This window comes from Pinus tabuliformis, chromosome X, assembly GCF_031772625.1.
Source record: "Pinus tabuliformis cultivar Carrire ecotype Pingquan chromosome X, CPIR1, whole genome shotgun sequence".
NCBI classification, from domain to species: domain Eukaryota; kingdom Viridiplantae; phylum Streptophyta; class Pinopsida; order Pinales; family Pinaceae; genus Pinus; species Pinus tabuliformis.
In genome coordinates this window covers 420,959,814-421,031,902 of record NC_142308.1, presented here as the reverse complement: position 1 = coordinate 421,031,902, position 72,089 = coordinate 420,959,814, and the positions used below count along the sequence as shown (strand labels likewise).

Sequence of the window (72,089 nt, the reverse complement as noted above, 5' to 3'; positions counted from 1 at the left end):
ACTTCATATTCTTTCTCCTCTTCTAGCCACAAAGGTAAGTCATGCTCAATGGATGGCTAAGCAGGAAGATACAATACAAATTGTTTAGAAAAATTTCCATTCTTAATGGTCATGTTCCCATCCCTGCAACTAATTTAAGCATCAACAGTGGCTAACCATGGCCTTCCCAAGGTGAGAGGATAGCCATTGAACTTGTTTTTGGGCTCGAGAACCAAGAAGTCAGTAGGATACTCAAAAGAGTCAATGGAAAACATGACATCCTCAACATATCCCTTAAGATCTACTATGGATCTATCTGCAAGTTGCATCACTATAGTAGTATTTCTCAAATCTCCTTGGAGGTTTAGCTTTAGCATGGTTTCTTTAGTCATCACATTGATGGCAACCCCCGAATCAATCAGGGTATGATGGACAATGATGTCATCAATGTGCACATCCACTACTGGACTTCCAAGGTCTAAGTATTTTGGAAAAATTACTCTCCCCAACATCAAATCAAATAATTGACCAATAACATTGATGGTGGAGGTGTCTCTTTTTCTTCTCCCAGGATGTTTGAAACATGTCTCCTTGATAAGCTTATTATATATGGGAACATCCTTAATAGCCTAGAGAAGGGGTATTTTAACACACAGATTCTTCAATTCTCCCAGAAGTTCAATCTCTTTTGGGGTGTGATGGCGAGGGTGGATCAATCTATCAAGAAAAGGAGGTAGATTTACTTGAGGGTTATACTCTTCCTTTTCCTCTTTAAGCTCTTTAGGTGGAGATGATGGATGGTTATATGGAAGCATTGTTCAGGACCTAAGGTTGATCTCTTGGATCTCCACAACATAGGTAGGGTAATATGTCTCTCCATTGTAGACTTGTTGTGTCTGCTTGTTATTTGGGTTTGGATTGGGTTGATCAGGCATATGAGGTTTCTTGGGTAGAGTAGGATGAGTGATTTGTGGTTGAGGTTGGGGTGGAGCCAGTAAAGTAGGAGGTTGGTTGAGTTGAGGCCTCCACTCTTGTGATGGGTTATTCCATTGAGGAGGTTATAGAGCATATCACTGAAATGGTTGATTGAAAGATTGAGGAGGATATGGGGGAGCATAGGGCCAAGAAGGAGGTGTGGACCATGATGGATGAGTGGAAGAGTACCAGGGTGGAAAGGGTGCATTCTGGTTTGGATGGTAATAAGAGTAAGATACAATTTGCATGCCCTGTTGGTGTGGATGAGATCCTTGAGGCCTCCTTTGATTTATGCAGAGTTTCTCAACCCCGCCTTCTGCCCCTTGGTATACAAATTTTAAACCAGGAACAGAAGGGAATTTATATGTGGTATGGTTTTCCTCACAGACTAAGTAGACTTCTATGACATTTAATGGGTAGTCATTCCTAGGGTGCCTTCTAGTGCATTTACGACAGAAAATAGTTAGGGCTCTCTCTGCTTTCTCTTGTTTCCTCTTGATCTGCATGGTGTCCATTTGCAAAGAAAAGGTATGAATCATTTCACTTTTAAAGTCCTCCAACATGTTCCCAATCTCATTCTTAATGGAAGTTGTGGAAGGAGAGGAACTAACCAAGCCTTAACTAGCTCTACCCTTCTTTCTAGCAACCCTACAGTGATTCTTGAACAAAGTTTTAATGTCATCATAGGATAACTGGTAGATATATCCCCCAGATAGCAGGTTCAAGGTTTCCAACATGTCCTCCTTGATCCCTCGGAGAAGAACTAGTTTGAGTGATTCAGGATCAAGGGTGCACCTGGCCCTCCTATAACTAAGTTGAAATCTCTCCTCATAGTCTTCTAGGGATTCATCAAGTCCAAGATTCATTCTAAAGATTTATTCCTTGGTTTCTTTGGACCTACAATAGTCCTTGTACTTGTCATTAAAGGCTTGTTGCATTTGAGGCCAGGTAGTGATGCTACCCCCAGGAAGACCCATAAACTAGCACAAGGTTGCATCCTTAAGGGTAGAGGGGAATAACTTCAACTTTTGGTCATAAGAGGCATAGTCATAGGTCCTACAGAAAATAGAAAATTCAAACATGAAGGTATTAGGATCCTCATAGGTTAATCCATGGAAGTGTGGAAGGGCAGTAGGGCTTATATTCTTCATTCTAGTCTCTCTAATAGGGAAAACCTCGTTGTTCATGTTTTTAGCCATAGGTTGGGTAGGTGAAGTGGGTTCTTCTTCTTCCCCAATAGGTTCTTCAAATATTTCAAGTTGCTCACCTAGAGGGTCTTCTAAGTCCCCTGTAGTCAAAGGGGGAAGATGACAGTCACTGAAGAAGAGTGAAGGTTGACTGCTTGAGGGTGTGGGGGTTTTTTATAATAATTTTCCTTGAGTATCTCTACTCCTACAAGATATGAAAAAAAAAATCTATTTTTATTTTATGTTACTTCTTCAAAATTGTATGAACAACATAAAACAATTCTTAAAAATAAATAACATCGACCTAGACACCTCCCTAGAAACAGTGCCAAAAATTGGTGAGCCCTCATATTGCACTAAGAGCATTACAACTCCCAAGGGATCCTCAACTCTATTTATCAACATGGAGTTCGTACAAAATTCAAGGTTACATTGTTATATGCACATTAGATGGGATTCTACTCATGCCACCCTCAACTAGGACATATGATCAATAGTGCTCTAAGGTCATTCCTCCTATTGAATTAGAATGAAATCTAGCTAATGAAGGTGCAATTTAGAAGCTACCTCTAACAATGAAAAGAAAAATTCTATTAACTTTATCTTGAAAATGCCATAGAAACAATTCATGAAAAGGAAAGATCTAAACTACTTACAGAAAGGAAACTACATTATCTTGAAATCATCCATCTAACTAGCTCACACTTGCATGTAAAGCGATGTTCTATTTGCACCTAATGTGTGATAAGGAAACTAACACTATTTTTTTTTTGCAGTGAAGGAAAATGAGGGTTTGGAGTGGCCTAGGAGATTCCCTTGATCATGATGTCACAGCTAGGGATCAACATCCTTCTAAACTAAGTTCAAATTGCAGCAAGGATCAAAACTGGTGAAGAAACAGGCCATTATGAATGTGCTACAGGAGGTTGCTACAGGTTCCCTGTATTGCTACAGGAAGGCCTATAATGCTACAGGAAGGCCTATAATGCTACAAGAGGGCTTCCGAGAAGTTTTAAGAGGTGCTAATGATGGTTTAAGGATATGGAAAGATGAAGTAGGTTGAGGTAGATGAGTGAAGGGTGGCCAAATCCTCTGGCCAAACTCAAAGCCTTTTGAAGGCTTATTTTGCACTAGGAGGTATGCTCTCAGTGACCCTAGGAAAATGATCTCATGAATAGAATTTTTAGGATAGAATTTGGGGTTCACAAGAGAAGGTGAGGAATTCCAAGATGGATTTGGTGAAGTTGCCCTTGCCTGTAGATCCAAACAGCCATGTAATCATCACATGCATATACCCATTTATCATTGACAAAATGAAACAACTAGTAGTGGAAAATATGAGTTGAATTTAAATGCCATCTAATCTATGCCAAACTTTGATCTAATTAATAAATGAACTCCTAAGTTATAGCAAGCACATGAAAATAAAGATAGCTAACACAAATCTTCTTCAAATAAATCATAAACATAATACTTTTGGATTGTGGTTGTAAATCCTTCTACTCATTCTCCCATGAGAGAGATGAGATAGAGGTTGCAATCACAAATTTTGATGGATTATTCTCTACTGAAATGAAAGAAACTAGAAGTGCTTTGAAACTAAAAGAGATAAAAATACACAAGAGGAACCTAAGCCACTGGGGTTGAGCCCAAACCCAAGAGCCTCAACCCTCTGGAACTAACTCAATGATGAATTAATAAGTAGCTTCCCATTATCATTGAATCAATGTCTAATACATCAAATAATAGTCAAAATAACAGTGCCAAGTTCTTGAGCTCAATAGCTACCTAGCTGAAAACAAAACTTGAATCCTAATGAGATCTTCTACATGCTTATTTATACAAGAGGGTAGCTACTAGCAGATCCCTAGAAAATAGGAATATTTGTCTCCTACAACTTGAGAATGGTGGATCTTGTTCCTCATTACTTGCACTTGCTTGGCTGCCAATGACCTCGTTACTTTCACTTGCTTGACTGCCAATGACCTCGAGATTATGAGAGAGAGAGAGAGTGTTGTGATCTTTGGTTTATTGAGGGAGTTAAAGAGGTGGACAACCCCCTATATTCTCTCCTTGTTGTCTAATATGAGCCCCTGCATAGAAAGCATCTAAAAAATCGTTCCATTTCCTACAATTAAACCATATTAGACCATATGACATAACAACCATCTTTTATCCTTATCACTGAGCATAATATAACAAAAAATGTAAATAAATGTGAAAAAGAGATAATTCTTGTAGAAATCCCCACTGTAGATCACCAGATAATGCAATATACTAAAGCAAAATACTTGATCTACTTCTACAAACAAACTTGCGGAAGCTTAATCGATTTTGAGAAAGATCAAATAGAGCACATATAACAGAGAACGAGAAATCAATCACACATGAAAACAGAAGAATACTCTGAGGAAAGCCTCAGCTAAAAACCCCGATCTCTGTATTATCATACAAGCGGAAATATGTCCAGATTACATAAAGCTTTTTCTCACAAGCTATCTAGCTCTCAGTACAATCCTACAATACAGCTCACAGACTGAATAGACACAAGCTATGCCTTCCCTCAGCTCCCCAAGCCTCCTATTTCCTTGTGGAGTTTCTCTTGGGGTCCAACGCTGCCACCTATGTGAATTGGCCTCATCACACACTCATCAAACTCAAAAGTAACTGTGCAATCTCCAAGGAATTAATTCCTTATGCAGGCACAAGATATCCTCCATGGAGTATTCCTGCAACTGATAATACACTGTCCCATCATCTGATCTCAACTAGGTCTCTGACTGAACTGATATGCATGAGTTATTTATGAGAGAATATTCAGTTATCTGAAGTGCAGCAGTTACATGCATGCATGCATTAACTAACTGAACTCACAATTAGTTCCACAAATTGTTGGAACTAATATAACTAGACTTAACTTAGTTAACTGAGCTAACTACTTACAACTCATCCTGATCTCCTTTAATCAAGGGATAACTTCCTCAATCAGTGGAGAAACTGTTGCATGTCTTCACATAGACTTCATGTTTGATTTTCTACAACTAATTAACTCAAGATGAATTAATTAATTATTTTAGAAACAACTACTAAGATCAAATTCGAATTTTAATTCTCAATTTTAGTTTAGGGACTAACTAAAATTGGAATTTATCTCGAAATGCTATTTATATCAACGCTATTTTTAGCACTTTTATTTTTAGCATTTCTTGTTGCTATTTTCAACACTCCCTCTCAACAAGAAAGGGATTATCAGTCACCCCAATCCTGTCTTTGTGGAACTCGAACTTGCATTTTGACAATGCCTTAGTCAAAATATCTGCATCCTATTCCTCGGTCGAAACATACAACAACAACATGATCCTCTTCCCCACACAGTCTCGAAGATGATGGTACGGATATCAATGTGCTTGGACCTATCATCAAATACTGGATTCTCAGAGAGTTTGATACAACTCTGATTATCACAGTAGATCACAGTTGGATCCATCCTCTGACTAAACAATCCCACTAGAATCTTCCGCATCCAAATGGCCTCGCATGTTGCCTGACTGGCAGCCATGTGTTCAGCTTCTGCTGAGCTAAGTGCAACTGACTTTTGTTTCCTACTATACCAGGAAACTGCAACTGAACCAAGGTTGAAGATTCCTCCAAAAGTTCTCTTCTGGTCTGATGGACTCCCTACCCAATCTGCATCTGTGAAGCCCTGAAGCTTCACTCCCTCTATCCATCTGTACCACAATCCATACTGAGATGTGCCTCTGAGGTATCTCAGCACATGCTTCGTTGCCTTCCAAAACAGCTTGGTAGGCTGAACCATAGCTTGACTCAGCTGGTTCACCGCAAATCATAAGTTTGGTTGTGTGTTCACTCGATACATCAGTGAACCCACAAGCTACCGATAAACAATAGCAGCTACTACCTCACCTGAAGTAGCATCCTCCTTTCTCCAGTTACCAACTAGAGGAGTCTGCATGGGCTTGCACTTCTCCATGTGGAACCGCTTCAGTATCTCCTTAGCATACTTGCCTTGAGACACAAACACTTCCCCATCCTTCTGCCACATTTCCATGCCTAGAAAGTAGTGCATAAGACCCATGTCTTTCATCTTGAACTCTCTTGCAAGGTCCTCCTTGCAAGACTTAATCAACTAATCATCACCTGTCAAAATCAGATCATCAACATAAAGAACAATGCTCAATGGCTTAACTTCTACCATGATGTGATAAAGGTTCGCATATGCTTCTCTCTTGGTGAAGCCCAACTTGGTGAAATAGTTGTCGATCCTGGTGTACCAAGCACAAGGTGCTTGCTTCAGCCTATACAAATCCCTCTTGAGTTAGCACACATGTGACTCATGATCAAAGGTCCCAAAACCTTTCGGCTGCTCAATGTACACCTCTTCCTCAATATTCCCAATGAGGAACGTTGTCTTCACATCCATCTGATGGATCTTCCAACCCATCTGAGCTGATAGTTCCAACATCGATCTGATAGATGAGTACCTTGCTACAGGAGAAAAAGTATCATCGTAGTCAATCCCCTCGGCCTGTGAGAAACCACAGGCAACAAACCTTGCCTTATGTTTCTCAACACTACCATCTGTTGCATGCTTTACCTTGTAAAGCCATCTAGAACTCACCACTTATTTGTCCTGAGGTCATGGGACAACATCCCAAACATAGTTCCGAATGATGGAGTCGTACTCCTCCACCATTGCATCAACCCAGACTGGTTTCTACATTGCCTCCTCGAATGAAGAAGGTTCGCACTCTACACACTCCCCAACTAGGGCCATGTAACCAGTGTACCGCTCGAGTGTCCTCCTTTTTCTGCGTTGAGAAGATGGTTGTCCCACATTCTCTCTTGCATCCAGCATCAACCTGTCAGCTTCCCTTGAGAATTTCGTCCCATCTCTGGAAGACTCAGCATGAGTGGATGTCTCCACTCCCGGATCCTCTGCATGCGGCTACTCCGCATCAATCTGAGGCTCCTCCTGCTTAGGAACTGAAAGTTCCTCCTCTGCATGCAACTTGAGCTCCCTCTCAAGTGATACTCGCATGGCTTTCTGCTCGTCGAACTTCAGATCTATGCGTACCACTGTCCTTTGACTGGTAGGTAGGAACACCCGATAGTTGTGGGGTGTATCAATGTACCCCACAAGTATCCCCAACTCAGCTGTTGGATCTAGCTTCTTCTGTGTATCTTTGGTCACATGGAAATAAACTAATGATCGAAAGATCCTAAAGTGACTCACATCTGGTCGCTTCACCGAAAAGGCCTCCATAGGTGTCTTCATTCCCACTATATGGTGTGGGCTTCTGTTCTGCAAGTATACTGTTGTATTGCATGCCTCAGCCCACAAATGAAGTGGTAGGCTTTGGTCATGCAACATCACTCGAGCTGCTCCCACAATCGATCTGTTCTTCCTTTCAACAACCCCATTCTGCTGTGGGTTATGGGGTGCCATCAACTCCCATTTAATTCCTTCTGCAGCACAGAAGTCCTTAAACTATTGGGAGATATACTCTCCACCATTGTCGCTGCGCAAGGCCTTTATTTTCTTTCCATATTCTTTCTCTGCCAAGGCTTTAAACTCATAAAACCTCAAGAAGGTCTGATCCTTCTTTTGCATAAAATAGATCCAACATCTACGAGAAAATCATCAATAAAAATAACATAGTACCTTTGTTTAGAGGTGGACCCTGTAGAGAATGGTCCACAAACATCTGTGTGAACTCGCTCCAGGAATGCTCCAACTCTACTCTCTCGATCCTGAAAGGAAGATTTCGCATACTTACCCAAGGTACAACCTTTGCATTTATCTATCTGCTTTAGTTTTCCCTTGGGAAGTCCAATAGAAATTTGATGCATGATCTTCAAGGCCCCATGGTGCAAGCGGCCCAATCTTCTTTGCCATAGCTCACCAACATCTTGGCTCTGCACCAACTCAGCTTGGGAACTCAATGCAGCACAGTCATTTACCTCCAACTTGTAGAGATTCTTAACTCGAATCCCAATCCTCTTGGTCTGTCCAGTGCCTATATGCCTCAGGAATACCTTTCCTTTACTAAAGACTACATCATAGCCTTTGTCTTCTAGCATAGCAATGGAGACAAGATTCTTCTTCAGACCTGGTACATACTTAACATCAGTCAGGGTGAGAGGAGCTCCATACTCCCTCTGAAACACAGTACTTTCCATGATTGCCCATCTCGATCCACATCTGGGGATCCTTCTCCTCCAAGGTACTGAAAAGATTCTTGTCACCAGTCATGTGGAATGAAGCTCCACTGTCCAGGTACCAAACACATCCCACCATGGATGAAACCATGCATGTGATGAGGGAGAAATCCAATTCGAACTATGAGGCCAGTGCCTCACCATCTAATCCCTTCGAGGATCCCTTCTTGGATTTCTTTTGTGGACAATTCGTAGCATAATGGCCCACCTCATGACAATGAAAGCATCACACTTTTGATTTGTCAAACTTCTTCCCACCATGGGAAGAACTGGATTTGGAATGGGATGCCTTCCCTTTCCCTTTCCTCGCCTTACTCGCTAAGGCTAGATTTTCTTCATCATCTTGCTTTGATGAAGATCCATCTCTGGTGCTTCTTCTTATCTCCTCCTGCATCAGATCTTACCAAAGTTGTTCCCATTCTGGCAGTTTCTCTCTTCCATTTATCGAGTCTTGGTAGCTATGCCAGCTCTTAGGAAGACCGAGGAGAGAAAAACTCACCATTTCATCATCACATGTCGTGATCCCTACACTTCCAAGCTCATCCCTGCATGTGGTGAGCTTGTTCAGATATGTAGAGATCGTGTTGCCCATTTCACACTTGATTTTCCGAAGCTTGTCTTTCAACGTCAACTTCCTCTGATCGTCGTTGTTCTGATGTAGATCTGTCAATGTTTTCCACATTGAAAACGGTGTCTCCTTCCCATGGAGGCTCGAGAGAATGCGGTCTCGAACTCCCTCCAGGAGGATTCTCCTCTCTCTAGCCACACATTTCTTCCATTTCGCCAATTCTGAAGCATTAGCTATTGCTGGCTTGGAGACTTCTTGATCAATGAAGTCCTTCAAACTGTTGTCCTCTAATATTGGTTCCATGTGATCCTTCCAGGCTATATAATTCAAGCTGCCATCAAAGGCCTACTCTAGTCTTAAACCATTAAACGCCATTGGTGAAATTTGAGATGTGATAAGAATTTGAATTTTATAATCATGAACTTCAAACCTCTCCCTTCTTTGTATATTGTTCTTTTCTTTGATCACCTTTTCTCTAATACCATGTAGAAATTCCCACTGTAGATCACCAGATAATGCAATATACTAAAGCAAAATACTTGATCTACTTCTACAAACAAACTTGCGGAAGCTTAATCGATTTTGAGCAAGATCAAATAGAACACATATAACAGAGAATGAGAAATCAATCGCACATGAACACAGAAGAATACTCTGGGGAAAGCCTCAGCTAAAAACCCTATCTCTGTATTATCATACAAGTGGAAATATGTCCGGATTACACAAAGATTTAGCTCACAAGCTATCCAGCTCTCAGTACAATCCTACAATACAGCTCACAAACTGAATAGACACAAGATATGCCTTCCCTCAACCCTCCAAGCCTCCTATTTCCTTGCGCAGTTTCTCTTGGGGTCCAATGCCGCCACCTATGGGAATTGGCCTCATCACACACTCATCAAACTCAAAAGTAATTGTGCAATCTCCAAGGAATGAATTCCTTCTGCCTGCAAGAGATATCCTCCATGGAATATTCTTGCAACTGATAGTATACGGTCCCATCATCTAATCTCAATTGGGTCTTTGACTGAACTGACATGCATGAGTTATTTATGAGAGAATATTCAGTTATATGAAGTGCAACAGTTACATGCATGCATGCATTAACTAATTGAACTCACAATCAGTTCCACAAACTGTTGGAACTAATCTAACTGGACTTAACTCAGTTAACTGAGTTAACTAATTACAACTCAAAGTACAACTCATCCTGACCTCCTTTAATCAAGGGATAACTTCTTCAATAAATGGAGAAACTGTTGCATGTCTTCACATAGACTTCATGTTTGATTTTCTACAACTAATTAACTCAAGATGAATTAATTAATTATTTTACAAACAGCTGCTAAGATCAAATTCGAATTTTAATTCTCAATTTTAGTTTAGGGACTAAGTAAAATTAGAATGTATCCCAAAATTCTATTTATAGCAGTGCTATTTTTAGCACTTCTATTTTTAGCATTTCTTGTTGCTATTTTCAACAGTTCTAAAGATGGAGGATGGCGTCATGACCCTTATAATGTACCTATTGATGAGCCTCATCATCTTTACCAAGGATGAGATATTTTTGTCAGCCAACAGTGCCACCTTCCATATAACATCAATCTCTTTGCATACAAGGTATTATGTAATGTTTATCCTCCTGAAGTTTGTGATGTTTTATTAGGCCACCCATGCTTGTGGAAGTGTTATGTTGTGTATGAGTCCATTCCTCACATTTTTATTATTACTTTTGGTAAAAAACTATACAAGATATCGAAGGTGACCCCACCTACCACCATTTATTTGATCTCTGATAGTAATGCAATAAGATCATCTCCCAGAATGGGAAATTTGTTTTCTTTATGATTCACTCTCAAAGTAAAGCGAAGATCATGACCACACCCATGGCCCCTAGAAATTGTTCACCTATGCAGCAGAAGCAAGTTGACAAGGACATGGAGGAGTACAAGGACATCTTATCCTCACCCACAGGGGTACCCTTGCATTGTCAAGTCAAACATTTGATCAATATGAATCTTGGGGCTCCTCTACCCAATGGGCCAATATATTGTTACTTCCTTCTGAAAAATGAGGAAATCAAACAGTAAATCCAAGAGTTACTATAAAATGGCACATCTAACCAAGTTCCTCACCTTATGGGAGCCCAATTGTACTCGTACAAAAGAAGGATGGGACTTGTAGACTCTGCATTGATTATTAGGCACTTAATAAGATCACTATCGGGAACAGATACCTGATCCCATTGATTCATGACCTTCTGGACCATCTCAAATGGTCCAAGTATTTAAACAAGATTGATATGAAGTATGGCTATCACCAAGTTCCTATAGAACCCACAAATGTATGGAAGATCACCTTCAAATCCAAGGAGGTCTTCTTTGAGTGGTTGTTTATGTCCTTCGGGTTGACAAATGCCCCTGTAACTTTTATGAGACTGATGGATGAAATCCATGAGGGCTTCACTTAATGAACCTATGACATATCACGTGCGTTCATGACATACTAAACAATACCCCTAATTTGATTGCATATTGCAAAATACCTCTAAAAATAACATTATTTAACCCCCTACCAATATGAAACCAATACACCTCCCCAATTTAAAAAACCCCTACTTTCATTAGATATTGTAAGTATCCATTTTTTCATTAACATTTTTTATACCCCTTTATATTTTGTTATTAGCTTTGAGCTCCATTTTTTATACCTTCCAATATAAAAACCCTTTACCCTCTATATATCCTCCAATATATTAGGTCAAATTTTCCTCAATATATATCCCCCAATATGAACCCACGTGGTATGGTATTGCTCCACTAGTGAAGCCCCCATGATGAAATCTTATAGCCTTTCACCAAATCATTGATGGTTGTATATAAGGATGACATCCTCATCTTCAATAAGAGTTGGGCATAGCACTTGCACCATATTCAATAGGTTCTTCAAACCCCATGGCAATACAAACTATGTACTAATTTGGAGAAATGCTTCTTTGGCATGAACCTTGTCCAATATCTAGGCTACATAATTGATGAGAAAGGAATGCATGTGGATCCAACTAAGATCAAAGTCATTTGGGATTGTTCATCCCCAACAAGTCTCTCAGAGCTTCACAACTTTTTGGGCTTTCCCAATTTCTATCGAAGGTTCATACTGGGATTCTCTCATATCACTTGGCCTTTGAGTCAAGTTACTAAGGGCAGAGTGAAAGCAAAGGTTTTTTGGTCCGAGGAACAACATAAGGCATTTGTTGAGCTGAAACATCACATTTTCTCTACGCCAATACTCACATTGCTAGACCTACAACAACCATTTGAAATTGACACAGTTACCTTTGACTATGTTATTGGTGTAGTTCTCACCCAGTGAGTGCATTTGGTGGCTTATCATATGAGACACTTTTTGATATTATTTGAAAATACACCACCTACGATAATGAGATGTACTCCATCATGCAGGTTTGTCAACAACGGAAACATTACATTATGGGGAAGGAGACAGTCGTCCACATAGATCATCGATCTCTTCAGTGAGCTTATTTAAAACACATTTTCCTACTTGCAAGTGTGTTGAGTTTTCGGGTGTAAACTCTTGCAAATTTTCTATGTAATTTTTCTTTTTTTTATTATTAATTTTAGATAACAATGGTATGTTCTATGCTTAAGAGAAATTTTACTTTTCTTATTAGCCCAATATCAAAATCTAGTTTAGTAATCACATCAATATGATAGTAAAATGCAGATAGAACATAAACAATAATAGTAGAAGACAAGCCAAGACAAGAGGACACAAGATATGGCACCAGCCAGAGACAAAATTTCAATGTGGGGAAACCCTTGATCAATTATTCTTATAATTCTTCAAAAGTTCATTAATATACAATTTTCACTTGCCCAATCAAAGTGAAATCTGACCAATCAAACAGCAGTGATAAAAATCCCTAACCGTAAATTCAACGCTAGTCAGCAAGGAAGATTTTGACCTCCAAAATTGCTCGGTCAAACTTGGTCAACTCAGCCTCCAATAGCTAGTCAAATCTAGTCAACATTGCAACGAACCCTTCTACAGTCAACGCTGGTAAAAAAACCTTGATTTTTGTACCCAAAATGTAGTCTACCCAAACAGAGATCCCCCACACAAAACCACAATCAAAACAGGTCAACGCTAGTCAAAACAACCTCCTACAATTTTGGTCAACATTTGTCAATAGTTGTTACAAAAAAGTACAGTCCTTCGCACGTGTGGAGAGTTGTCTCTGAAATTCGTACCCAATCAACAAAGGAGAGAAAGAAGAACGAGTGTGAGTGAGATGCCAAAATGAGGAGGAGGCTCCTTGTATTTATATGCGAGGTTGTGGGCTTGAGGGTGCAAATTAGATGGCTGGTCGACCTTGACAATTTGTCCATAATCAAAATAAATTCATAATTCCATTTGTACATGTCAAAATGGGATGATCTTTAGATCAATCCTACACTTCTCGGAGAGAAGAATCCAATAAAAATATCAGTTGTCTCATATGAGTTGGTGAAATTTGGCCCTAGTTGCCAAATTTAACACTTATTAATAAAATTTGTGTGTGAAAATACTTCTGCTATTATTGTGGTATCGGAGCTACAACAATGCAGAGGAAATGAAAAAGGAGTGAAGGAGTTTTCAGATTTCCAGGCTTTTGGAAAACCCTACCAAACAGTTAATTGGTATGCAATTTGTTTTACCAAGCAGTGAATTGATATGCAATTTGTTTATTCTTATACAAGGAAAAGAAATTTGATTTTATATTTTTTTTTAAATCTTGAAATTTATCAATATATTTTTAAATTCTAAAAATTATGAAAATCTGGAGATTGTGGTCAATTGTTGCAAATATAGCTTTTGGGTCACCAATGAAACAATTTCCATTTGAAGAGTTAGCATTGTAAGACTGCCCACATTCAGATGAGCAGAACATCTTCATCTCCAAAGGTGGCAGCTGAGATGAAACTATGAGTCTAGCCGTCCACAGATGGATGCTTTGACAGAGCTCTGCGACATACCCCCAACTAGTGGTCTTCCCTTCGATTCACAAAGCACTACTATAAAAATTCATTACCGTTTGGTAAATAAAAAAATTTCCAAACAGAAGGGAAGTGGAGAACTATAAATTGAAGTTGAAAGGTAACACGATCGAGTCACAATTCGTAATTTTAATTGGTTTGTTGCAGGTTCAATGCACACCTTGAAAGAATGTTGTTGAATCGAAGAGGGTCCGGGACGTTGTTGTACACATTCAGATCTATCAAGCCGCCTACCTCGTTGGCATATGGTGAAATTTCACGTAGATTTCTTTTTCACTGACCTATGGTGGAAAAAATGTCCAACATGGCAGCCATTTGCGTGTAGGTCAAGTGAATGCGTTGAAATTTTTTTGATGTTATTAGTATTTTATAAATTAAAATGTGCTTTGACCTTTCAAAAAGGAGATTGGTTGAGAAAGGAGATCATCACTTCTAAAGTGTTAATTCAATTCTTTAAAAGGACTTCATGAATTTTTTTAAACTGGAGTTTAAAAATATTGAAAGATAAAAGCTCATAATTGGAATTTGTATTTTTTTCGGGGGAGAAATAGGGAGTTTTGGTTTTTTTTTTTAAATTTGTAATTTTAATGGAGCGAAATGTATAATTTTTAATATTTTGTTGAAGTGGAATTTTGGGAATTTTTTTGTAATTTGGAGTGATAAGGTGTAATCGTAATTCAGAGTAATTTTTCACTTTGAGGGGTTAGAATCAAAATTTGTAAGAGTATTGTCAACAGTGAAATTTTGAAAGTTTTATTGTAAAGTTTTAGAAAATTTGACTAGAGCCAAGTGCAAAGCAAAGATTTTCTTTCTCCTCCAACAACTATATGAGGGTCAAGGCCAAGACTTGATGGATCATTTTTTGTGTGGCGTTTTGCTTATGGTGTGTTGCTCATCTTCTTCTTTTTTGTGCATGATCCAACTTGGTGCTTACATTTACTTTTACAATGTCAAAGCTGGTAAACTTAATTTCTGATTCCGATAAACTTGAAGGTGCAAAGACATACAAGACATGGAAAAGGCTCATAGAAAGCACTTTGATTTATAATGAACTTTGGTGATATGTATGTGATGGTGATGTTAAACCAAATAAACCTATAAATGCAACTCTACTAGCTAAATGTGAGATAAAAAATGCCAAAGCATTAGCATTAATCAAATCTTCAGTTACTGATGAAATGTATGTTCACATTGAAAATGCTTCTGATGCATGGTCTTCTTTGAGAACTTTTGAAGATTTATCTGATACATAACCTGAATCTAAGAAAATTTATCTTCAATTGAAGTTGCTCCAGCAGAAATTAACTGAAGAAGGAGATGCAATTGAATATATTTCCATACTTAAGAACATTAAGCAGGAAATAGTAAATGTTGGTTTTCAAGCAGTGGATGATAGTTTCATGACTACAATTTTGATTGTTGGTTTGTCTTCTTCATATAATCATTTTTTGGAAACTCTATAAGTAACTAGAAAGTTAGAGAAGTTAAAGTTTGATGAATTAAGTGAAATGCTAACTCAACATGACAAAACTTTTGGGAAGAAGAAACAGATTGGGGAAGATGTCTTCTTCACAGAACCTAGCACTAGTAAATCTTCAACTGATATTTCTAGAGGTAGAGGAAGAGGGAACTTCAGTCAAAATTCAGCAACACATAGTGGACAAGGTCATGATAGAAGTCAAGGTAGAGGGAAAAATTTCAGTAGAGGAAACAGTTCTGGTAGAGGCAACTTTCAAGGCAGAGGAAACAATCGAGGCAAAGGTAGAGGACAAACTCAAAGTAGAAGACAAAGCAGGGGCAAAGGACAGAATCCAGCCAGAGGTAGAGATTTAAGTCAGTTTTTTTGTAGAAGATGTAACAAAGTTGGTCATTATGCTTAAGATTGTTGAACTTCTATTGAAAAAATTCCAAAGTTTCATCAAAACACAACACAGTTTGCTAATGATGAAGAAGATGATGGCTCAGAATATGTCTTCACTACATTTCAAAGTTCAGAATCAACAACATTACAGGTCTACACATATCCTAAAAGTGATTATGAAGATGCTTAGATCTTAGATACAAGAGCAACACAACACATGACTTTTCGACGTGACTTCTTTTGGAATTTTAAAAAATGCCATCTCAATTCAATCTTTCTTGCAGATGGTACAAAACATACTCATTGTGGAAAAGGTGTAGTAAAATTTTATCTTCGTGGCATTGGAGAAAAATTGATTTCAAATGTTTGGTATGTACCAAATTTCAAAAAGAATTTGTTGTCTTTAGTCACAATTCAACAAGAAGGACATCAAATTGTTATGGAGGATGGTTTGGTCAAAATAAACTCAATCAAACATAGTATGAAAACATTCATGACAGGATATGAATATGGAAAACTATTAAGGATGAAAGGAACAGTTATTCCACGGAATTCTGACTTTGCAGGAGCAACAAGTACAGATATTTCACCACTAAGGTTGTGGCATGTTAGATATGGGAATTTAAACTCTCAAAGTATCTTTCAACTTCAAAAACAGGGAATGGTTAAAGGAATTCCAAATTATAAGAAAGAAAATGCAAAATGTGAAGCTTGCATTTACGGAAAACAAAGTCAAGAGAGTTTTCCAACAAGTTCATGGCATGCAAACAGGAATTTGCAATTGGTTCATAGTGACATTTGTGGACCTCTACAAACTTCTCTAGGAGGTTGCAGATACTTTTTACTCTTCATTGATGATTTTAGTAGAATGACTTGGGTTTATTTTTTGAAGCAAAAGTCAGAAGCATTCGAAAAGTTTAAAAATTTTCACCAACTTGTTGAGAATGAAGTCAAAGAAAATATTGGCACTCTTAGGACAAACAATGGAGGGGAATTCACTTCCAATGAATTCCAAACTTATTGCAAGGACAATGGTATAAAAAGACATCTTACAAATGTATACACTCCATAGAAAAATGGAGTAGTAGAGAGAATGAATCGTACTTTGTTAGGAATGGCAAGATCCATGCTAACTTTCAAAAATTTAAGTCCTATATATTGGGCAGAAGAAATACATACAACAGTCTACTTAAGGAATAAGTCTCCTACTGCTTCTTTGGATGGAATTACACCTTATGAAGCATGGTTTGGATTCAAACCTCGAGTTAAACATCTTAGATTGTTTGGATCAATGTGTTATGCCTTAGTTCCAAAAGAAAAATGAACTAAGCTTGATTCATGAAGTTTGAAGTGTACAATGATTGGGTATTCCAATGAGAAGAAAGGATATCGACTCTTGTCCAATGGAAAATTTATTGTCAGCAGGGATGTGATTTTTGATGAAATAGAAAGAAAGAGTGCCACAAAGATAGAAAATCTTCTTCAAAAATTGGAAACTAAGGGAGATAAAAGGAAAGGAACAATGAAAAGTCAACCAAGTTCACAACATTGGTATGAAATTGATTTTCCTTCATCTAAAAATGATTCATCCAGCCCATCTACTTCAACAACATTGTTTGGGTCTTCTGGTAGTTTATCTGAATCTCCTAGCAGCAGTAGTTCATCTGACAATGACTCTCCACCCCCTGAATCTTTAGTTGATCGACGAACATCTGTTTACATCAATCCACTTTACAATGATGGTGATTATTCAGATCCTCAAACAAGTGAACATCAACTACCAAAATGGGTTGTTCAACTTTTGAAAGATGTTAGGCCTAATGAGCAAAACAAAACAGGCACATGGGGGTCACACAGAAATGAAGAAATTTTTTCCTTGGTAACAAATGATTTTACTGAGCCCTCCACATACAAAGAGGCAGTAAAACATAAAGAATGGCAAAAGGATATGATTGAAGAATACTAGGCAGTAATAGAAAACAACACTTGGAAACTTGTTGATTATCCTCAAAATGTCAAACCCATCGAATGCAAATGGGTTTATAGAATTAAATACAAGAAAAATGGATACATTGACAATTAGAAAGCAAGAGTTTTTGCTAAGGTTTTTGCACATCAAGAAGGCATTGATTATGAGGAAACATTTTCCCCTAGAGTTAAATGGAACACCATTCGATTAACACTTGAATTAGCATCTCAAAAATGATGGAAAGTTCATCAGATGGATGTCAAAAGTTCTTTCCTCAATGGAGATTTACAGGAAGATGTATATATATGACACAACCGCTAGGTTTTGAGATTGAAGGGCAGGAACATAAAGTCTGCAAACTGATCAAGGCTCTATATGGATTGAAACAAGCTCCACGAGCTTGGTATGCCAAAATGGACAAGTACCTTTACAAAATTGGCTTTAAGCAAAATGAATCTGATGATAGTTTGTATGTACATCAACAGGGTAAAAATATGGTGATTCTTGTTATGGATGTGGATGATTTGATCATTACTGGAAACAATGATGATCATATTTTGCAAGTGAAGAAGGAGTTACGTGTTGGTTTTAAGATGACTGATTTGGGATTACTTCGCTACTATCTTGGAGTTGAAGTATTCCAACAGCCACATCATATTTTCATTTCACAAAGTAAGTATGCAGCCAAAATTCTTCAAATATTTGGGATGCAAAATTACAAGCCCGTTCTCATGCCCATAGAACAAAACTTGAAACTTTCAAAATTTTAAGGGGGGAAATGGTTAACAACACTACTTATAGAAAGTTGATTTGCGCCCTGATCTATCTAGCAACCACTTGTCCAGATTTATCTTATGCATTCAGTATTATTTCCCTCTTTATGCAAGAACCACGAGACAACCACTGGAATGCAGCCAAAAGAGACCTTAGATATATCCAAGGAATGACATATTTTTGTCTTCTTTACAAAAAGACTAAGAACTTTGTACCTGGTGGATATTCAGATATCGATTTTGCTGGAAGTATTGATGATTGGGCATCAACCTCAGGTTATTTGATGAACATGGGGCCAGTTACAGTTTCTTGGAGTTTCAAGAAGCAAGCTACAGTGGTCACTTCTTCAGCAAAAGCAGAATACATGTCTATAACAACCCTGGTGAAAATTCCATGTAATAAAAGTTAAAAACAATAACCACGGATGAATTGGACACTTACTCCAAGCTGAATGTTGGGCAAGAAATGCTAGGGGTGTTCATTTGGTTCTTTATGGCTAAGGAAATTGGCAAAGGCAATGGCTAAGGCTTTGGAAAGGCAAAATGGAATTTTTGGCACAATTATTTATGAAAATAATGGAAATTAGGAGAAAAAGGAGGTGAAAGGTCACAGGTTGCATGTGAGGAGGAAAATGAAGTAAAATAATGGAAAATGAAGAAAATGAGGCCTTATTCATAAAAAGGCTTCTAAGGATCAATTGGTAACCTTTTGTTAGTTTAGCTTTGGAGCTCTTTCATTATTCTCTCTCTCTCTCATACTCTTGGACGCTTAGAGTTTTCTTGGAGTACTTTACCATTAGAGAAAGAAAGGAAAGAAGACAAGAGGAAGCAAAAGTCAAGCAAGGAAAGGCAAGACCAAGCAGCTACATGACATGAGGGAACAATGGTTCACAGCAATTCTCAGATAAGTATGAGATCACTACACTTAATTTTGTTGTTTACACCTATAGCTTACATGTCAATGATATGTTTGACGAAATGTTTTTCATGGCTATTAGGGGTTTGGTTAAGGTCTTGTTGCGCTTATTTCTTTTGCATCATTTTTTCCATGTACTTTTATTGATTTCAAGCTTTTATTCCATTCTAGGTAGTGGCCTGGGATATGGGCCTGAAAAAGTGGCTTAAATCCTGGGGTCACTGGCATAGAACTAGAAAGTTTGGTCCATATTCACTGGCATGCAGGCCTATGAGAGCAAATTTAGGTCTCTGGTCGCTTCCTTGCCCATAGCATGAGAGCGACTATGGCCTTAGAGGCCCAAAACATTAGTGGGACCCAGGGACATGTTTTCTGAGTGGATGACTTGTCTCTTGAGGGTTCTGTTGATGATGTTGGATGACTGTGTGTGATGTCCCATCGATTCCACTTCCTTAAGGTCACATAGGAGGTTGAATCTGATCATAGTAGCCTCTTGTCTCATGTTTACCCCAGTTGGCATAGTTACTTGGGTGGATGTGGGAGGAGGTTGTTACAAAGTGGTATGAGAGCATGGTTCAACTCCCGGACTGGATGGGTCGAATGTGTTAGTCATGCATGCATGTCAGTTTCATGTGTGTATCTTACACTTATATATTTGTTGCAATTACTTGATGTTTGATTAGGGTTGTAGTATGGTTATCATGGAGAATTTGATGTTGATTTTGTGAAGAGAATTTGACATGAGTATGTGACTGATTGTATATGGTTATTTGTCACTTACATGTTGATTTTATGTCACCTTCTTACATCCTTGTATGTTAGGTTACATTTTGAATATTTTGATTACATGTATCAGTCTTGTAGGTTGATTGCAAGAAATGATCAATTATGTTAGGCTACATGCTTTTATGCGTAGGTGTAGTTGATTTGGCATTGCTTATGCATATTGTCGGTTGCATGCAACAATGTGTATAATGGAGTAATGGTTGTTGTCATGCATGAGGTCATAGCATGCATTATTGATATGGCCTTGCATGGATGACTGGACCCTAATTAAAGTGATGTTTATATGTTGATACATTCATTTGCATATGTCTATATGCTTCTATGTTTGTTATACATGTATCATGTTGATTTGGTGATCTTGCAGACAAGGTATCATCCCCAAGCTATACTAAGGTATGCTGGTTTATTGTGATTTGGTTTATCTGGCATATTATGCATTGCAGGAAGAGAAAGATCAAATGGCTAGCAAGGTGGTAGATTACATAGAATCTCCCTATGCATCATATGAGTAGCATGGTGTGGGGCATACTTCTGATTTGGCTGATACATTGAGAAGCTTTAAGGAAGAGATAAGGAGTTGTAAGGAAGATAATGATCGGATCATACAGGCACAAGAGAAGAAATCAGAGGTCAATGCTATACTTCTTCAGAGTTTTACAAAACTGCAATGACAAGGGCCGCTTTGGATCAACCATGCACATGAGGATGGGATTAATGGAGCATATGGCAGTAGATCTCCTAGTAGACGCAGGTCAGATAGATCTAAGATACTGAGAGATGGCAGGTTATTGGACACTCCGGAAAGGAGGGGCGATAAGTACAAGTATTATTCTAGTTCTGGTTCTGATAAACATCATGATCATCGTTGTTATCATCCTTACAGGAGGAATGATAAGGGGATACTTACCGAATGAATTTAAGAAAGAAAAATCCCCTACTTTTGATGGAGATGTGAAGAAGTCGGAGGATGTAGAGGCTTGGGTACTTGGGATGAAAAAATTCTTTGAGTTGCATGAGTACACAGATAACATGAAGGCTAGAATAGTTATCTTCATCTTGAGAGTTAAAGTAGACATTTGGTGGGAAGATGTTAAGCGGGTTAGAGACATTAGGACAGATGACTTGAGTTGGTAGGAATTCAAGAGGCTTTTCAGGAAGAAGTACTTGTCAGAAAGATATTACGACAATAAGGCTAAAGAATTTTATGAGTTAAAGATGGGATCAATGACAGACAAAGAGTACACGACCAAGTTTCTGGATCTATTGAGGTGTGTACCATATCTTACTGATGAGAAAGCTAAAGTTCAACGGTTTGTCAATGGTTTTCCATTAGCATTTAGAGATTGGATTGAGTAAGATGAGCCTCGGTAACTTGAGGAAGTTATTGGGAAACTCAAGAATTTATATGAGAAATCAAAGCGTAAGAATGAATCTCAACATGGATGGAAGGGAAAAGACAAAGGTAGAGGTAAATGGAAGCTTAATAGGACAAGACCTCAACATGCAGATGGGAAAGAAAATGTGGTTTCGCAAAAGAGATTTAATGCAACTAGACAGGGACATGGGTCACAACAACGACAACAACATAGAGGTGAGGGAATTGGTCAGTTTGAATGTTGGACATGTGGTGAGGAACACCTTAGGAGAGATTGTCCATGGCATCAGGGTGGAAGGCCTAAGATATACAGTCCACAGGAGGCGCAGACTATTGGGGATGTTTGCTAGAGTATTCCACGTATCTATGCAGCAGTGGACAATGGGAATGTAGAACACCATGCATCTATCATTGAGATGGACAGTATGATCTATGATAAAGTTATTTCTATTTTGATTGACCCTGGATCTAATTATAGTTATGTTATTCCTAACTTGGTAGATACGTGTCGTCTAAATAGGGAATTGCATGTAGAGTCTTGGTTAGTGCAGTTGGCTACAAGTACAAAGAAGTGAGTTCATCATTGGGTAAGAGCTTACGCATTTGATTTAAATGGTATGCCTACAATAGCACATTTGAATTTGTTACCGTTGGGATCATGCAATATGTTGTTGGGCATGGATTGGTTGTATCTACATAGAACCAAGGTTGACTGCTATGACAAAGCTATTGAGTGTGTTGATGACAATGGAAAACAAAGAGTCTTACAAGGTAAGAAGAAAGCCACATCAATTAGGATGGTGGTAGCTATGCAAGCAAAGTGGAGCCACAGGAAAGGGTGTGAGCTATTTGTAGTACACATTTATAGTGATAAGGGTAAGGAGGTTAAGGATGCAGATGCGTTGAACGGATATCCAATGTTGCAACAATTTCAGGATGTATTCCCTGAGGACATTACAGATTTTCCACCTCACAGGGAGGTAGACTTTTCAATTGAGTTAGTGCCAAGGGTAGCTCTAGCATCGAAAGCACCTTACAGGATGAGCACACTTGAGTTGGTTGAGTTAAAATTGCAGCTGAAGAAAATGTTGGACAAGTGATACATTAGGCCAAGTGTATCACCTTAGGGTGCATTAGTCTTGTTTGTGAGGAAGAAAGATGGCACCCTCAGATTATGCATTGATTACAGGAAGTTGAACAAAGTGACTATCAAGAACAGATATCCTTTGCCGAGGATTGATGACTTGTTCGATCAGCTGAAGGGAGCAGCAATGTTCTCAAAGATTGACTTGAGATCCAGATACCATTAGGTACACATCAAATAGGAGAACATTTACAAGACTGCATTCAGGACCAGGTATGGGCATTATGAGTTTGTTGTTGTTCCGTTTGGCTTAACTAATGCTCCAGCAACATTCATGTGTTTGATGAATAGTTTGTTTCTTCCATATTTGGATAAGTTTGTTATTGTGTTCATTGATGATACTGGTATATTCTAAAACTGAGGAAGAGCATGACAAACACTTAGCAGTAGTATTGAGTTCGTTGAGATAGCATCAGTTGTATGCTAAGCTCAGCAAGTGCAGTTTCTTTCAGACTGAGGTACACTACTTGGGGAATGTGATCTCCAAGGAGGGCATTGCAGTAGATCCAGAGAAGATAAGGGTCATCATGGAGTAGTTAGCTCTTAAGAATGTAGATGAGGTGAGATATTTCATGGGTCTAGTAGGCTATTATAGCAGGTTCATCAGGAACTTATCACATATTTTTTATCCCATTACATCATTGCAAAGGAAAGGTAATAAGTTTGAAAGGACTAGTACGATAGATTGCAGATCCATATAAAGAGTTTGTGGTATGCACAGATGCTTACAAGAGAGGGCTTGGTGGAGTCCTTAGGCAAGATGGATAGGTGGTATGTTACGAGTCCCAGAAACTAAACGAGCACGAGCAGAACTACCTGACACATGATCTTGAGTTAGTAGTGATTATACATGCACTGAAGATGTGGAGGCACTATCTTCTTGGTAGGTGGTTTGTGCTTATGAGTGATCACATTAGGTTGAGGTATTTTTTTGAGTAGCCTAATTTGAACACCAGGTAGGCTAGATGGTTGGTCACAATCAGCGAGCTTGATTTCGAGATCAGGTACATCAAAGGTAAAGAGAATAGGGTGGCATATGCTCTCAACAAACGGGTACAAGTACATCACTTGGCAGCTATGAGCTCCTATGGGACGGACTTACAGGAGAGGATCTTTTGGGCAGGATAGCAGGATGTCAGGTATATGGAGATTGTGCACAAGTTGCAGCAGGGTGCTAGTGTAGGTACATGTACAGGTCATGGTACAGGTATAGGTACAAGTGCAAGTGCACAGGCTATGGATTATCGTCTTACAACAAATGGATTGGTTAAGTTCCAAGATAAGATATATGTACTAGATAACAGTGAGATCAAGAAGGTGATCTTGAAGGATTTTCATGTGAAATCATATTCAGGTCACCCAGGTTATTAGAAGACACTGACAGCGGTGAAGAGATATTACTATTGGCTGAATTTGAAGAGGGTTGTAGCAGAGTTCGTAGCTAGATGCTTTTATTGTCGGCGAGTGAAGGTAGAGTGTAAACATCTAGGTGGAATGCTACAACTGATCTCGATTCCAAAGTGGAAATGGGAGGTTATTTCCATTGATTTAATCATAGGGTTGCCGAAGACAGTGAAGCAGCATGATTCCATCATGGTCATTGTGGACAAGTTAACAAAAGTGGCACACTTAATTCTGGTGAAGTTTACGTACTCATCTAGAGATGTGTCACAGGTGTTCATCAGAGATGTGGTTAGACTACATGGTGTTTCGAAGAAGATTGTGTTAGACAAGGATTTGAAGTTCACTTCCAAGTTTTGGAAGGAGTTATTTGCAGGTTTGGGCATAGAGTTGGCCTTCAGCACATCTTATCATCCACATACAGATGGACAGACAAAGAGTGTCAACAAGATATTGGAGGACATGTTGAGGATGTATGTGATGCATCAGCAACAGAAGTGGGAAGAGTATCTCCCTTTGGTAGAGTTCGCATACAATAAAGGTTATCAAGAATCGTTGAGGATGAGTCCTTTTAAGACATAGTATGGGCGAAGTTGTAACACTCTCGTCAGTTGGAGTGATCTGATTAGCAGAGTATTGATTGGACCAGATATGTTGGCAGACATGGAATAGGAGATGCGGGCAATCAAGAAGAATCTCAACGCAGCACAGGATAGGCAGAAGAGTTATGCAGATAGGAATGGGTTGTTCAAGGAGTTCCAGGTTGAGGAACAGGTGTACTTGTGCATCAAACCGAAGAATATCTCCTTGTAGATTGGATCATGTGCCAAGCTAGCACCACAGTTTTGTGGACCCTTCAGTATCATTGAGAGGATTGGGCCAGTATCCTATTGACTTGCATTGCCTTCGACAGTGAAATTCCATGATGTTTTCCGTGTATCTTTGCTTAAGAAGTATGTTAAGGATGTTGATCATGTAATTGACTGGTCTGTATTGCAGGTGGAACCAGATGGAGAATTCTAGCCAGAGCCTCAGTGTATATTATAGAAAAAGGTGCTTGTGTTCCAGAACCGAGCAATCGAGCAAGTTAAAGTTCAATGGAAGCACTTTTGGCCCAATGAAGCTACATGGGAGATGGCAGATCAGCTGCAGGCCATGTATCCTTCCTTGTTTGTTGGTTGAGGCAAAGCAACTTGACATGGTGGTTTGGTATTTTCTTATGGTGGTTTGGTATATGCTTTATGGTGATTCGACATATTCTTTATGATGTTTTGACATGTTCTTAGATATGATGACTATTATATGTTTGATATATGATTTGGTATATGATTTGGCATACGTTTTGGTATCTATATTTATGGTGATGTTGCTATATGTACACATGTGTATGGATGTAAATACTGTAATGAGTTGTGATATAAATATCCACTATGCGGTATGGGTGTCATGTCATTATGGTTATCTTATCATGTCATTATGCTATCATGTGGTTATGTTATCATGATGTCATGTTGATTGGCACTCAGCAAGATGATCATTGTAAATATTGTAATGAGTTGTGTTATAAAGCTCCATTATGCGGTATGTTGTCATGTTGTCATGATTTTTTCCTCTAAAGATCTTTCATTGTAAATATTGCATCAAGCTATGTTATAAATCTCCATAAGCAGTATGTCTTCTTTCAGCAGGTTCCCAAGGTATATAAGTGATTGAACTCTAAGGACGGTGTCCCCCAAGGGGGAGGGATTTGTAATAGCCTTGGTGAAAATTCCATGTAATAAAAGTTAAAAACAATAACCATGGATGAATGGGACACTTATTCAAGCTGAATGTTGGGCAAGACATCCTAGGGGGTGTTCATTTAGTTGTTTATGGCTAAGGAAATTAGAAAATGCAATGGCTAAGGATTTGGAAATGTAAAATGACATTTTTGGCACAATTATTTATGAAAATAATAGAAATTAGGAGAAAAAGGAGGTGAAAGGTCACAGGTTTCACATGAGGAGGAAAATGAAGGAAAATAATGGAAAATGAAGAAAATAGAGCCTCATTCATAAAAAGGCTTATGAGGATCAGTTGGTAACCTTTTGTCAATTTAGCTTTGGAGCTTTTTCATTATTCTCTCTCTCTCTCATACTCTTGGACACTAGAGTTTTCATGGAGCACTTTGTCATTGGAGCAAGAAAGGTAAAGAAGGCAAGACGAAGCAAATATCAAGTAGGGAAAGGCAGGACCAAGCAGCTACAACAGGCTTCATTGCAGGTATCAACTTGCATGTGTATTTTCCTTGCTATATTTGGCATGCATGTGATTGCATGTGTTTCTTTTATACCATGGCATGGGTTTTTTCAGGTGTGACAGTATTTTCAGCCTACCTTTTCCATTCCCTAATAGCTTTGATGAGATTGTTCTCTCCTTCAGTTTATGTGGGATGGTCAGATTAGATTCAAAGTTGAGTGGTGTGGATCTCCGAATTGACAAACGCATGGTGTAGTGGTCCCTAAACCGGATTGAGGATGCATGAAACCACTGGCCTAGTAAACCCTGAACCAGACTGTGGGCTACAGTAAAGCCAGATTGTGTGCCTCGGTGGGCCTAGGAATCCTTGCCAGTGAATCGCAGGATATACGGTAAAGCCAAGAGGTGGATTTTCTCTCCATTGGGCCTAGTGATTCTAGGATGTAATGCATGATAAAGCCTGGAGAGTATGTCTTAGTGTAGGACCTAGTGATCCATGGATCAGATTGCAGATGCACAGTAAAGCCTGAGAGACTAGGAGACACTCAAATTCCTCATGGTGTAAGCGAAGAACTCTGGTGGCATCCACATTGATTGGTGTTTTTATGTGTTCTATGAGTCCCACATTCATGCTTGGAATATGGCACGGGGGTGATTGGCTGAAGAGAGACTTGGCAAGGCCAATCTATGGTTGGGTGGAATGTGGTAGTCCCATCACAGCTTGGTTCATTGCATTGATTAATGAGAAATTCATTCCATTGATTTTCGTGTGTAAATTCACTGGTGTAACTATGGATTATGATGGTTGATATGTTTATTGTATTTTTGTTCCTATTATGTTGGTTATATGCACATTTTATGACAACAGCTATGTATGGCTCTCAGCATGTTTTTACTTGTATATGAATAGATAATGTATCTATGACCTAATAAATGAATATGCAGCAAATGAAATGAGGGAACAACAGTTCATAGCGATTCTCAGATAAGTATGAGATCTATACACTTAATTCTATTGCTTGCACCTGAAGGTTACATGTCGATGATATGTTTGAAGAAATGTCTGTCATGGCTAGTAGGGGTCTGGTTAAGGTCTTGTTGAGATTATTTCTTTTGTGTCATTGTTTCCCTATACTTTTATTGATTTCAAACTTTCATTCCATTCTGGGCACTAGCCTCGACTCTAGGCCTAAAAGAAGTGGCTTAAATCTGGAGGTCGCTGGCACAGAACTCGTAAGTTTGGACAACAGTGGTTGGCATGCAGGCCTATGAGAGCGACTTTAGGTCTTTGGTCTCTCCCTTTCCCATACCATGAGAGCAACTTTAGGTCTTTGGTCTCTCCCTTGCCTATAGCATGAGAGCGACGATGGCCTCAGAGGTCTAGAACAATAGTGGGACCCAGGGATAGGTTGTTTGAGTGGTTGACTTGTCTCCTGAGGGTTTTGTTGATAATGTTGGATGATTGTGTGTGAGGTTGATTTCACTTCCTTAAGGTCACATAGGAGGTAAAATCTGATCACAGTAGCCTCTAATCTCATGTTTACCCCGGTTGGCATAGTTACTTGGGTGGATGTGGGAGGAGGGTGTTACAATATCAACATGGGATGCAACATGTGAAATTTTTTGGTTGCGCAGAGTTTTGTAGGACTTGGGCATTCCTTAAGCAGAAGATACATCTTTATTCATCGATAGCTAGGCAGTCGTAAAGCTTGCCAAAAATCCAGTTTTTCATTCCAAAACAAAGCATGTGGACACAAAGTATCATCACATCAGAACACTCATTATAAATGATGTCATCAAGCTGATATATTGTCCTTCAGAAGATCAGATCTTAGATATTTTCACAAAACCACTAGGTAGAATCAAATTTACTAAGTTCAGAGATGAACTTGGTATTTGTTGTAATGTATCTTTGGATCATAGGGGGGACTGTTAGATGACCCAAAATACATAAATCTTAGTTTATTAGTTAGAATATAATATTTAATTAAATATTGGAGACCTTCTAAAAATAGTGAATTGTTGTAAAAGATATGGCATCTAGAAAGGTGTCGTTTCTTAGGCTCCAATTTAGGAAAATAGTTAGTAGATTTGTTAGGATAGCATTTAATGTAAATGAACACTTGTTAATTAAATAAGTGATCCATAACTAAAATAGGTTAGGACATTTAGCTTATTTAAATCACATTTTCCAACTTGCAAGTGTGTTGAGTTTTTGAGTGTAAACTCTTGCAAATTTTCTATGTAATTTTTCTTTTCCTTATTAATAAAATGTGTGTGTCTGAAGACACTTCTGCTCTTAGCAAGTGGCTCACCAAGGACCAAGTTTAGCAAAAATATTTCCCATCTCATAGAGGCACTCAACATAATGGGGACCATTGCTTCCTAAGGGGGGAGGATTGATCCAAGTGGATATTGGTGGCCACCCACCTATTCCACTTGGACCCCCAACACTATTTCCTTTCAATTCCCAAATTCAAGCATAGTTTACTATTTTTGGCAATTTTTCGGCTCCTAAACTTTTGGATCCTTTTGGAGGCCTTAAATGGTGTTATTTCAGAAAACGGACAAACCTATAGCATGAAATAGGGTTTGTTGTTGAAATTTGTTATCCTCGGAAAATATTTCTAACAAGGTATCATGCGTGTCAAATGGAGATTGTATGTCAAAGTTATGACCTCGAGAAGTTGATGTACAACCAACCCGAACATAACCCACAAACTTTTGGTGCTTCATCTCCTAGGGTTAGGTTTTTGGATGTTTAGGGTTTCCCATTATTTCTTGATGATAAAAGAGTTTGTCATCTTCATTCTAACACAATTCAAAAGGCATGTAGTCATCACATCTATTCTCAAAGATAAGATACCATCGCTCGAACTAGTTTATTTCTCTTATGCATGTAAACAATTTTCAGTAGTTGTTATTTATAAATTGAAGTTTTGTTTGGATGTATCTTTGTGTTATGGTTTGAATCTGTATTTCATTTCGTTGCTTCATCAATCCAGATCAGTGTTTTGTATAAATGTTTTAATTTCTTTTTTTTACACTCATAAAGTTCTAGACTTTATGTTCTTTCTTTCACGTTATGTGAATTTCCTCTTTTACCATGTTTCATTGTTTATTACATTAACCTTAATTCTATATATAATGTGTTCACTAATGTATTGACCTTTAGTTTATTTAATATTTGTTTTAGTTAGGTGCCTTTTTAAATTTTTGTTTTGTTTATGTACATATTTTAATTTTGTTTAATTTTACTTAACTTCTTTCATTGACTACAAGTTCTTTTAACATTTGGTTGTTACAAAAAATACTTATTCATTAATAAGTTTGATCACACTCTTTACATAATGAATTAAGGTTTTATTTCATAAAACTTATACATAAACAACAATTGAAGTGTGTGATTAGATAGTTAATTATACCAAGTTGTATACATGGTTTGATGGTAAAGTCACTAGTTGTGTAATTTGGAGGCCATGGTTTCAAACTCCATTAAGTTTTTTTGTTTAACTAAAATTACACTAATAAAAAGGGGGTAGTTAATGCTCTTTCACAATATTAAATGGTTGTACCATGAAGTCTTATTCATTATCAATTAATAATGTGTATCATACAAGTGACTAAGATTTTTATATCATAATATAAATCTATCAAACAACAACGGAAACATTATTAATGTGAAACACTAAGTTTGCAATATGCCTTCATTTATTCATTTCTTCATTTATGCATCTAATGTTTGACATTAATAGGAGGGATCTTGTTTATTCAATTATTCATGCATGAAAGCATTATAGTCAATTTCTTTTCGTAGATGTAGCTTAGGCCCTATAGTAATCTAAGGGTCTAACCTGAGAAAACTGATTGGTTTATTACTTTGTACATATTTTCATGCTTAGGGTTAGAGTAGCTAGGTTTTATTTCTTTTCTTTGACCATCAGGGTTGTTAGTTGCAAGATTCTTCCTAACTTGAGCAGCTTTAAACTGTGGGATAATGTTCCCCTTACTTCTCAATAGCCACCAAGAAATTTGAGATGTAGATGTGGGCGTAGTGATAGAGTGATACTTACATTTCAAAACATCAACACTTTCAATGAATAATGAATGCATCCTCTCAAATTATGGTTTTCAAAACAAGAAAGTTAACTTCCGAGTGGCATAAATTTTGCATATAGACTCCAATTGAAGCGATTCTTGAGTCATTGGAAAGATATATGCCTGTAGAATAATGCAGAAACATTTTGAACTTACACAACAATTTTTTGTCCCCAAAAAGTTCCATTTAATGCCTCAAATTGCTTCCAAAAGATTTCAAACCCCAATTTTCCAAACTGAGTCCCGCTAGTAAAAATGGCCTTCTTTTCCACATTGAAAGTTTCAATATGGATGAAAAAAAATATAATTATTCAATGCAGATAAAAACACTTATTTCCTACCTGGATGCGGGTGGCATTCAATGACATTAATGGGACGCCGCACAGAGCAGGCAGCTGGCCTGGCACCTGGCTGGCGGACGGCCCTCATGGCATGCGCCTTGGGCTGGCAAACTCATTCAACGGCATGCGAAGTAAATACGTTGCAGAATGGAATGATGGTTTCACAGTGTAGCATTTATGAGCGCCTGGTTCAAGCGCATTCAGGTCAGTTCTTATGTATGGATCCGTTTTTTATCCACGCCATTGTCACTGGCTTTATTCACCTCTGCGCAGAACTCTTCCCGCACTCCTGCCTGGTCCATCGAATTTGGATGCTCGCCTGGTCTTTGAATGTCATTGGGCTCATTTGCGCTCAATTTCTCACCCGCCTGCTCCGCTTCAACCCCTTTCTCAGTCAATCTGTTCTCCCAAGCATGCCTCGCCGCAGAGGTATCCCGCGCAGAGGTAGCAACACGGGAAATAGAGGCCGAACCTCTCGTCCTGCTCCACAGAACGTCATTCCTATTGCCTCAGCCTCCCCTTCTTCTCCGCCCTTGGGTCAAGCTGGGTCTCTTCCGCATAACTCTTTTCAGACTTCCAGATTTACTTTCCACAGCAGGCTCAACAGGCCAGTATTGACGGCAAGCATTACAATTATTCTCGCGGAGGAGGAGAATAATCATGTCAGCTCGGCTCAAACCACTTCCTCTCATTCTCAGGAAGACAGTGTTCTGCAAGGGGATATGGCAGGGGTGGTGTTTAACGCAGACAATATGCAGGAGGACACCCCTATCTCTGAAGCGCCTCAGCATCCCGTCGACCCGACTCAGAGCGAGATTCTGGCCTGTGGGCCGTCTCAGCGTGCAGGCTGCATTCTCAATTTGGTGACCACTCCTGAAGGTGGCACAGAAGGAAATGAGGACAATGACTTCGTCACCTGGGTAGCTTCTTCCAGCCAGGTGGAGAGGGACACGCCTGACTCTCCGCAGCATGCAGACTAAAGCCGACTCTTCACTGACGGGTGGCATTCTTGCCTATGCGCTGTGCAATTTTGATTTCGGGTCTTCGTTTTCAAGTCTATGGGTCTATGTCTGGTTTATGTTCTCTATTTATTGTTGTAACTGTGACTATGTTGGGCACCCTTGTGTTTTTTTGGTCAATGGGTGGCATGACAGTGTGAGTCTTAGTAAAATTTCTCAGTGGGTCATGGCCCAAACAAAATCTTTTGAAGGTTGTACTGTGAAATCGGCAGAAAGCATGAATTGTAATATCTCTGAACATCTGGCTGAGGAATGGCTTCGGCCTCCTCTGAGGTCTTGACCTCACTGTACATATATTTTCTCTTTTTAATAGAATTAGTATTTACGCAAAAAAAAAAACACTTATTTCCTTAATGGAGAGTTGGAAAACATATACATAGAGCAACCTAAGGCATATGTGAGATTGAGTAGAGAACATTTGGTTTGTAAGATATAGTAGGTTGTGTATGGTTTAAAGGAATCTTCTCAAGCTTAGTACCAAATGATCAATGGGCACATGAAGGAGCAATGGTTTAATAATTTTCTTGTTGACGCAAGTGTTTACAATAATTTGTGTTAAATATCCTAAATCCTAACAATGTATGTAGATGATTCTATCATATTTTGTAAATGTTTTTCATTATTGAAAGTTCAAAGTCAAATCTAACATGACCATTGCATTTTATATCACCAATTGGTGAGATCCATTATTGTGTTGATATTGAAGTGAAAATTTATAGTGAATCGACATATTCACTTGTGCCAAAAAAAACTATAGTAAACATTCTTTGAAGATTTCAATGAATGCAAGTCAAGTGCAACTCTAATAGAAAATGGTATGAAATTGTTGGACATCGGTCCAAATATGTAAGTTGAGCTACATGCAATGACCCAAGTATTATACATGAATGCAATTGGCAACCTAGTTTATGTTATGGTATGAATAATACCAAGCAATGCTTTTGTTTAATTCCTTTGAGCCAATTTCATTTTCCTTTACGTTTAGGACTATAACATTGGCAATCAATAGAGTTATAAGATACCTTGAAGACATTTCAAAATAATGTTCCACCAACTTTCTAAAACATGGGGGCATTAAATGAAAACATATTTAGGGGATTCCATCAAAACTTGAGGAACAATAACACTAATTAAAACATGTATTATAGTCAAGGGGATTTTGAATGATGCATTGAGATGATTAAGCAAGGATGTGAGTGATAAACATTTGTATCCATTCAAATTACTAGGATGTGAGTCATCACTAGAGAAATAGTATTATGAGCCACTAAGAAACCAACCTTCTAATTATTAAGTGTTGCAAGTAGAATGCTTATGCCTACTTTGCAATCAAGGATTTCATTTGGTTAAAGAGCTTAATGGAAAACAATAGTATGCATCAAGGTTATTCCTTAGTAAGACACTCAAGCTTGCATTGAAATAGTAAAAAGATCTGAAGTAGATAACTATCTTTTGGATTAATCGCATTTTCAGGATTTGGTCAACGAACCAACTAATGTGGTTCATCCTCAGGACAAGGGGAAATAAAAAGACATTGTGTTGAATATGTGATTTTGTGAAGTGTGGAAACATGTTAATTGATACATTAACCATTCATTTGGCAAAAGACAAGTTTATTTTTTTGCAAAAAAAAAATGTTTTGAATAAATATCTATAGGCTAGAAATTTACTAAAGCATCTTTTTGTTGCAATTGTTAAAAATATGAATAAAGGGTAAGGATGAAATATTACAGCCCAGCATATTCAAAAAAATACCTGAAACATTTAAAATAATTAAGAATTAAATTTCCTCATGGATTGATTTTTATGTTGTGTGTGTAACTTCATATAGATAAATTTGTTTAGAAAGAAGATTTCTGAAAAAATACTTATAAATTAGGTTAGAGGGAAGAATTCTGAAAAAGGAAGACTAAAAAAGTATTTATAAATTAGGTTAGAGCGAAGACTTCTAAAAAGTAAGATTAAAAAAATATTTATAAATTAAGTTAAGAGTGAAGACTTCTAAAAAAGTAAGACTAAAAAAGTATTTATAAATTAGGTTTAGAGCGAAGACTTCTAAAAAAAATAAGATTAAAAAAGTATTTATAAATTAAGTTAAGAGTGAAGACTTCTAAAAAAATAAGACTAAAAAAGTATTTATAAATTATATTAGAGCAAAAACTTCGGGAAAAAAAAGAATTTTTTTTTTATAAAGAGTGAACCATATATAAGATTTCTTTATAGGCTCTCAAGTGAAATGATAGATTGTTTCTTGTTATATATATATACATATATATATATATATGTTATGTTTTAATTTTCAAGATTTTTTTTAATTTAATTTTTTTTATATATTTTATATTGAAACTATATATTTTTTATTATATTTTACATTTTTAACTGTGTATCAAAATAACAACAATGAGTATTATTAAAAGTGACCATTATGATTTTTCATTATTATTAAAATTTCAGAATTCCAAATTTAATTTTTTATAAGAACTATTCTTAACTTTCCAAACTCATTTTAATTTGTCATAATAACACCTATTAAAAACTCCAAAATGTCAATATGGATTTTCCATAACAATAATTCGAAATTCAGAATTTTTAAAATTATAAGAGATTGTTTCAAAATTCTGCTTCAACCATATTTATGTTGTAATATTTCCTTTTTCTTGAGGTAGTCAAAATGGACAGAATCTACCCATGGGATCTGCCTATCATATTTGTTTTTGTTTTCAAGGGAAAATAATAAAATCAGGTTTGCAGAGAGTCCATCAAGCCTATTAAAGAGAATAGGAGCTAGGCATTTGAATCATCTGAGTTTTCTATCTATTTTGTCTTTGTTGAGAACTTAGCAAGGCTAGTGCTAGATTGAGTTCTAGTTTGATCCCAGATTGAGTTCTTTCTAGTTTGATCCCAAAGACAACCCGGTGGGTGTGTAATTTGTCTGGTGAATCCATTAGTGTGCTTCAAAGTTCAATTGGCCGAGACAGTCGATGAGCAGCTTTGCATGCAATTGGCAAGGGTTTCTATGTTAATCATTCTAGCTTGTATTATTTACAGTTATTAATTAAATAGAGAGGCTGCAATTCAAATCCTTGTATTCTTGTTCTTGCTGAAAATTTATTTTTCATAGGACACTAAAATATACTATATCTGTTAAAAGTTTTGCTGTCTATGATCTTAGATAGGGTTTCTATGTTAATCATTCTGGCTTGTATTATTTACCGTTATTAGTTATTAACCGTTATTAGTTATTAATTAAATAGAGTGGCTGCATTTCAAATCCTTATATTCTTGTTCTGGCTGAAAGTTTATTTTTAATAAGACACTAAAATATGCTATATCTATTAAAAGTTTTGCTGTCTATGATCTTACATATGTATTGGATGCAAGGAAAACCATAATAAAATTATTTTTTTCATAAGAACAAATTTTCAACTGTCCAGAAATCCAATTGGATTCATCATGACAAGATCATTATTATTGAAAATTCCAGTGTCTCCATTATAACAATTCTTCGAAATTCTTATTTTCCACACTTCTTCTCCAAGCCTCTGAATGCCAGGACACTTCTTTCAAGGAATCTAATGACCAAGTAAAATCATAAAAAGATCAACTACACAATCTGTAAGAAACTCTATTCGAAATTCTTATTTTCCACACTTCTTCTCCAAGCCTCTGAATGCAAGGAAACCTCTATCAGAAAAGATCAGTCACACAATCTGTAAGCAACTCTAAATAACTGTAAATACTTCGAACTGATATTTAAACTAACAACTTCCACTCAATTGCCAATCAGGTTAATGATACATCTCAGACTCTCTCCTTTTAGCATGTAATCAAATGCCTTATTGATATCGGTAAATGAAACCTCGTGTGTAATAAATTTCTCCAGTTCAATCTTCTGCAAAATATAAACCAGGAAAGTAACTCAGGTTAAAAACCTTATTACATAAAGATCACAGAGTAGAGCTATCTACTAAGAAATCAGCAGGCATGGTCTGAGAGAGCCATTTCTATCAGAAAATCTAAGCAAATAAATTAATCACCAGTGATTTAAGCTTTTATCTTATAACTGTCATAAATAGATGATAGAAGCCTTACCTTAGCCAAATACATTTCTACAAGACCTGGCAAATCAGAACGGGGCTTATAGTTCCCATAGAAAGTTCCTTTCAATGTCCTTTCAGTCAGAAAATTCAAGGGACTGGTTTGAAATACTGCGTCCGAATGAGGGACCCCCACTAAAACGGCTACACCCCAACCCTGAACAAACACATACCCATGTGATCAGCATATGCATAGTTGCTAAAACTGAGCGTATATTTACAATTTCAGAAGAGAGGGAAGGCAAGGCAAGGCAGACTAAATACGTCATGACAGGATTCGAAGGCTTGAATCATGGCCTTAACATTCCCCGTGCACTCGATACTGTAGTCCACCCCTCCATCAGTTTTCTCAGCAATAACCTGTAAAAGAATTTAATCAGCAGTTCTTGCAAGGCAAGGTAAAACTGTATTCAGCTTTAAAAGTTAATTAATATAAACTAAGTGACCTCTTGAACAGGCTTGGCGTGGTCCAGTGGGTTAATAAATTCCGTTACACCAAAGAGTTTTGCTGTAAAAGGATCAACAAAAATTAGAAAGGAAAGGCAATTCTTCAGTCAAACATATACACATTGATTCACAAATGATGGAAATGGGCAATTTAACATATATACATTGATTAACAAATGGTGGAAATGGTCAATTTTCAACCTTTTTCAAATCTTTCACTGTTTAAATCGACTCCAATTATTCGAGAAGCTCCTGCAATTCTTGCCCCTTCAGCAGCCTGCATAGATTAACCCAAACAAGATGCGTAACAGAAAACTAAAGGGTACACTCATGATATTGGTCCCAAAATATTCAGGAACAGTGCTGAACTGTTAAACAATCATCATAATCCATTGATGACTGTAAAATAAGAGTATTGACACGAACATAAAGAGAGTACACTTGTCGTTAGTACTTACACCAAGCCCAACAGCCCCAAGGCCAAATACTGCTACTGTTGAACCCTTCTTGGGTTTGGCTACATTCAAAGCCGCACCCATCCCTGAATCCACAGCAAAATGAAGTTTGAATGACATTTCTAATCTAGGAAACGATCATGGGTTTCACAATCATCAACCAAGTACATTAAGAAGTTCGCATGAAGTAGTTTACCTGTTGAGGCACCACAACTCAGAACACAGACTTTGTCAAGAGGGGCCTCTGGATTAATTTTGGCAACACAACCGGCATGAGCAACAGTGTACTCGCTGAAAGTCGATGTACCAAGGAAATGGTAAATCGGTTTCCCATCTTTTGAAAACCTTGTTTTTCCATCATTTATCATAACCCCTCTCTCAGTGTTAATTCTTAGAAGATCACACATGTTGCTCTCCTCTGACTTGCAGTGTCTGCATTCTCCACATTCTCCAGTAAATACAGGAAGCACAGTGTCACCCTCCTTGAGGTCAGTCACCCCTTCTCCAACACTCTCAACAACCCTGTGTCAACCAACCTATAGTTAGTGAACAATAAATCACAAAGTTTCTGTCTCTTTTTCCCTTCTGAAATTCTACATGCCTACTAGTATAACTAATTAATTTATTTTGAATAAAAAACAGAGTACATACCCAGCTGCTTCATGTCCCAAAATGCGGGGAAAGAGAGGGGTTTGGCCCTGCAACAGAAAGCAGTATGAGTATCAGTAATTTAATTTCACTGTTGAAAATATGTAATAATCAATCTTTGTAGTGACTTAATTGTATAAAGAGGAAGCTAATGTATCATATAGTGCAGGGGAATGCCAGATACCCAGACTTCAATTTTTATTGATGTTTATAAATTTAGTTCCAATAATTTTTCAAAGCATACCTTTGCTTCCCAGAAATAAACGTCTGTATGACACAAGGCAGTATAATGAATTTTGATTCTGACTTCCATTGCCTGTGGGGGAGCCACCTCCACTTCTTCAATCTTCAGAGGCTCCCCTGCTGCCCAGGCAACAGCAGCTGCAACAAAAATACAAATATCAAAATATTTCAGATTTCAAGAAGCACACATACAGTTTGCATAAATCCAGCTTAACCCTGAAAATCAATTTTGCCCTGAAATGATATACATGAAATAAATAGAATGTGGCCATGACTCTTTGCACTGAACTGAACTCAACTGGAGTGATTACCTTTGCATTTGATAACCTGGCCTGCAGTAGAGCTCGCCATTTTCCTTTCTGCGCAAATGGTCTTCTCTCGCTATGGTAGTATTAAGCAGGACAAACAAAGGCTTGCCTCTTGCGTTGGTGGTGAAAGCAGATATGGTTCCTGAATTTATATCCCACTTCCCTTGAAACACTGATAATCGAATGCGGTGAAGGCGTTGCGAAGTCAGGCATGCCATAATTGTCGGGATAAACCTCCATGTCATTAGTTTGAATTAATGAGGGCATAGTTATCTGCAATATTTATGGAGTCCATGGTTATCTGCCATATCTATGAAATCCGAGTCTGCGTTTTGCGTTTTTCCACCTAACTACTTTACACTCCATACTTTTTCGGAGAGCGTGGTGGGTATGCGAGGATAAAGGTCCACCTTGGACCTTCGATGGTTTCCTTTTTATGGATTTTGATATCAGCATTTTCAAAGTGGGCAAAGGTTTGTCGGGGCAATTGGTCATGCCTTAGTCTAAATTTTATATGCTTGGATTTTCCAATGGGCATATTTTCTGGTTATCACTTATGCATATTTTCTGGTTATCACTTATTTGTTATAAGTTTGACTTATAAAATATTTATAATTTAAGTTTAACATTAAAAAAATCGTTATGGGTTATAAATTATAAATGAGCTGCATTTAAAATGGAAAAAAAAAAATTATAATAAATATGGGGTATCTGAAATTCCATTAAAAAATAAAATATAAAATATTTAAAATACAATTTATTATTTATATTATCAAAATGTTAAAATATTATATTTTTTAATTTAAATTTAAATAATTAACCCTACAAAAATAAATTTTAAATTAAGAAGCTTTTTAAAAAATATTCTTATCTATAAACTACAAATTTTAATAATTTTTAAATTAAAAAGTTATTTTAAAATATATTCTTATCTATAAAAGTTTATGTTGCATTGAAGTTTAGCCTGATTAAATCATACTTGTGTGTTTGCATTGAAATATATATTTTTTTTTGTGTGATTTGGATTAAATCATAATTTTGTTGATGAACAATAAAATTATAATTAATGAATATTGAATTGAGACTTCTGTGATCCATATCAATTTTTTGAAGAATTCTTCGGCGAAAATCACATGGAGAAATTTCTGTCGACGCGTTTCGAACCAACCAGTGTGGTTCATCGTCAGGACAAGTTGAATGAGCAGATCAGGCTATGCACTTTAAATAGACAGGGCAGAATATCCAATGACTCAGATTCCTCGATAAGGTCACAGCTGAAAAGACACCAGCTAAATTTGACCTGATAACGGCTAGTTTGACCATGATAGAGTATTACTTTATATTATTTATTTTAAAATATCAGTTAATTAATATATAATATAATAAAATAAAATAAATTAATTTTAATGTAAAATTGTTAGAAATGTATACAAGAAACACATAAATAATTTCAAAAATCATAATTATTAAGAATAAAAATTAATTATAAAAATATTAGTTAGTTATAACGGCTAGTTTGACCATGATTATTTTTTTTTATTTTTATTTTTATTTATTTATTTATTTATTAATTATTATTATAAATATATATAAATATTGTATCTATAAATTCGGTTATTAATATAGATTAAATTAATATAATTAATTTCAAATATTTTTACATATGCTATATTAGAAATATATAATAGCAGGGATCATTGAGCTCTGATGGAGACGGGTAGAGTTATCGTGCGAACAGGGTTAGGCTAGGGTTTCTGTAACCCTGCAGCTGCTGGTAACTCGCCGCTCTCCGTTTCTCCTCACCGCGTCCGCATCCTCCGTCCTCTACTCCGCCGATTACTGTCACCTTCCGGTTGCTATACGACCCGCGGGGATGTGCTTTACCTGAAGCTGCGACTTCCGAACTCTCCTGTGGCGGTTTCTTCACCCTTCATCGGACCTTTAACTGCTACATGTCCTTTTCTCCGGGATTCTCTGCTCCACAAAGTGTTCACCGTTCCGAGGCGCAGCTGGCCATGGATGATCTGGAGGCCGTTGATTACTCCGCTGACCCATTGGAGGGGGTCTCCATCTGGCGAACCCCATTTGCCAGCTCAGAAGGTATGTTTTACGATGACTTCTCCGGGAATTACTCTCAGTATTCGCTTGGTGAATCGACTAGATCTCTGCCTGTGGTCCTCCCGGATGAACCTCCCACTTGGCCGGCCCTCTCAACGCCTCCTCACTCGCCGACGACCCTAGGTTTTGTTACTGGATGCCTAAACCCTAACCCAGGTTTAGACCCTCAGGCAGCTGGCTCATCTTTCCGATTACCGCACAACCCTACCCTGGTTCCATCCTCATCCGGTCCCTTGGGTTATCTTGGTCCCTCCTCCGGTTGTTTTACCTCCGTACCCCCGCTTTCGGGCCCCCCTTCTGGTGTTGGTCACGATTTCCCTGCCGGAATCCCTGCCTCCCATCAGTCCTCGGCTCCATCTCATATCTCTACTCCGGCTCCCGGACATCCGCAGAACCCTCCCCCTCCCGGCGGCCCTAAAAGGAAATCTAAGTGTTTCAAATCAAGAGAGGACGATTATTTCCTCAGACTGGAAGAGGACATTCAGTGGGGCGAAGCGATGGATTTTGCAGATCGGGTTTTGGTCGGTCGCATCAGGGGCCGCAGCTATTCGGCGGCACGATTGAAGGCTTGGGCTACCGAGATTTGGGGACATCACTTGGTGGATATCCCATTTGTGCAGACATTTGTGAGGGGATGGTTCGCACTGAGATTCGCGCGTGCTGATCATACAAACTGGGTTCTGTCCTCACATTGGCACTTTGAGCATGCGCCTGTGCTCCTAAAGCGATGGACACCTTTGTTTGATCCTGAGACAGAGCAGATAGGGGTCGGACCTATTTGGATTCGGCTCCCCGGACTTCCTCTACAATACTGGTCTGAAGAAATCTTCAAGCGCATCGGTAATGCACTCGGCACATATATGGGCTACGACAAATCTTATCTCCAGACAGGCATGATGGCTTATGCCAGGATCCTTATATACATGGACACCAGGGGCGGACTTTATGAGCACATTACTATCCAGTGGAGAGACACGGCTCGTCGGCAGATAATCGACTATGAGGGTATTCCATACCGCTGTCGCAGATGCCACAAAGTTGGGCATCTTTACAAGGATTGCCCACTCCTCCGAAAATCGCAAAGGAACGATAAGGAAGAGGTCACTGAACCTTCTCGGACGGCCCCCCCTGAGCAACAACCGGTTCAGCCACCTGAGATTCAATTGCGCAGCCAAGGGGATGATGCCCCCCAGGAAGAGCCAGGGCACGCAGTCGCAGACATCGATGCAGCTACCTCTGCACCGCCCTCATCTTCAGAGGCTCCTGAGCATTCAATGCCCCCTCCGGTGGACTCAGCGGTTACGGGTATGTCATTATCTCCAATCACTTTGTCATCTCTTGCATCTTGCATATCATCGGACATATCATACCCTTTTCCATCTGTTGCTTCTCATGCTTCACTCACTCACACACAATCATCCCTCTCATGCTCGCTTCCTCCCCCTCCTCCGTTGGCTCCCCCCCCATTGATCACATCGACATTGGTTACTACCCTGCCATCTCCACGTTATTCCCTTCGTCCTCGGGTAAAAGACCGAGGCCCTGATGTTGTTGGGCTCGACCCTGTTAGTTCCCCTTTTTCTCATAAGACCTCACGAGGTCGTCCCTCCCGTATCACTAAAGCGAGGCATACTGCAGATGAGGAGGTCGCCCTCGGGCGACAACAAACTATCTTTGGGGCCCTTAGAGCAAAGGATGGCCCTCCTCCTCCCCCCTCATGAAGATTCTCTCTTTCAACTGTCGAGGGTTTGCTAGTTCAACCAAAAAACTAGCGCTTAGGAGGTTGCTAACCTCGGCTCATCTGGATATTATCTTCCTGCAAGAAACCCTCTGCCAGGCGGACTCCCTTATACACTCCCTTACCTCTTGGCTCCCGAATTGGACATTTCACGCACTAGATGCATCAGGGAGATCCGGAGGCCTGGCAATAGGGGTCTGCAACAAGTCAGTGGACATCTGCAATTTTTGGGGAGGCAAAGGTTTCATCGGCCTCGACATTTTTGCTCATACTATTGAGAGGGATCTTCGCATCATAAATGTCTATGGTCCTTGCTCCGATCGGGCTACTTTCTGGAGATCCCTTCTTGGATCTGAGCTTCTTCAAGCGGACAACATTATAATGGGTGGGGACTTAAACTTCTCCCTGGGTTTCTGTGAATCCTGGGGGCACATGGCTCAAGTTGATTCACTCTCTGACACCATCTCCTCCCTATTAGAGGACCACCACTGGGTGGACATCCCATCTGCTCGGCTACAGTATACCTGGTCAAATAATAGGAGTGGAGAACAGAGTTTGGCCAGGAGACTCGATCGCTACCTTATTAAGGAACATTTATACAATGTTCTACCCAGAACTCGTCAATGGGTAGGATCTGGTGGTTTATCCGATCACAGGCCAATCTTCCTGGAGGCAGATGGCCTCACTCACAAAATCAAGAGCCCATTCAAATTCAATGCAACCTGGCTACAAGATCCCTCATACATTCAGCTGGTCCATGAATACTGGCAGAACAGCCCCATCCGGGAAGATGAGGAACTCTCTGCTGGATTTGTTAGGAAGCTAACAGAACTCAAGCAGATCACTAAAAATTGGGCTCACCAGAAGCGGATCCAGGATAACCACACTCTCAATGAGGCGGAAAGGGTCATCGCTGAGTATGAAAATTCGACATCAGGGACTTTCAATACTCAGGAGAGTAAGGATCAGTATAACCTACTTCTCGCCAAGCGCTCTCAGATATTGAAGGAAAGAGAAGAAAGCTGGAGACTGAGAAGCAGGGCTATTTGGCTCACTGAGGGAGACAACAACACAAAATTTTATCATAAGTTTGCCAATGGTCGTAAAGCCATCAATACTATTTGGGAATTAAAGGATGATCGTGGCCACACCATTACATCCCAGCAGAACTTGGCCAGGCTTGCCACTGAGCACTTTAGGGGTATATACAAGGCGCCTGGGAACATAAACATTCTGGAAATCATGAGAGTGGCAGAACTATTTCCAAGATATGTGGATCAGGAAATGTCGGAAGAGATACAGAAGGAGGTGTCCATGGAAGAACTGGAAGCTACACTGAAATGGTTTAAAAAGGATAAGAGCCCTGGCCCTGATGGATGGACCATTGAATTCTATATCGCTTTCTTTGACATTCTGGGCCATGACTTATTGAACATCGTGGAGGACAGCAGGAGAAGAGGTAGGATATCATCTGCTATCAAATCCACCTTCATCGCCCTCATTCCTAAGACCGATGACCCGATCTCTTTCGATGATTTCCGCCCCATATCACTCTGCAACTGCCTCTATAAGATCATTGCTAAGATTATTGCCAACCGCCTCAAGCCCATCCTCTCACAGCACATATCATCTGAGCAATTTGCCTTCTTGCATCATAGACAGATCCATGAGGCCATTGCTACAGCTCAAGAACTCATGCACTCTCTACAGATCAAAAAGCAGAAAGGAATGATACTCAAAGTAGACCTCTCAAAGGCTTTTGACAGAACAAACTGGCTGTACCTTAGGTTGCTGCTTACGCATCTTGGTTTCCCATATGAATTCATCAAATGGACGATGAGCTGCATCACTGATGTATCTTACAGTGTTTTACTCAACGGAGAAGCTACACCCTTTTTCACTGCTGAGAGAGGACTCAGGCAGGGATGTCCTCTCTCACCGCTGCTTTTTCTCCTGATTATGGAAGGACTGAGTAGGATTATCTTATCCACCAGAGATCGGCACCAACTAACTGGCATCAAAATTGCGGATAATTTCTTCCTCACTCACCTATTATTCGTTGATGATATTCTCATCTTCTTGAATGGCAGCATCGGTGACTCCTCTTCTTTACATAACTCCTTCCTCCTTTTCCAGCAGGCCACTGGGATGCAGATCAACAATAATAAGTCTACTATCACATCGGTTGGATGCTCGGTACATGAAATCACCTATGCCACTCAACGCTTCCCATTTGTCACCTCGAACCTAACCGATGGGATAAAGTATCTTGGTTTTCGACTGAAACCATCTGGCTATAGAATTGCAGACTGGTTATGGCTTATTACAAAAGTGGAGAAGAGGCTTCAGGTCTGGTACCATCGATACCTCTCGCGGGCAGGCAGACTAGTGCTCATCAAAGCTGTGATTGAAGCCACACCTGTCTACTGGATGGCCCTTGCTTGGATTCCAAGGGGCATCCTGAACAGGCTCCAGAGCATATGCTGTAGATTCCTATGGAAAGGACACCAGCCGGGGCGTTTATTTGCATGGGTAAAATGGGAAACCATAACCAAGCCTAAAAGATGGGGTGGATGGGGCATAAAGAGACTGGCTATATTCTCAAAGGCACTGGCTGCCAAACTCGGATGGTGCTTACTCACATCAGACAGTCTCTGGTCACGGGTGGCATATGCAAAATATATTAAGCCTCAATCCGTATTAGATTGGATCTGCACAAGACATGGAAACAATCACCAAATCTCCAACATCTGGAAAGCTGTCATTGACACCATACCTCTGCTACGAGATGGAATCACATGGCGTATTAAGGAAGGGAATGCAGTACGTGTTGGGGTGGACCCATGGGTCGGATGTGGGAACACCCACAGATTACCAGCTGACCTCATCCGACATCTCCATGACAGAGGCATCACTCATATCAAACATATTGGTGATCAAGCAAACTCCTCTTTCCTCCAGCAGGCTTGGTTATCCGCCAGAGCACTAGACCTGCCTAATCAATGGATAAACGAATGGAGGGAGTATACTGCTGCTCTCACTCAAGCACAAATCAGACTTACTGAGGGACCCGATGAGATCATCTGGGCATATGCAAAACATGGTGTTTACACTCCAAAGCTGGGATATCTCAGGCTCATGGAACCTTATAAACCCCCAGACATTCAACCCACCTGGAAGGCGATCTGGAAGCTCAAGGCAGCACCTCGGACGAGACTTCTGATGTGGAATATATTATTTGACAAAATACCCACTGGCTCCAATCTCATGAAGCGGTCCTTCTATGGACCTTTCCGCTGTCACCTCTGTCATAATGCAGAAGAGAGCACCGAACACCTGTTTCTATCATGCAGCTCTACCCAATCCCTTTGGCAATCACTATCTACTCATATCCCGCTTTTGAAAGATTGGCACGGGAATAACCTTCTGGAGGCATGGTCTAACTGGTGCCTTGAGCATACAGGAAAGGCCAAAAACCTGCCTCTGCTGGCTTGCTGGGCTATATGGATTGCCCGTAACCAGTCTATCTTCAATCTCAAAGTGCCTCACTGGCCCTCGGTCATTCTACATACGGTCGCTGATTACAATATGTTACCTGATGAAGACCACTCCACCCCACCGAGAATTCTTAGACCTGTTCCCATTGACAAATCAAAACCTTGGGCTTTTTTCGATGGCTCAGCTCAAGAAGATGGATGCGGGGGGGGAGCTATACTCCACCTCGATGACAGGCATTGCTACAAGCTCCAAATCAACCTAGGCAGAGGCACTAATAACTTCGCAGAATTAAGCACAGCCAAACACATAATTCATTTTGCTATCCATAATCATTGCAGACACTTACAGATATTTGGTGACTCTAAAATTGTTTGCAATTGGCTCAATAATGCATCACATTGTCATGCTTTTTCTTTGAGACATATTCTTGATGAAGCAAAGAGATTGATAACTTCATTTGAATCTTTTGTCTGTCATCACATCTACAGGGAGCAAAACACCATTGCAGATCAGCTCTCTAAAGAGGCAGCGCACAGAGTAGGTGAAGATTGGTGGGTCCAAGAGGAAGTTGACGGCACTTTTTATCAGTATTATCATCGCCCTTTTGATGAACAGTTGGAATGATGGGCTATAAAGCCAATTCACTTGCAGTTTTGTTTTTTACAGTATGTAGATAGACACTGTTTAGACAGCAAAACAGTACATCTTTTTGTTTATATTCAGCAGTATATATTGCTCTCTGCGAAGAGCCAGTCATAATTTTGAACACAGTTGACTTATTTTGAAATGCTCCCTGCGTGGAGATATCTTGTTTATACTTTCAGCAGTTATTATGAACTCGACAGGCAAGAGCCTGCATATGAATATGCTTCGGCATCTGCAAAATGTAATTTTCTTAATCTTAATGAAAATTACGACTTTTTCCCAGGGGAAAAAAAAAAGAAATATATAATAGCATAAGTAAAATTAATAATAAAAATAAATCATTTCAAATAAATTAAATAATAAGAATAAATTGCTCGATAAAACTTCTAGTTAGTAATATAAACTCTTCAAAAATGAGAGAACTATAAAACTTAATTCAGAGTAAAAAATAAATAAATAAATAATATTAATAATAATAAAAAGATAAAAGTAAATAAATAATAATCATAAAATTAATTAATAGTTTAAATTAATTAATTAAATTATAAATTAAGTTTAAATTAATAGTCAAAGAGCCTTTAAAAAATAATAATAATAATAATAATAATAAATAAATATATATAAATTAATTAATTAATTAATTAAAAAATAAATTAATTAATTAAAAAAAAATAATAATAATAATAATAAATAAATAAATTACCAAATTCAAGGAGAAAAAGAAAGAAAACGACTAGGAGGAGAGGGCTGGGATCCAACAACTGCTGATCTTCCAACCATCCTCTCTATTGAGATTGTTCAAGAATTCTTCAAAAAAATTAATGAATATATTTATTTATGTCATTTTTATGGAAGTATATTTCCTTGTTTTATTGCGTAATGAATTAATTTATAGTTTTGTTAGTAAAATTATGATTAATGATATATTAAAAATAGTTTATAATTACTAAAATTTGAATTTGGTAAAGTTGTATAATTGATTAATGATATATTAGAAATAGTATATAATCACTAAAATTTGAATTTAGCAAAATTGTATAAATATATTGTAAATAATTTACAATTTAATGCAATTATAAAAAGTTTAATTTTAATAATAAAATTGTATAGATTTATAAATTTTATAATGAGGGTTGACCGGAGGGGTGATCCTTTGCCTCAGAGGAAAAATTGGGACACAATATGTTTGTGATTAGGAGCAGCAACCAACAATCAAGTGGAATTCCTCACTCTTTGGAAAGGTTTAAATCTAATCATTAAAAAGAAGATTCAAAGAATTCTAATATTTGATGGTTCAATGATAGTAATCCGATGAGTATGGGAGGCCAAACATCAACATAAATGCAATCAATCTCCCATGGTGTGATGGATCCTTCTTCAACTTCAACGATTTGAGCAAGATGAACTCTATCATATATTAAGGAATTTAAACTCATTGGCAAACACTTTAGCAAATAAGGGATCATACAATTGAATAATAAATGTCAAATAAATTCCCCATTACCATGATGTTTCAAAATAGCAAAGAGGGAATTTTAAATTGCATTTATGGAAAATTAGAAATGACGGAAGCTGAGAATTATGAGGAGCAATTAATTAGGTTGAATATTAATGTCTCAAATGTGATGGCTTATAAGATTTGGTGGATGTCGTTTACTGACAGGGCTCGATTGTAGTCCTCCTTCTCGTGCCTCGTGTTCTTGTTAACCTACGTTAGGTTTCAATTTATTAGTTGGTTGAAAAGGTTGCATTCATTTCACCTCATGTTAAGGCCTTTATCCCTCCTTCTCTGTAGCAATTTGTTCCTTCAGCAAGGATTTCAAAGCCATATTGGCATGGATATCCTAGCCCGGCATTCAATGGAGAAAGGGAAAAAATGTAGAAGCCATGATAACATTCTCAGTGCCGACATCAAGCCCTCTCAAGAATACATTCAATGGCTTAGTATATATATATATATATATATATATATATATATATATATATATATATATATATATATATATATATATATATATATATATATATCATTCTTCCAGCCCTGAACTTCAATGAGTATGGTTTCGTAAACGTAGCGGTTATCAAAGCTAGCACCTACACCCTAGTGTTGACACTGCGTAATTTCAACATGGAGAATGTGGGCTCCTCTTCCCGTGGCACAACATCCATTGACGTTAATGAAATTTTGGACAAGGTCCTCAAGGCTATGGAAAGCATTGAGCTCGCCTTCAAGCAGTGTCAAGAGGTTGAAGAAATGGCTCACAAATCCCTTCAGTTGTTAACCAACTTCAAGCTCGAGTTGATGCAAATTAAAATTGATGGTTTGCAGAGTGAATTTAGGATCAATATGGTAGCCATTGACTACAAAATGGCAGAGATGGAAGACCTATTCATTGTAGGACTACAACTAGCTCCTTCAGAGGTTGAATCTAGCGAATACGCAACTCGAAAAAGAGGGAAGATGGTTCAAGCTCCAAAGCAATAAAAGTGATCTATGAGCTCCAATCCTGAAGATGTGTCTAGTTTGGAGGCTAGTTTTTGGATAGTTTTTCTCTAAGTTTTAGTTTCTGATGTTATGCAAATTATGTTTGTATTTAGGAATCTACTACATAGTCTATAGTAGGCATCTATTTATAATTATAGGCAAAAAATGCCATAAGCATATGCTACATTTGTATTAGACATGTGAAAGCAGAATTGTTATGGAAATGGATGAATTATGTAAGGGTTCTGGCCCGATATATATATATATATATATATATATATATATATATATATATATATATATATATATATATATATATATATATATATATATATATATATATATATATATATATAGATATATAGTAGGCATCTATTTAGAATTATAGGCAAAAAATGCCATAAGCATATGCTACATTTGTATTAGACATGTGAAAGCAGAATTGTTATGGAAATGGATGAATTATGTAAGGGTTCTGGCTCGAAATATATATATATATATATATATAGTGTAAAACTTTTAATTATTTGAATTTATAATTTTAAAATTTAATCATAGTTCTTATTTATGTAAAAGAATTTGAAAACATGGTGAGGCTATTGTGCTTTCTTTCTTTGAATGGAAAATGGATGCAAGTACAAAGGAGTGAGGCATGTGGCCCATGGGTTGCTAATGTGCATAAATCGTCTCACCCAGTCCACTCTTGGCTACTATGTTCATCTATAGAACAAAATGCACTCGAATATAATGAAACCCCTTTTCCTCCTAGTGGCACGATTATAACACAACCTGATAACCAATTAGTGTTTAAGTTTGACTCCTTCAACTCTTAAGTAGAGTTACAGTATGGATTCTTCTAGAGTGATCTTCATCATGACAACATGTTTAATACCTTTTCCATGAATAATGGAGGTTAGCATGACATTCTCTCAAATTATGGTGGTCAAAACAAGAAAGTCAACTTTCGAGTGGCATAACTTTTGCTTATATACTCCAGTTGAAGTGATTTTTGAGTCATTGGAAATATATATATATATATATATTGATGCTTCAAATTGCTTCCAAAAGATTTCAAACCTCAATTTGTTGAAAATGCAACAAGATGATGGAGCTTAGTGAAAAGAAGTCGCCTTCACTAAGTGGGCCCGCAGGCTATTTTTGGCGCAAAGTCTATTTTTAGACATATGGATCAGGGTCTATGAGTTGCATGATGTTGTTTATGGATGATTGGTCATGTTGGTAAAAATAGATGGACTTCTATTTTTAGACATATGGGCGGAGTCTATTTTTAGATTGCTAGGCTAAAAATAGAACAGTGGAATATTATTAGCTCTTAATAATATTTGGACTATAAACATTATCTTATCCTCTTGGAGCACTTCAGTTCGAGCTACGAATGTGGCACATGCAACTGTCAGAAGGAAATACGCTTTTCTTATGGGTCAGTTGAGCTATTGCATGATGGACTTCAATTAGAACTCAAGTGATTGAGTTTGGTGGAGTTGATTGAGGAGTTGATGGAGTTGTGTTTAGTTTGACTTGGTTGAACTAGTTGTATTTAGTCTAACTGCAGAATACACTAGTGATGAGTGATGTGAAGTAATTATTAATTAATTCACTAATTATTAACTCATAAAGCAACTAAAGAATACATCAGTTAACTCAGTGCATGGACAGTTCAGTGGAGACAGGTGTTAGAGGTGGAGACTACTATCAGTTGTGACTATAGTTGTGCATGAGATTTGCACAATCATTGATGGAGATTGCCAATGAGGCTTGCGTGGTACAAAAAAAGGGAATTCGAACTTGGATCATTCCTATTCTCACATTGGATTGCACAGTAGAGGCAGGCAGACAACGAAGGAGATTTGAACCTGTGACTTGATTTAGTTCTGAGCTAGTTTGTGTGTAGCAGGTGGAGATAGTACTGAGTACTTGTGAGGAGTATTGTACTATGTATTGTTACATGTTCTCTATCATTATAATATACAGATAGTTGGGGGTTTTCAGCTGTATGTTTTCCCCAGTAAAAAAAAAAAAAATTAATAATTTCTACATGGTATCAGAGCAGAGTTGATCATCAGATCTATTATTCAGAAAGTGATTACATTTTATTTCTTCAGGCAGAGTCTGTAATCGGGCCAGGTAGCCTCTGGATTCATCCTTCTTTTGGAATGTGAGATATCCGGTAAAATCCCATACAATCAATCTCTGTACGAGAAATACCTTGTTCTCACGAATTTTAGATCAGAAGCGGTTGAGTTTTGAGCTGGTGGAATTCGAATTTGCAGCAGTGTTTTCTTAGTGTCGAAGTTGAAATGTCTTTCAATGGATTGCGATTGGAGTATGCTCTTGAAGGCAGCTCGAATTATATTGCATGGAAGGGCAGGATGGAGGCGGTGTTAGATGACAATGGGCTGAAGGAGTTCATAGAGGCTAAGGTCCCAAAGCCTACTGATGTTGCTCATGTTGAGACTTGGCAAAAGAAGACAACAAAGTGTCGAAGGATTCTGTTGGAGGGTGTGAAGGATCACATTGTGTCCAACCAGCATGGAAAGGCTTCTCCATACTTGATGTGGAAAGCGTTGACAGATTTATTCCAAAGCAAGAGTGACCAGAGGAAGTTGGCACTCAAGGATAAACTCAGAAACATTAAGTGTGAGAATGGAGACAGTATGCCCAAGTATCTCACGAAGTTCACCCAATGCCGGGATGAGTTGGGAAGTGTGGGGGTGACTGTCGATGATGAGGACTTGGTGAGCTTGGCTCTCCTTGGTCTTCCGAAGAGTTGGCATTCCTATCAGGACTCTGTTAATGGTCGGGAGAAATTGCCAGGATGGGAGAGACTATGGTCAGATCTTGTGCAAGAGGAGATTAGGCAGAATACCAGGGACGGATCTTCATCAAAGGCATCTGATGAAGAAAATTGTGATTTGGCTGCCAAAGCAAAGAAGGGGAAGGAGAAGGGTTCTCTTTCCGAATCTAGTTCTTCCAATGATGGAAAGAAGGTTGAAAAATCGAAAGTGTGATGCTTTCATTGTCATGAGGTGGGCCATTATGCTTCAAATTGTCCACGAAGGAAATCCAAGAAGGGATCTGGGGAAGGATTTGAAGGTGAGGCACTTGCTTCACAGTTTGAGTTGGATTTCACACTCTTTGCATGCATGGTTTCATCCATGGTGGGAAGTGGTTGGTTTCTTGACAGTGGAGTTTCTTTCCACATGACCGGTGACAAGAGTTTGTTCAATACTTTGGAGGAGAAATATCTCCAGATACTCATAGCGAAGGGTAATGATGAGAAGTATAGTGTCTCAGGTGTAGGCACGGTTATTTTTCAGAGGGAGCATGGAGCTCGCCTTACCTTGACCGATGTCAAGTATGTACCAGGACTGAAGAGAAACTTGGTGTCGATCTCCATGCTGGAAGACAGAGGCTATGATGTAGTCTTCAGTAAGGGAAAGGTTTTCCTTGGACACATCATCACTAGACATGTGAAGCAGATTGGTTCACGGGTCAAGAACCTGTATGCTCTTGAGGTTCAAGATGCATGCAAAGCCTTGAGCAGCGAGGCAACTGATGGAGACTTGGTGGTTGAGAGGGAGCGTATACTACCTCTCAACATGCAGAGCCAGAAGAAGTCTCAGACGATTGTGGAGGAGCCACGATTGGTGCAACAGCTTCAGGAGGTTGTGGAGCAGCCACAACAAGGGAAGCTGAGAGGAGATCGAGTAGAGACATCTATTCATGCAAAGACCTCCAGTAGGGGGAAACTTCGAGCCAAGTGGGCTGAGGGATCACATGCAGCCATACCTCCAGGTAGGAGGTGGGGCGATATAGAGTGATAATCCCAAGGAGGAGGGGCAGGATCCTTGAGGTACCCAACCTCTTGGATGAGACCTTGCTACGGGAGCCCCGATGTGGAGTAGCAGGAACTGACTGATTGGGTAGGGATAGATGCGGATGGAGTGGCAGAGAGAACGATAGTGTAGGGAATCCCAGGACAGTGCATAGCTAGCAGGCTACAGTAATGCGAGAGGCACAAGTGTTTTTCACAGTGCTAGGTGGCACAGAGAGGTGTGCAATGGTGCAAGATGCATGGAGATGTTGCAGTAGCATAGATGTCAGAGAGGGAGCACTTGCCAGCAGCAGGTAGAGCTTCAACATCAGAGTATGTTCCTAGCCCAACAGAGTGGTCAATTGGGAGTGTTTTTGTTCCAAGTGTTCTTGGAGCAAGTGGACCGGCAAATGTGTTGCATGTAGAACATTCCAGAGTTGCAAGATAGGGGTTGCTGATAATCCATATCTTGTTGAGAGGGAGTGTTGAAAATGCAACAAGATGATGGAGCTTAGTGAAAAGAAGTCGCCTTCACTAAGTGGGCCCGCAGGCTATTTTTGGCGCAAAGTCTATTTTTAGACATATGGATCATGGTCTATGAGTTGCAGGATGTTGTTTATGGATGATTGGTCATGTTAGTAAAAATAGATGGACTTCTATTTTTAGACATATGGGCGGAGTCTATTTTTAGACTGCCAGGCTAAAAATAGAACAGTCGAATATTATTAGCTCTTAATAATATTTGGACTATAAACATTATCTTATCCTCTTGGAGCACTTCAGTTCGAGCTACGGATGTGGCACATGCAACTTTCAGAAGGAAATACGCTTTTCTTATGGGTCAGTTGAGCTATTGCATGATGAACTTCAGTTAGAACTCAAGTGATTGAGTTTGGTGGAGTTGATTGAGGAGTTGATGGAGTTGTGTTCAGTTTGACTTGGTTGAACTAGTTGTATTTAGTCTAACTGCAGAATACACTAGTGATGAGTGATGTGAATTAATTATTAATTAATTCACTAATTATTAACTCATAAAGCAACTAAAGAATACATCAGTTAACTCAGTGCATGGACAGTTCAGTGGAGACAGGTGTTAGAGGTGGAGACTACTATCAGTTGTGACTATAGCTGTGCATGAGATTTGCACAATCATTGATGGAGATTTCCAATGAGGCTTGCGTGGTACAACAAAAGGGAATTCAAACTTGGATCATTCCTATTCTCACATTGGATTGCGTAGTAGAGGCAGACAGACAGCGGAGGAGATTTGAACATGTGACTTGATTTAGATCTGAGCTAGTTTGTGTGTAGCAGGTGGAGATAGTACTGAGTAATTGTGAGGAGTATTGTACTATGTATTGTTACATGTTCTCTATCATTATAATGTACAAATAGTTGGGGGTTTTCAGCTGTATGCTTTCCCCAGTAAATAATAATAATAATAATAATAATAAAAATAAAATAAAATTCTACACAATTTACCAAACCGAGACCCACTGGTAAAAATGGTCTTGCAAGTTTATTCCTTAACTTTTTCCACTCTGAAAGCTTCAATATGGATGCAAAAAAAATATAATTATCCAATCCAGATCAAAACACATATTTCCTCAATGGAGAGTTGGAAAACATATACATAGAGCAACATAAGCCTTCTATGTGAGATCGCGTAGAGAACATTTGGTTTGTAGGATATAGTAGCCTTTGTATGGTTTAAAGAAATATTCTCAAGCTTAGTACCGAACGATCAATGGGCACATGGCGGAGCAATGATTTGATAATTTTCTTGTTGACCCAAGTGTTTACATTGATATGTGTTAGATATTCTAAATCCTAATAGTGTATGCAGATGATCCTATCATATTTTGTAAATGTTTGTCAATATTGTTCAAAGTCAAATCCAACATGACCATTTCATTGTATATGGTCAACTGTGGTGAGATCCATTCTTATGTTGATATTGAAGTGAAAATATATAGTGAATCGACATATTCACTTGTGCCAAAAAAACAATAGTAAAGATTCTTTGAAGGTTTCAACGAATGCAAGTCAAGTGCAACTCTAATTAAAAATGGTGTGAAAATGTTGAAGGACATGTGTCCAAATATGTTAGTTGAGCTACATGCAATGACCTAAGTGCTATATGTGCATGCAATTCGCAAGTTATAATATGAATAATGCCAAACAATGTTTTTGTTTAATTCCATTGAGCCAATTTATTTTTCCTTTAAGTCTATAACTATAACATTGACAATCAATAAAGTTATAAGATATATTGAAGAAACTTCAAAACAATGTTCCACCCCTTTCTAGGATATGGGGACATAAAATAAAAACATATTTAGGGTACATCCTCAAACCCTATAAAACAATAGCACTATTTAAAACCTGGCTATTATAGTCCAGGAGAGTTTGAATGATGCATTGAAATGATTGGGAAAGAATGTGAATGATCAAATATTTGCATCCAATTATTGCTTTATTATACAGTAGTATACATCAAGGGGTTATTGTGTAGTAAGACACTCAAGCTTACATTGAAATAGTGAAAAATCTTACGTGTCATTTGAGAACCAATCACATAGAATTATAATATCACTTTGTTAAGAAAAAATAAGAGGTGTTGGAAATGTGATTTTGTGAAGTGGGAAAAAAATGTTGATGGATGTATTAACCACTCATTTGGAAAAAGACAAGTTTAATTTTTTGCAAAAATGGTTTATTGATAGGATAGAAATTTTCTTAGGCGTCTTTTTGTTGCAAATGTTAAACACTTTGAATGGTAGCAATGAAATATTACAGCCCAACATTTTCAAAAGAATACCAGTAACATTTGAAAAAATTAAGATTTTGGTTTCTTCATAGATTGATTTTTATGTTATGTGGGTGGCAGAGTGAGTTGTTTGTATAAGTTCTTTTTATATGCTTTCAATTGAAATGATAAATTATTTCTTGTAGAATATATATATATATATATATATATATATATATATATATATATATATATATATATAACAATGTATATGAAATTACAACAATAATTGTTGTTAGAAGTGATAATTTTGATTTCTCATTATAACAAATTTTCAAAATTTCACAATTTCAAATTTAATTTTTCACAAAAACAATTCTTCAACTTTCCAAACTCATTTGAATTTGTTATAATATCAACCATTCAAAATTCCAAAATTGTCAATATAAATTCTCCATAATAATTACAAAAGTCTAAATTTTTAAAATTATAACACAGATTGTTTCAAAATTCTGCTTCAAGCCCTTTTATGTATTGAATGCATAGAACACCATTCCAAAATTAATCTTTCATAAAAACACATTTTCAACTTTCCACAAATCCAATTTGATTCATTATGACAATATCAATATTATTGAAAATTCTAAAATTCCAGTATGAAGTCTCCATTACAATGACAAATCTTCAAAATTCTTATTTTCCACACTTCTTCTAGCCTCTGAATGCAAGGAAACCTCTATCAAGGAATCTAATGACCAAATCCAATCATAAAAAGATCAACCACACAATTTGTACGAAACTCTAAATAACTGAAAATAATTCAAACTGATATTTAAACTAGCAACTTCCTCTCTATCCTTCAATTGCCAGTTAGATTAATGTTGCATCTCAGACTCTCTCCTTTCATCATATAATCAAATGACTTATTGATATCGGCAAATGAAACCTCGTGTAATAAATTTCTCCAGTTCAAGCTTCTGCAAAATATAAACCAGGAAAGGAACTCAGGTTAAAAAACTTATTAAATGAAGATTCACAGAGTAGAGCTATCTACTAGGAAAGAAATCAGCAGGCATGGTCTGAGAGAGCCATTTCTATCAGAAATCTAAGCAAATAAAACCTACATGTAAATTCCACCTTTCAGCCTCATTATGACACAGTTCAGAGGCATGTAGCCGCCACATCTCTTCTCAAAGATAAGCTACTATCGCCCGAGCTAGTCTTATTTGCCTTCTGTTTTTAGGCTTATTTCAGTATTTGATAGTAATGTAATGAAGTGTTATTTCTGTTGCATCTTTGTATTTATGGCTATATTTATACTTTGTTGCATTCCAATTTAAATTCATATCACTTTGTGGCTATAGTGTTTGGAGACATCCTGGGTGGAATTGATTTTGACCCCAAAATTCTTAAAACCAAGGCAAAAAATACTTTCCTACGTATTCAGGAAAAAAATTACAAGTCTGGGCATTAACTATAAAATTTATGAAAAATCTTCTAAGTCTATGAATCCTCACAAAATTGGGCCCAACTTGAGTCGAGAGTTGATTGGGTAGGCAATCAAGCGATTTGTCTTGGAGATGAAGTTCTGGAGAAGTTTGGGTTCAAGCTGGTCAAGGCCCAAGCGAGTCAAGAGTCATTCAGGTCAAGGGTCAACAATTGGGACACGGTAAGGTTGTTTGTTGATTGTGGTGATGGGGATTGACCCTGAACACAATAAAACCTACATGTAAATTCCACCTTTCTAAGTGGACTCATCCAAGAGAGGTGGAGTGACAATATGGGCACCACGTGGGATGCCACATGGGTGCCACATGGAAGACATTAATGAGGTGTTACGGATTTATAGGCTAAACTTAAAATGTCCATAAATTTTGATCCATAAGTCATATTGGAGTAAAAATTATATTGTTGCAAAGGTATTGATGAGGCTGACATGATGATGATATTGGCTTTTAGTTTTAAAGTAGTTAGAAAGACGATGAAATTTTAAGACCCCATTTCCATGATGAGGCTATGGAGGTTAGGTCAATGATAGTAATGACTTCTTTTACCCTTAGTATGGGTTGCTCCCATCCACCACATAGCCCATACTAAGGGCAGAAGAATCTATTACTAGCATTGACTTAACCTCCATAGTCCTATCATGGAAATGTGGTCACAAAATTTTGTACTCTTTCTAAATACTTAAAAACTAAAAACCAATACCATCATTGTGTCAGGCTCGTCAAGACCTTCCCAACGATATAAAATTCTCCCCAATGTGATTTACATATCAAAAGTTATGGTCATTATAAGTTTTTCCCATTAAGCCCTACCACCTCATCAATGCCTGCCACGTAGCACCCACGTGGTACCCACACTATCACTCCATAACTCCTGGATAAGTCCACCTAGAATGACAAAATCTCACATAGATTTTAGTATTCTCAGGGTTGGTCCGCATCACCATAACAAAAAATAATCCTACTAAGTCTCAACCACCAACCCCTGACCTAACCGACTCTCAACTCGCATGGGCCCTCACCATTTTGGACTTAAACTTCTTCTAGATGCTTCCTCTAGGATGACCCGCTCAGCCACTAACCTGGCCAACTCCTGACTTGGGATTGGCCATGTTTTGCAAGTATTCTTAGACTTAGATTTTTTTCGCAAATATTACAATTCACACCCAAACATATGAATTTCCACCTGAATGCATAGGAAATTGTTTTTTCCTTGGTTTTAAGAATCCAGGGGCCAAAATTAATTCCACCCGGGTTGTCTCCAATTTCCATATCCGCAAAAGCTTCAAACAATGTGCCTTTGCCATCAAATTTACTTGTTGAAGTGCATAGAGAATACTTATTTCCCATAATTAAGTTAACCATTATTAAGATCTCAAGCCACTGCATTTACCCATTAAAATATAGGGGTGTCATACATATGAACATAAGCCATAATGTTACATTGAGGCTCAACAAGTTCCCAATTTCTTACATGCAATTATTCATATATGTTCATTCATTCATAACAACTTAATATACACATAAAATAGAAATATAAATAACAACAACACATGCCAAAAAACCATGTTCATTGATTCAGTGAAATAACATCACAAGAATAGAAAGCATAAGTAAACACTTATCTTATAAAGAACTCTAGCAACTGAGATTGAGACTTCAACTCTCCACCCAACCTTATATTTGCATGCATTGCAACGTTTCTTGCAGCAAATCACCTCAAAGCCATATTAATTTTAGAGCTTGAGGAAGAGTGCTTGAAGGAGTAAAACCAATGTTGCTAACTAAAATAGGGTTTCCAGAAGTCAATCCACTTCCACCCACTAGCTAATAAGGAAGTCAAACCGAAAACAGGGAATCTAGGGACTAGTTAGGAACTCTCAATACATCAACTACATATAGTGAATAGGGCCTGTTTCTTTCGGGGTTTCTCAATTGTTACACCACAGGGGCATCTAACTAAGTTAGCATCAATGTAGGGGTTATTACAAGCATAAAGAGTCTCAACTTGATTCCAGGGGAGACATTTTATTCTAGCACAAAAATGTTCATTAGTTGGATAAGCTATTGTAGGAGCCCAAAGATCACCTCTCTAGGCAATTCATCAGTGAATGCATTCATCAGTGTTATCAACCTCAAGGCTACACCTACTGGCTCATCAGCCCCAAAAGTACTTGGGTTTCTCTCTCTTGGCCATTAGGTTCATCAATCCAATAAGCTTGCCAGTGGGTTCATCAGCCCTTAGGCAAACCACTGATCCATGATTCTCAACCAACAAACCCTCTTCGGTTTCTTCAATTGGGTTACCACCATAGTGATCTCCATTCCCCTTTTGAACTATTTTTGCATCTTATTTTCTTGTCCCTCCTCTCATGAGAAAATTTCACCCCCTCTATGAATGTTTGTATCTTGTTCCCCCTGAACCAATTAATGCCTTCTCCATAATCCTCCTTCATTCAAAAATATGTTTCAAAACTTCCCACTACCATTGTTGCAACCATATACTAGTGGCATGGATGTGCACCTGACTAGTGCAACCACTCTGCTAGAAAAACCCAACATACTTAAGTTTTGTCCTCTTTCCCTTGCAAATTTTCCTAAGAGAGTTATGGTTCTCGTCCTTTCTTTCTCCAGCTGAAGCTAATGTATAGTCATCTCATTTAAAGCACACTAGTCAACTTCCCATAATTGACATTAATAACCAACTTGTTTCACGACTTCCCACTACCATTGTTGCAACCGTATATTGGTGGCATGGACATGCACCTGACTAGTGCAACCACTTTTCTAGTGTAACCCACCATAGTTAAGTTGTGTCCTCTTTCCCTTGCAAATTTTCATAAGAGAGATATGGTTCTTGTCCTTTCTTTCTCCAGTTGAATTTAATGTATAGTCAACTCATTTAAAGCACACCAGTCAACTTCCCATAATTAGCATTAATAACCAACTTGTCTCATGACATCCCACTACCATTGTTGCAACCATATATTGGTGGTGTGGACATGCACCTAACTAGTGAAACCACTCTACTAGTGTAACCCACCATAGTTAAGTTTTGTCCTTTTTCCCTTGCATATATTCCCAGAGAGGCATGGTTCTCATCCTTTCTTCCTCCAGCTAAAGTTAATGTATAGTCAACTCATTTAGAGCACGCTAGTCAACCTCCCATAACTGGAATTAATAACCAACTTTGTCCAACTTCCCAAGCATTCTCCCTCCCCAAGCTCCGAAATCTATGTTCCAATATCTTAGCCAGTCTAATTTTAACAAAAATGGTTATTCTATTTATAAAAGGGTAATTTTCTAGGGGTTTTCACATCCACCTAGATCCCTTGGCCCATAATGAAAATATGACTTCCCCTTATTGAAATTAAGGACAAGAATTCAACTATGGAACTACTTGTACGTCACCCAAGTGCCTAGAAGCCACATAGTAAACTGTTAAGCCCGACTACTATAAAAGAAACATTCAAACCTTGACAGGAAGCCCATAGATAAGAAACATAAACAACACCAAAATCCTTGTGCCAATTGAACCAACAAAACCCATAATTCTGAGCATATCAGAGAAACCATGTTGACATCATGGAGAAGGTTAAAACAAGGGAGGTCCTAACATTATAAAGAACTAAATCCACCAAACTCCCTTGGGTTTGAGTGAATAAAATGTAACTTCTTCGTATAGAAATTGAAGGCCCAAATTCGATGAGAGAACTGCAACTAAGCTAGCAAAGTGCCCAAAAGTTGAGGAAGGGTATACGTAACCAAAGAACCAATTGCTAATTCTTAGAAAAAACACAAGTATGATTGAGGGCTAAGATTGAGAGGTGGTGAAAAAACCCCTTGAGCTCCAAACCAAACCATCTGAAAGACAACCCCATGCCTAGGAACACAAAGAATCCATCCAAACTATTTTTGCAACCCTAAATGAGGGACTAACCTAAATATGACTCTCATAGTGAGGTAATTGACACATAAAAAGGCATAATAGATGACCAAATTATAGAAAAACCTTATTGAAATAGAAATAGTTGACTTGTAAACAAGTAAACTAGGTCATTAATACATTAATTAGGAGTAAAAGTGACAGGGAAACACCATCCAACATGCCATAGTAGGGAAACTAAGTTTATCCTCCTTTTAGACTTGCAATGTGAGCAAACATAAACATCCACCACCTTGCAACACGATACTCCCCTACCATTTTGTGACCTTCGAATTTTCCCATTGGATTAACCAAAGGATGGAGCAATGGAGTGCATGCAACCCATTTCCCGAGCTCCATAATACAAAACACCACCCACATCATACCTTAATGACATGTTTGATACCACTTGTGAAGAGGGTCAAGCCTCTCATAAATTCACTCACCTCCATCTAGAGATGGGAGCTCGAATCCGGTAGCTTGACACTCTCTATGAAGAAGAAAATTATTATTTATAAAAAAATAAGGTTATAATTAATAAATTACTATTCTTTATATATAATTTTGGATATTCTAAATTTGAAATAAATTAATAATTCAATAAATAAATATATTTTAAATGATGATAAATTCTTTTTTTTTCCAAAGGAAAAAACGGTAACCTTTTATTAAAGAAATTAATGAAAAGTTACACTAGTAGCTGCAATGGAGCATTTCACAATCTGCCACTTGGGCTCCTTGGTTACACAACGTTAGAAGACTAACGTGCACAAAGAAGAAGAAAAGAGAAGAGGAAAGAGCAAGAGAAAAAGGGGAAAAACTGAAAATCCGGCATCAGGTTTTTCGCCCCTTTTTCTTTTCGACCTTACGCCACTCTCCCAGAGTGGGCTCGGTCGATGCAATGACTAGCTGTGTTCCTGCATTCTGTGTGCCTGTTTCTTTGTCTGAATCTGAAGTATCTGAGTGGTGTTGCCGTTTGTTGCCTCCCATGCTTTGATCCATGCTATTCGTCTCTGCCTGACTTTGGTGGATCTCTACCTGTTGTGGAGCCTTGGTTTCTGATATGTTTTCCTTCTGATTCCCTGTTTCCGCTTCCGCTATAGTGGTGTCATCCTCATCTGTTTCTGATTCTTCAACTTCTGGTGTCGAAGAGGCTTTTCTTTCCGCGGCTCTCTTCTTTACAACCTCATCTATGTTCTGCCAACCTTTTGGCTTCCTTTGTTGTGGCTTGCTCTTGTTGAGGCTTTTGCATGCATTGAACAGATGACCTGTTTGTTGACATCCCCTGCATCTGAAGGCTGTATTCTCATAGTCCAACGGTTGTTTCCATTGTGAGTTGTTGAAGTTCAGAATGATGCTTTCAGGTAAACCTTGGCTAAGATCTACCTCGACACATATTCTAGCAAAAGTAAAGATTCCTTTTATGTGTCTCTCTGTGTCAATCTTCAACGTTCTTCCAAGGGTATTCCCTATAACTAGTAAGGCCTTGGAGTGCCAGAAATGTATCGGAAGATTATGCAACCTTACCCATACAGGCATCCTTGATACCACCATAGTGTTTGCATCGAACTCCGGGAACCATGGAGTAACAAACAGCCCCGCATTGCCCCAAAACCATGGCCCTTCATTGAGGACTTTTTCCTTTTCTTCTGCTTCGAGGAAAGTTACTATGAAGAAACCCTTTGAGCATAGGTGAATTTGGCAATTTTTTGTCCAGACAGTGTGAATCCACTGGTGCAATGCATCGGTTCTAGGCCAGAAACCGTTAAATCTACATATAACAGCATTTTTCTGTAAATCAGAGAAAATGTACTTTACCTCTGGTAGATCCAAAGAGATAGAGGGGCTCTCTGGCATTTGGTCCACGATATACTGTCCTGGAGGTGCATTTACAGCTGTTGATTCTTTCCCCTTTGGAGGCTCTTTCCCTTTGGCTGCATCGCGGTATGAGCTTGTAGGTTTTGAGGTAGATCCCTTAGATCCGCCTCGCAATCGATGATTAAGTATGATTGTTGAGTCCTTTGTAACCCTGTAGTACTGAAGTGTGTATTGATCCTGCATGCAAAACCCTGAAAATAAAAGGTTTTGTAATACAGCTGGGATTCCGAGTTTGTCCTGGATCTCTTTTTTCAGTTCCAGAATACTCATCCGCTCCCAGATCTGCATACAAACATGTCTTCCCTCTGTTGATCTGATGAAAATTTGCTTCAGATCCGCTGTGTCTGCCTTGATCAAAACCCGGTTTTCGGAATTGTTTTCTGAATCTGGCGAAAACCCATTTTGCTTCTGCCTGGATCTGGCAGAAACTAGTAGATCCACCCCAGTTCTGCAAAGTCTGGCCCGATCTAGTATGCCGCTTCCCAAATCGGGACTACTATTAGGGCTTCCGCTCATTTGCATGACATAGTCTTCAGAACCTCTGTTGAAAAGTTGCGTCGAGGTGATAAAGGCCCGGATCTGCGCTGTAGAGATCATAGGGGTCTCAGAACACCGCGAAGACAGGTCCCTACTCCTCCCCATACTTAATCTACGGCTTTGCCATTTTAAAATCCGCCCTAGATCTGCAGATCGAGATCGCGGCGTACCAAGACGAGGCTTAGGAGCTGGCCTGCTCCTCTTTTCTCCATATTCACAAACAAATTTTCCATACCAGAGCATGAACAGCTGCGTTGAAATGGTATAAGCCCAGATCTGCTTTGTCGAGGGCATAGAAATCTCAAAACGTCGTGGAGCCAGGGCCCTACTCCCATCCCCAACTTGATCTACGACTTTACCTTTTAAGAATCTTCCTCGATCGGCAAATCGAATCCACAGGGTGCCTAAATGGTCCATGAAAACTATCAGATGCCTCTTCCCTTCATAGTCGCAAACAGATCTTCCATTCCTGTTCCAAAAATTCTCGAACAATGGCGTATCAAGACGTGACAGGATGAAAACCATTTGTTTTGGGGAATAAAACATCGGACATAAAGTTTCTAATGCCGCCATGGAGTAGTCTATCTGCACCCTGAAGGAGGGGAAGCGCAGTTTGCTATGGTTCGATGCGTGAAAACCCTTTCCATCCGCAGATTCGATCCAGGACCCAAAGGGGGCTCCGATCTCAGAATATCCATCGGCCAGACCTCTAGCCGATCCGGGGCAGATCAGATCTTTTGGATCCGTGGCGGCGCTGAGAATGTTTTCTGAAACCCTAAGACCAAGAAACGCCTCCATCGCCAGTTCCCTCTTTCCACACCATGATAAATTCTTATTAATAAGTAATATTTTAATAAATTATGATTTTCAATTTAAATAATACAATTATAATAAAATATATATTCTATAATTTAAATAACAAAAAATATTATAATATAAATAAGATAAAATTATATTATTATTAAAAAGTTATAAATTTCCAAATTTAATATAAGAAAATATATTTTAATAAAAATAAAATAAAGCATGTATATATGAAGATGTACTTAATATGAAAATGTTAATCTACATCTCTTTTTATAGTGAAACTATTTTTAGAATATATAAACTTGTTTACAATTTCATTAAATTGCAAATAATATTTATTATACAATTCTATCAAATTCAAAGTAATTTTTAGGGTGATAATTTTTTTAACATAAATTTATTAATAAAATTATAATTATAAATGTTAATATCTATTCCAAATTCAAATAACATAATTATTATATAAATGAGAGATAAATTTCAAATAATCTTATCTATGATGATAATAGAAATAGAAGATAAACCTCCAACAACATGATCGACTGATAGAAAGAAAAACACATTATATATTTAGATAAAGATTATAAAGCCAAGATAAACCTCAATCAACATGATTTACCATGATGGAGATAAGAAAAAAACACCATATATTTAGATAAAGATCATAAAGCCAAAGAAGAAAATGCAAACCTGATAAGGGGATAAGAGTCAGAAATCCAAATAAGAATGCTATGAATTGAAGTATCTTTTTCCGATTTTTTTCCAGACCATTTATTTGATTATTAACGTAGATAATGGTGTGAATAAATAAAGGTTTAAATTTGAATTTAAAGTGTTCAAATTTAAATTTAAAATGTTTAGATTTGAATTTAAAATAGTAAGATGAAAATACAAAAAATAGAACTTTGTGAAGAAGTTATCCGTATGGGTTATTTTTATATTATTTAAGAATTTGAAATTAATTTTTTTTGTTTATTAAATTTTCTAGAATAATTATCTTGTTTATCTAATTTCTTTTTTTTTTTAATTTTGTAATTAAGCTGAAAGACTTATTTATTTTACAGATACTTATAATATAAAATTGAAATTTAAAAATCTAAAAAAAATTATATTAAATATTTAAATAACTAATATAGACTCGTAAAAAAAATTGAGCTGGAAGAAAGTGGATCTTTCTGAATTCATGATAAATCCGTATTTAACATATAGTGGGCCTAATGGTTAAGAGCATGTGTTTCCTCTTTAGAAATCACAGGTTCAAAACTAGAAGGGGTAGAGTATGTATGCCTTCATAGACTTAATAGTTGTCCGTTGTCCCACAAACAAAAAAATTTCATACACCAATTTGATATCTGACTTAACTGTGACCTTAAAAATGAATATTATTATTATTATTAAATTAAAATTAAAATTCTAAATATTCTTAAAATCAAACCCTCAAACCTCTCAAACCTCATCCATATATTGCAGATAAGTACGCGCACCAGATATCACAGACATTGCAGATAAGTATGACCTCGTAAAATCGAAACCATACATCTCGATGCCGAGAAATATGGCATGCATGGCTTGTCCACCGCATTCCATTGTAAGCATTTGGATATAAATTGAGAAGCGATACGTGAGTTGAACACCAATGTGAAGGTAAGTTTGTTCTATGTTAGCAGAAGACGACCATTTGGGCAGATAGGAAAATGGCGAGCTCTACTGCAGGCCACGTTATCAAATGCAAAGGTAATTACTTCACTTCAGTTCAATTCAGTGCAAGCAGTCATGGACACGTTTGAAGTCATGTACATTATATAATATTTTCTGACATTTTGATTTGTGTTTATGGTTACACAACTCTGAATTTTTTATTTGTGTAATGTTACACGACTCTGAAATTCTGCTTTGTGTTTATGTTTACACAACTCTCTCTGATATTTTGATTTGTACTTTTGTTGCAGCTGCTGTTGCATGGGGAGCAGGGGAGCCTCTGAAGATTGAAGAAGTGGAAGTGGCTCCTCCACAGGCAATGGAAGTGAGAATCAAAGTGCATTATACTGCCTTGTGCCACTCAGACCTTATCTACTGGGAAGCAAAGGTCTGTCATAAAGCATTAATTAGAATTAAAATTCAAAAGTATAAATGAAGACATGGATAATACAAATCTCTTTCACATATATATTGACTTCTTTCTATACCATTAAATTACTCCAATGGCCAAAATTTCTTTAACAATGAATGGACTGATATTGCAGGGCCAAACTCCTCTCTTTCCCCGTATCTTTGGACATGAAGCATCTGGGTATATACTCTGTTCTACTCTGTTTTTGTCCATGAAGTCTGAATTCAAGTAGCAGGTCTATAGAATTTTAAATGGGGAAAAGAGAGTTATTATCTTGTGATGTATTGCTCACTAACTATAGGTTGGTTGACACAGAATTGTTGAGAGTGTTGGAGAAGGGGTGACTGACCTCAAGGAAGGTGACACTGTGCTTCCTGTATTCACTGGAGAATGCAGAGCATGCAGACACCGCAATTCCGAGGAGAGCAACATGTGTGATCTGATAAGGAATAATTCAGACAGAGGGGTTATGATAAGTGATGGAAAATCAAGGTTTTCAAAAGATGGGAAACCGATATACCACTTCCTTGGTACATCGACTTTCAGCGAGGACACTGTTGCGCATGTTGGTTGTGTTGCCAAAATTAATCCAGAGGCTCCTCTTAACAAAGTCTGTCTTCTCAGTTGTGGGGTTTCAACAGGTAAAATGACGTGGGTAATTCGATTTGGCTTACTGGACTATTAATAAGATCACCCATGATCGTTTCTTGATTGAAATTCATTTTGATGTGGTATCAGGGATGGGTGCGACTTTGAATGTAGCCAAACCCAAGAAGGGTTCAACAGTAGCAATATTTGGACTTGGCACAGTTGGTCTTGCTGTAAGTATTTATGATAAATGTTTTTTATTAGGAGAGGTAGTAATTCTGTCTGTCAAATATCAAAGTTAAAATTTTGGTCACTTGAAAAAATTAAATCTCTTTTATAAATATTTATGATAGATTTATGCTAGTATATATGGAGTGTGTAAGTTTATAGATTCACGAATGTGAAAAAATTGGATCTCTTATAGATATTTAAGATAGATTTAGGCAATGTAAATTTATAAATTTACAAATCAGATATATCAAAAATTTAAGATTTAATAATGATAAACATATTTAATGAGATTTGAACAATCATTTATTGATATATTCCCATTCCTTTAAATACATTAAGGTCAAGGTTAGGGTTAGGCATCTGAGTGTGGGTCGTCTGGGTGGGTGATGCTTCCGGTTGTCCCATCTGGAAGTGTTTCTGAAAGAAAGAAGAAAGAAGAAAAAAGTCTTTGTATTGCTGATGAGTTTCTTGTTTGAATTTTTTTGGACCAATGCGATGAGTTAATTGCTTAATTTTTCTGTTAAGCATCTGACATGGGCTTAACTATGCAGGCTGCTGAAGGGGCAAGAATTGCAGGAGCTTCTCGAATAATTGGAATCGATTTAAACAGTGACAGGTTTGAAAGAGGTAATAGATTGCCCATTTCCATTATTGGATATAACCTGTGTATATATGTTATTTCCATTAATGGATATTACCTGTGTATATATGTTGACTGTAGAATTGGTTGTATGAATCAATTCAGCAAAACTCTTTGGTGTAACGGAATTTTTAAACCCACTGGACTACGACAAGCCTATTCAACAGGTTGGGTAGTCTGCCTTAAATTCTCCTGTTACCTCTTGGTACTTCATGCATCTGTTAATTAAATGTATTCCGCAGGTTATTGCCGAAAGAACTGATGGAGGGGTGGATTGCAGCATCGAATGCTCAGGGAATACTAAAGCGGAGATTCAAGCCTTTGACTCTTGCCATGACGTACCTCCTCCTCTGATCTCCCATCATATATTGTTGTAATTATATAACTGAGCAAATGCATACATGTTGATGATTTAGTACATAAATATTGTGATTTTCAGGGTTGGGGTGTAGCCGTTTTAGTGGGGTTACCCAATTCAGATGCAGTCTTTGCAACGAGTCCCCTGAATTTTCTCACTGAGAGAACATTGAAGGGAACCTTCTATGGAAACTATAAGCCCCGTTCTGATTTGCCAGGCCTTGTGCAATTGTATTTGGATAAGGTAAGGCTTCTATCTGCTCTTTTTTCCAGTCTCCATGTTAAGCTGTGTTATCTGTCATTCCTCTTATGTGTTTTTTTCAATGATGTCTTGATAGAGGGCTGTTCAAGTCATCTTTTTGTATTTAATCATGATTTTTATATTGACTTAATATATCTATGTCGCTTTTTCCTCTGAAAAAGAAAAAAGACTTCTATCATTATTACAAATTATATGAAATATTAATTCTAATAATTTAAACTTAATTCAATATTTTAGTTAATGTAATTACATAACCTATAAAATTTTAAATTCATTTTTTTTCCATAAAAACAAAACGATGTTCTAATACCGTATCAGTGTTTGATCTCCTTTCCTCATAGGTTACATTACACTGTACCTTCTTGTGATAGAGCTTGTAATCTAGTTTCATTGTTTCCGAGGGCTTAGTAAGACTTGTTATCTAATTTTTTTCCCTTATTCACTATTTAAGTAATTTTAATTAGTTTTTAGAAATTTAATTTTTTTTCCTTTTCATGGTTTGCAGAAGCTTGAATTGGAGAAATTTATCACACATGAGGTTTCATTTGCCAATATTAACAAGGCATTTGATTACATGATTAAAGGAGAGAGTCTAAGATGTGTGATAAATGTGATTGATAATTAAATGATATAGAGGAAGTTTTAAATTTAATATGAATCAGAAATGCATTATAGTTCTAGTATGTTAGTTAAAGTTTTATTAGAGATGGTGTGGTGGATGGTATTTGTATTAGATTTTTTCATGGAGATTTTTTTGCATCCTATTATATTTATAAAAAGTTTCGGAAACTTTGCATGTTATTTATAAAATGTTTGAAGAAAAATCTGAAATAATTTGTTGTAACTCTATTTTGGTATAGCCATTTCTTGGCATTCTATTATATTTATAAAAATATTTGGAGACTTTGCATTTTATTTATAAAAAGTTTGAAAAAGAATTTGAAATAATTTGATATAATTTTGAAAAATAAAATTAATATTTCAAAACTTTGAAAAAAAATAACATATGTTAAAATTTCTGAACTTTGGAGAATGGAGATTGTTATAGTTCTAGTATGTTATTTAAGGTTTTATTAGAGGTTGTGTGGTGGATGGCATTTGTATTAGATTTTCTTGTGGAGATTTCTTTGCATCTTATTATATTTATAAAAAGTTTTGGAAACTTCTGCTTGAAGAAAAATGCCAAATAATTTGTTATAATTTTATTTTGGTATAGCTATTTCTTTGCATTCTATTATATTTATAAAAATATTTAAAGATTTTGCATTTTATTTATAAAAAGTTTAGAGAAGAATCTGAAATAATTTGATATAATTTTGAAAAATAAAATTAATATTTTGAAACTTCGAAAAAAAAAAATAACATATGTTAAAATTTTCGAACATTGAAGAATGGAGACTGTTATAATGAATAAAAATTGGATTTCTGAAAAATTAAGAACTTTTCTCATGAAAAACCAAGATTGTTATGATGAATAAAAATTGGATTTCTGGAAAATTAAGAACTTTTCTCATGAAAAACCAAAGTTAAAATTGTTAATTGTTAAATTTTAAATATTGGTTAGGATGACAAATAAAAATTATGGAATTTTGAAAAATGATTTTTAGATTTCTGAAAAAACTTTCTTTTTATTTTTTGTTATGGAAAATTAAGATTAGAATTATCGAATTACTGAGAATGATTACTAGAATTTTGAAGATTGGGATGGAAAATAAAATTTCAAAAAATTAAGATTAGAATTATCGAATTACTGAGAATGATTACTAGAATTTTGAAGATTGGGATGGAAAATAAAATTTCAAATTATGGAATTATGAAAGATGATTATTAGATTTTTCAAAAACATGTTTATGGAAAATAAAGATTAAAATTGTGGAATTATGAAGAATGGTTTGTTGATTTTTGAAGAGTTTTTTTTTAATGGAAAATAATAATGATTAGAATTATAGAATTATGAAGAATAATTTTTGGATTTTTGAATTTTTTTAATTTTTTTTTTATGGAAAATAAAGATTATAATTATGAAATTATAAAGAATGAGTCTTTAAGTTTTACTATCAAATTATGAAATTGGAAGGAATGATTTTTAGATTTTTGGAAAAAAAATTATTTTCGTGGAAAATGAAGATTAGAATTATGAAGGAACGATTTTTAGATTTTTGGAATTTTTTTTTTTTTTGTGTGGAAAATAAGATTAGAATTATGAAGAATGATTTTCAAACTTTGGAAAATGAAGATTAAAGTTATGAAAAATGATTTTCAAACTTTTGAAGAACTTTTATGATTTATATAAATAGGAAAGATGATTTTTAGACTTGTGAATAATCTTTATATGTATGGAAAACAAAGTTTAAAAATTGTTAGAATTATGAAATTATAAAGATTAATTGTTAAAATTTTAAAATATGTTTTTCTTTAAGTAAAAATGAATAAATTGTAATTTTAAATAATTATTATTATTTTGAGAAAGTATTATTAAATAATTATATACCTACAAAGGATGACAAACAAAGATATATTATTATAATTTAAAAATATTGTTCTAAATGGAAAACATAGGGAAGAAACATATCATGTAGAAACATTAAAATGTTGTTAGGATGGAAAACATAATAATGACAAACAATGTATCATTTAAATATACAATATTTCACAAATTGTATGAGTAACATTACTTGTAGATGTTACAGACCTGATGAACTCCACAATAAAATATATCATTTATTGAGTACAATCATAAAGTATTTATACAAGAAAATACAGTTACTAGATCATATATGTTGGTGGTTTTCCTAACTGTAATGAGAAAACTACCTAAACCATCAATTGTAATCGACTAATGTTCCAATGTATCTAGAAGGATTAGTTAACATCCCCCCTTAATTTGAAGGGATATCTGACACACCAAGTAACATTAAAAAAAGTTCAAACTTTTCTCGTCCTAACACTTTGGTGAATATGTCTGCTATATGTTCTGAAGTAGGAAAATGTGTCGGATGAATAACCTTGGCCTCTACATAAGGTTGAATCAAGTTATACTTTGTGTTAGTGTGCTTGCTTCAATCACGAAACTTTATATTCTTAGCCAACTAAATTGCAGAAGAATTATCGACAAATAAAGGAGTCGAATCTTGTTGCTTCTTCTGCAAGTCTTCAAGTATCTTGCGAAACCAAGTGATTTCTTTTGTGGCTTGAGCCGCTGCAACATATTCGGCTTCAGTGGTAGAATCAACATGTATAGATTCTTGTGTGTCCTCCAACTAATGGTTGTTGATCCAAGATTCATCAAATAACTAGAAGTAGAGACTTGATTCTCCCTATCACCATCAAGGTCAAAATCTGAATATTTAGGTATGAGTAACATCACTTTTAGATGTTACAGGCTTGATGAACTCCACAATAAAATATATCATTTATTGAGTGCAATCATAAAGTATTTATACAAGCAAATACAATTACCAGATCATAATTGTTGGTGGTTTTCCTACTTGTATTAAGAAAACTACCTAAACCATCAATTGTAATATACTAATGTTACATCATACCCCGAAGGATTAGTTAACATCCCCCCCTAATTCTAAGGATATATGACACACCGAGTAACATTCGAAAATTTTCAAACTTTTATCGTCTGGCACTTTGGTGAATATGTTTGCTATCTATTTTGAAGTAGGACAATGTGTCACATGAATAACCTTAGCCTCTACATAATGTCGAATCAAGTTATACTTCGTGTTAATGTGCTTGCTTTGATCATGAAACTTTATATCCTTAGCCAACTGAATTGCAGAATAATTATCAACAAATAAAGGGGTTGAATCTTGTTGCTTCTCATGCAAGTCTTCAAGTATCTTGTGAAGCCAAATGATTTATTTTGTGGCTTGAACTGCTGCAACATATTCAGCTTCGGTCAAAGAATCAACAGGCACATATTTCTTGCGTGACCTCCAGCTAATGGTTGTTGATCCAAGATTCATCAAATAATTAGAAGTAGAGACCCCATTCTCCTTATCACCATCAAAGTCAAAATTTGAATATCTAGTGAGATGGAAATAT

The 72,089-nt window shown here is 37.3% G+C and overlaps 2 protein-coding genes and 1 long non-coding RNA gene across 3 annotated transcripts; 1 reads left to right on the top strand and 2 right to left on the bottom strand.

Annotated features, from left to right (window-relative positions):
• Positions 1-35,346: 35,346 nt before the first annotated feature.
• On the bottom strand, positions 35,347-56,162 carry LOC149140364 (uncharacterized). The gene is made up of 2 exons (XR_016265284.1): positions 55,928-56,162; positions 35,347-35,609 (listed from the first exon to the last, which is right to left on the bottom strand). It is a non-coding gene; the product is annotated as an uncharacterized LOC149140364 (long non-coding RNA).
• Positions 35,655-38,463, bottom strand: LOC149140365 (alcohol dehydrogenase 1-like). The gene is made up of 10 exons (XM_089453206.1): positions 38,129-38,463; positions 37,819-37,955; positions 37,578-37,624; positions 37,123-37,448; positions 36,930-37,012; positions 36,673-36,748; positions 36,471-36,532; positions 36,289-36,384; positions 36,020-36,181; positions 35,655-35,819 (listed from the first exon to the last, which is right to left on the bottom strand). Exons 1-10 carry the CDS (start codon positions 38,166-38,168, stop codon positions 35,700-35,702), a joined length of 1,149 nt encoding a protein of 382 aa, XP_089309332.1. The 5' UTR covers positions 38,169-38,463; the 3' UTR covers positions 35,655-35,699.
• A 9,165-nt stretch (positions 56,163-65,327) lies between the features above and the next one.
• LOC149140363 (alcohol dehydrogenase 1-like) lies at positions 65,328-68,773 on the top strand. The gene is made up of 10 exons (XM_089446548.1): positions 65,328-65,579; positions 65,795-65,931; positions 66,089-66,135; positions 66,271-66,596; positions 66,694-66,776; positions 67,326-67,401; positions 67,520-67,581; positions 67,657-67,752; positions 67,854-68,015; positions 68,539-68,773. Exons 1-10 carry the CDS (start codon positions 65,540-65,542, stop codon positions 68,656-68,658), a joined length of 1,149 nt encoding a protein of 382 aa, XP_089302674.1. The 5' UTR covers positions 65,328-65,539; the 3' UTR covers positions 68,659-68,773.
• Positions 68,774-72,089: the final 3,316 nt, after the last annotated feature.

Coding starts and splice junctions, on each gene's coding strand:
- LOC149140365 (XM_089453206.1), bottom strand. CDS start 38,168: ATGGCGAGCTCTACTGCAGGCCAGGTTATCAAATGCAAAG. Junction 37,449..37,577: donor TTGGGACATGAAGCAGCTGG/GTATGTACTCTG, acceptor TGGTTGACACAG/GGTTGTTGAGAGTGTTGGAG. Junction 36,533..36,672: donor CAGTGAAAGATTTGAAAAAG/GTTGAAAATTGA, acceptor ATCCTTTTACAG/CAAAACTCTTTGGTGTAACG.
- LOC149140363 (XM_089446548.1), top strand. CDS start 65,540: ATGGCGAGCTCTACTGCAGGCCACGTTATCAAATGCAAAG. Junction 66,136..66,270: donor TTTGGACATGAAGCATCTGG/GTATATACTCTG, acceptor TGGTTGACACAG/AATTGTTGAGAGTGTTGGAG. Junction 68,016..68,538: donor TGCAATTGTATTTGGATAAG/GTAAGGCTTCTA, acceptor CATGGTTTGCAG/AAGCTTGAATTGGAGAAATT.